The following is a 67,916-nucleotide window of genomic DNA, read 5'->3' as shown; positions in this document are numbered from 1 at the left end:
TTATTGACTGAACTGCGATATATATACTTTGTTAGGACAATTTGATGGGAAGTCCGTGTCCGTGTGACAAGCCAAAAGTGATAAATTGTTACAAAAAAACTGGGGATAAAGTGCGCGGTTGGGGAGGGGCGAAATGTGCTCCATGACATCACGTATTGTGATTATATATTGTTCGATTGATAAAAACGAATTTCATACTCTTCTTATTCACATTTTCAAAAATTCATCAATAGTACAAAAACAAAAAACAAAAACAAAAGTGCATCTTCAAAGACGTTATGGCATGTACTAACCTCTGTAAGTTCTACACTGCAGTCTCCTTGGTAATCGGTATATCATATTTCTGATATGTTTCCATGGTGATTACAAGACGCATGTATACCCTGTCGTTAAGAAATACTTGCAAAGTGAAAGTTTTACTACCGGTTTCATTGCATTTTAGCGGTAAAATATGAGATAAAGAAATAGTGTATTCTTATTCCCATAGTATACTTATGGGAAAATGAAGAGTGTGAAAGAGTGTGGGGGAGGCCGTGACATAATCGTTCCTTGAGCCCGACCTGCGGCTTGACGACCCATAGAGCAAAAACGGTCAAGAGGCTGTCATTTCGTCATTATGACGTCATATACGAATAAGTGCAGCAACCTCTTAGTTTCTCTATGCCTTTCTTTTAATCATTGTGGAAATATTAACAATACTATGCTATTGCAACCAACGCCAGTGTAAGCATGCATGCCTGTGTGTCTTGAACACATGGTTTTAGTGTACGGCTTGTCACGACAAACATGCAATGGTTTGACATACGTTTCGTATGGTATGGAAATGCAAAAATTACCGTAATGAATGATCTATTCGCGTTACCGTAACTTGATATCCAATATCCAAAAAAAGCAGAAAAAGAAGAAGAAGAAGTTAAAAAAAAGAACATAACGTTGAGAAATAAAAAAGAGAAATAACAAAGAAAAAAATGGGGTATTAAAGTCTCGTTTCTGCTAAAAGGGTTCTTATTTCCCTATCGAGAATTTTCATTCTTCGGGGATTTTTTATGTGTATTTGTCTTTTCCAGGATTAAAAAATGTGCCAATTTTATCAGCAGAATCAGAAGTCACAAATAGGCTAAAGATGCTCATTAAACACGGATGGGACTTGTACTACATTCAGTTTTGTTAAGTAGGCCGGAGAATTTATTTTGTTGAAGAGAAGTCCTCCCTTTTGGCGATTATATCTTGCGTAACTTTTAAATCTGTATAGTCCCATGATGTAAGCTTATATGATATATATTTTGTGTGTGCGTATGAGCGTATATGTGTGTGTTAATTTCTTTTTGGTTATAAAACCAGTTAAATTAGTTAATATATTAGTTATTATCATTCCTTCTCGCATTATGGATTTATTTGGATTAAGTTCAATTTCCATTTCTGCCTTCTTAATCCCTCCTGGGATAAAAAATGAAGAACACAATTACAGATTCTTATTATTTGGAATTACCTTGAATAAGGTTTTTCTTGCATTATGGAGGATAAAGGCTACAGGATTTTCTGCCATTCAGTGATTGAAGAACTTTATCTACTTTGGTCTAATAAAGTCGAATTTCTTGCAGAGGTAAAACTGATCCACAGCTTTGCATAACTTACTTCCATGATTAATTTTCATAAGTTTCACAGATTTCACAGATGTCTATATATATTTATATATATATATATATATATATATATACATACATGCGTCTACATTTTCTTACACACATTAGGGCTCTCATGTGTTGACATTTCATCCACTAGAACATTTCACATGCTCATCAAGCAATAAAGATAGATTCCTTCACACACTCGCTGGATTATTAGTGTTTCGCTCGTGTCACTCATCATTGTAGGGAGTTCGTGCGGTATGTAGGAAGACAATCAACCGAGAAAAATGATAACAACAAGAGCACCAAATGAGCAATATAGTACAGATCTCTCGTGAAATGATCACAAATTAATCATATTTTTGATAACATATTTATTGTCACCTTCACAGACCTTACTATATATAAGAAGAAGAAGAATTGTAATGGTTGCAAACGTAATTTACCAATTCAGTCAACGTTATCAAAATGTTACATTCAATTCCGTATCGGTCTGTCTGTTCGAGATACACGCCGTATAGGGTTAATACGTACAATAGGTTTGTTAATATTATGATATTATGTAATGTATGTAACGTAATGTATTATGTAATGTAATGTACTCAAAGTAGTAATATCGATAAAGAAATAATAGTAATGGATTGACACATAAGTTAATGAAAGGAATACAATTCTCAATGATTAACTTTTCGAAAAATGTATTTGTTTCCTATATTCTCTTCTTTCTTATTTATCTTCTTTTTTAATTAAGAAAAACAAAATTACTCAATATATATTTATATTTATATTTATATTTAAAAAGAACAAATAAATTTGACAAAGTTGACCAACATCGTCTTTATAGTGAAAAGTTTAGCGCCTCTCTGAAATTTTTGCTTTTGGCTATGCACGATCGTGAAATTAAATTCCGTCTGGAATTTGAAATGACCTAACGGCAACAACAGTAGATTAAAAAACCCCAAAAGAAACACTTATTATAATTTTGAAAATGTGACCAGTTCCCCTGTGAGGAATCAAAATGAAGAAGAATTGTGAAAAAAAATTAAACACACATACACACACACAAGAAGAAAACCCTATATATTCTGCGTGAAAAGCGATGTATATGCCCTGTAGTGTTTCGACAACGTTGTGAACTTTGTGAAGACAGATCATTATGGATCGTTTCAATTCTGTTTTCCTTTTTTATTTTGGCTAACTTTGTGTCCATTTCCTTTCATTTTCTTTTATGTCTTTGTCTTTTTTTTTCTTTTTTTTTTGTCTTTCGTTCTTGTTGTTGTCAAATTTGATGAAATATTAAAAGAGAGAATATTGATGCGTTTAAAATATAAAGTATAATATATAATATAACAGAGAGATATGCATGGCTGAGTAAATGGTCTTTCATCTTAAGAATTAGTTTATCCAATCTCGTTAAACTGAAAGGGAAAAAAAGAACGTTAATTAGCAAACAGAAAGGGAATCATAAAGCGATAAATTTAAAGTTCAAACTCCCAGTTCAAACTTCAAAAAGAACAAAGTTTTGGTGCTTTTTGAAAAATAAAACAATATATATGATAGTGTGTGAGAATATATGTGCTGTCAATTAATCTTGTTTCAGTGTGCCAGGGTTATGTATAAAATGACAATCAGGCAAGAAAACATAAATTTTGAAAACAAAATAGATTTAAAATGGTCATTTGCTTATCCTCGTACATGAGGGCAAAGAAATGAGATAAAACTTCAAAGCAATAAAGAATAATGAAATTGCAATTTAAAAAACAATTATTCCTATGGCGATATTACCTTAACGCTTTATTATCGAGAACATCAGCATCATTCCAATTTAGAAACGTACGAAGAATCATTTGGGCTTGGCGAGAGAGACTTTTCAAACCACACAATTGACATGGAGAACTCAATTCACGTTCCAGTAATATCATATTGTCATATTAATGTAGTGTCATATTATCCAATAGTTAGATGAGCTAAGTGCATATAGGCTCCCAGAGTCAATGGGGGGTGGGCGTAGCCAGGCCTGGACACCGGGGGAGCGTGCCCCCATGTCTGCCCCTCCTCGTATCTATGCCTCCATTATGTGTACAAAGCTTCACAAGTTGGTGCCCTCCTTAAATAATTGGTACCCCTGCAACTCAGAATCCCCGGCTACGGTCTGCAAGGGGGGGGGGGGTCTTCCTTAACAGTTTCAGTTTCAGGCAACACATATACCGACTTTTCTTTTGTCGAGTTATGGCTGCAACAACTAAAACCGAGGAGACGGGAATGGGCGTAGTGGCAACCGTATGACGCCTATATGCATGGGTGAACTAAAAGTACCCTTTTAACTAATAGCAAAGTTTACTCAACGCAGCGTAACTCTGTGTCAGCAGTATATCTCCCAGATGTGGCAGACTATATCCTACTATTGTCCAATTGGAACAAAGATAGATCCATATTTAAATTTCCATCATTGCTATTGGTCAATGAATGATTATAAAAACAGATGGGTTGTAAGTAGCCGATCCATGGGAGGGTAGTGCTTAGAAACATCACTTTCTGCTTACTAAAGTTGAAGACTATACCGTATAGTTGTCCATATCACAAGCAAATACAATTATTAAAAATGCACCTTTTTATGCCCTGAAACGGTTCAATTTTCATTTCATATAATTATGGGATTTCTTATCCATATTTGAATCTGTGTTGTGTGTACTCTGAAGTTTTCCTATTTATTTGACTCAATTGGACTATGGTCAATTTGGGTCAGTGCAGCCTCGGGTGGGGAGATAAACTTATTACAAAGTAACCAAACGCATGCAACCGAACGGTTAAGAGTAACTGAAAATATATCAATGAGGTACGCGTGGAGGGGGGGGGGGTGTGGGAAGGGTAGAGGAACAGAGAGTTGAATAGGCTGGGTGGAAGGTGAGGATAAAAATCGAAAACGATGAACAAAACAAAATAACGACTGAAAAATCGATTCGTATAGATACTGTTAAAACGTAAAATATAAAGTATTGAACAATTGCTGAATGAGAAGAACATCGAAACTCCCCCTCCCCCACCCATCCCCCTTGTGAGCCATTCTTGAAACCGGGGAAAACTTCGACTATTTTACTTTATAGAATTCATTCCGCTGTTATATGTTTGAAAAGGATTGAAGAATTAGTTTAGTTCGCATAGGCTATATGGTGTCCGGCAAAAATTGGAAAATGACATAAAATTAAGAAGACGCCAAAATCATCCACAGAAGTTAAGAAGAGGAATTATACAGAGGAATTTGACTGCCAATGTGATTGATTATATCGACAGTTTGAAGGCCAGACGAGGAAATAAAGAATAGAATGAAAGAATGGCTTTCAGATAAAGGTGGGAATTAATTGGAACAAGAGATAAGATTCGCTGGGATGTTCTTCGAACAAACAAGCTTAAGTCTGATGAAATTTAGTGGATTAATGGTTTCTCTAGAGACGAAACTTAATCTTTAAATCTTGTTTCTATTTTGAGTGTATGATATCGTCTTTGATAGAGTACTCGAAGCTGAAGGTGTTTGACTTGTCATGTTTGTTATTGCATGTTGAAATTATTCTAAAAAGTTACAACATTTCGCCCTATTTTACACGATTTCAAACAACAGAATACCAGATGTATTTCTTAACGGCATCATAAAACTTGAACACAATTTATCTATATAAATATATATATATATATATATATATATATATATATATATATATATATATATATATATATATATATATATATATATATATATATATATATATATATATAAATATAAATTGTGTTCAAGTTTTATGATGCCATATATATATATATATATATATATATATATATATATATATATATATATATATATATATATATATATATATATATATATATATATATATATATATATATATATATATATATATATATATATATAGGATCTTTGCTGAAATGCACACGAAAAGGGTGGGGTTGGATGCATGGAGAGGTTCCCAAAGGAAAACCTTGGTCTGTTCGTGCTGAAATCCAGATGGATGGGTGGATGGATCGATGGATCGACATATACATATGCATACACATTGATACAAATAGATATACATATATATGTGTATGTATTTATATATCTATATCTATCTATCTATATGTGTGCGTATGTGTATATGTGTGTGTACCGAGAGCACATGAATGGCTTTCGAAACATTATTTATCCTAGATAATTAGAGAGTGTTGACATTTATGTCCTATATAAGCTTAGACTTTGTCTTTCCATTTTGGAGGAAATAGCCTCTTCATTCTTTTCCGGATGGCCTTCAATTACCCGAAGCTTTAAATGTTTTCTGCTCTAGGGAACAAATAAATTAGAGCAGATATTTTACGCTTTCGTGGATTTTTCTTATTCTTTTAACGTTTTTCGTTCTTCTTTGTGTTTTCTTCAGTCACTTCTTTTTTTTTACCTTTCTGTTCTTTTCATGGAGACAAATTACCAATTTTATAAGAAGAACTGTTAAAACTCTTGAACCAAAATGGCAAAAAAAAAAATATATATATATATATATCTACTGAGAAACATTCTTACTGCACGGTTGTGGAAAAGTCATTTCCCCTTCTTTTAATTCAAAGGTTTTTTTTTCTTTCTTGATTCCTTCATGCGATTTTGATCTTGTCTAAAATGCTGAAGAACTCGAAGCTTTTAAGAACGGGGTGATCATGCCTGCCGATATATGTGCCTGATAATAGTTGTAACTGCTCGAGGGAAAATTTCATGACCTGACAGTTATTTACATTAAGGGAGCATTTAAATGTATTTAACCAACACGTTTACTACACATTTTTTTTTGTCTGGAAGGTAAAATAGCAATTTGTATTTAATTTGCTAAGGGAAGAAACTTTAAGAATTTTCTATATGTATAAATAATAATTCAACGAGATGGATTATGCTCTATTATTAATTTCCGTTCTCTGAAAAGGGTTGAAACAAATAATAATATTTGTTAGACAGACACATCTTTGTTTCTCGGAGTACCGAAATATAGGTAAATGAAGCTAACATGGTGGGGGGGGGGGGGGGTACAGAGGAACTTGCACCCAGTTGGTGAAAAACCTCACAAGTGCCCCTTTTCATAAAAAAGAATAACCCCTTTATGGTGGAAAAGTGTACACTCTTCTGGTGATATTTTATTTTTGGGCGGAGGAGATATTACAAAGTTTCTTTTGGTTGAAAAGTGTTTTTTTTTTAATGGTACTGCAGAAGGCATGCTCTGTTGTTGCAAAAAAATACCATTTTTTGTTTTGTTGCCAAGACTTGTACTCATACCGATGGAAATTGTACTAGTATTATGCTGTTGTACTCGTACGCATGCATGCTACCATAACATAAATCTGTACACCAGAAGATCCATACATTACATAGCACAATTATAACTGACTATATGTGAATGAATCGAGTGGGTAAGTGGCAAATAATCTTAAAAAAACGTACCAAGCTGACTTTTAAAATAATAATCAAGTATTAACTATGAATTAGAATTGCATATAAGGAAACCAAAAACAGCTACTTCAAAAAATATTTATATAAAAAAAATCAAAAATCATATGCAAGAGGTTGGTCTATACGTAACAGCAAATATTATGGTACAAATTTTCAACTAAATCAATCAAATAAGTATTTCATATTCCATTATGGAAATTTGGGAGATGGGATCATTTGTAATATTTTTATTCTTCTGTAATACAATTTATCTTCGACACTGTCCGACTCATTGGAAGATGTTTTTTACTACGGTATCCCATAGGTACCATTCACATAACTGTCTCCTTCAGTATTGTTCCTTTCCTCTTCGTAACCCAAATTCGTTACTATTATCCCCCCCTTTTTTTTATTGTGTATGACCTTTATAACTACGTTCAAATTTAAGTAACATGAGGATAAACATGTTTATCGGCTGATGTTGTTGTTTTTTAGTTTTCTTTTGTTTCTTTTTCAAAGTAACCCCAAAGTTTTAATTTTGAGGTTAATCGATCGTAATGAAGTTAGTAACAGGGGTGTACGGTGTGTGGGACGTGTTTTCTTGTTCCAGTTAACAATGTTTTGGAAAAGGTTACAATTAAATGACTGGGGACACATCTAAGGAACTGATAAACTAATACTTGATGTACTTGAGAAAGAAATAAAGAAACAAGGCCCTACGTCCTTAACTAGTATAATTTATCGCCCACACTCAAAATCACATGAACAATGTGTCTGTACCCGTAGGTCTTTGATAAGATTTAACAATTAGAAGGCCCACCGTCGCTCTTCATTGGTATCGAAAGAGTAGAATTAGTTTATCTAACTATTAAAAACATCAATCCTTGACCACTGTTGTGGTTGTACCGATCCCAACCTTTTTCTTCTCTTTATTCCATGGTTCAGTTATTTCCTCAATGGTACTCACGAAGGGGCAGCATGAGTAGTGATATATAAACGACCACTATAGCTGTATTGGAAACATTGCGTGCATGCGTGTTCGTGTGTGTGTAACATGTAGCAGGTCTTTCTACGTTAAATCAGTGAGAAAGTAAAACGTAATGCACGCAGCCGATTCTAGCTACCGTATATGCCGTGTCTGTCGGTGTAAGACAAGTCCGATTCTATAGCTACTGTATACGCCGTGTCTGTCGGTGTAAGACAAGTCTGATTCTAGCTACTGTATATGCCGTGTCTGTCGGTGTATGCAGCCGATTCTAGCTACTGTATATGTCGTGTCTGTCGGTGTAAGACAAGTCTGATTCTAGCTACTGTATATGTCGTGTCTGTTGTTGTAAGACAAGTCCGAGTCTAGCTACCGTGTATATGCCGTGTCTGTCGGTGTAAGACAAGTCTCATTCTAGCTACCGTATATGTCGTGTCTGTCGGTGTAAGACAAGTCCGAGTCTAGCTACTGTATATGCCGTGTCTGTCGGTGTAAGACAAGTCTCATTCTAGCTACCGTATATGTCGTGTCTGTCGGTGTAAGACAAGTCCGAGTTTAGCTACTGTATATGTCGTGTCTGTCGGTGAAAGACTCAGTCGATTCTAGCTATCGTATATGCCGTGTCTGTCGGTGTAAGACAAGTCTGATTCTAGCTACCGTATATGTCGTGTCTGTCGGTGTAAGACGCAACTGACGGACGGACGGGCTGACGGACGGACGGACTGACTGACTGACGGATGGATGGATGGATGGATAGACAGATGGACGGACGGACGGACAAAAATTACATGTTTGTATATGAGAGAATGAAATTGGGTTGGGGTATGTCATCTCGGGGGCAATTGAAAGTACATCACCTTTGAATGTTTATTCGGGGTCATTGCTGTCTTTGTCTACCGGGGAGTAGGTATCTGGGGAATAAAATAGTCATGATTAGCTCGAAATGGAAAAAGAAAATCTCAAAATTACTTCTATGTAAATATAAAAAATAAATGAATAAGAAAAATCCCTCTATCATCGTTAATACACATAACATTTTTTTTGAAATTGCTATCGATATATTCGTTTGGGTGCCTTTCAAATTTGATATCGACTGATATGCTCTGACTTTGGAAATGATCAACTTGTCAAACATTTTATCGAAACAAGAAAAGATTTTTTTTAGTATAAAACACAAATCCCAACGGAAAATTTCGTCGCCGTCTCCGATCAATGTGAATTAATAATTAAAAGAACCTCGAATACTCTGTATCACATAACTGTATATTGTTATTATTGTGATTTTTTTTATTATCCTGAAATCACTGATTCGACTGCAATTCTTCATTTTAATCCCCCCCCCCCCATCTCGTTTTTTTTTTATCTTCAACAAATATCTATTTGTTTGGCATCCATTAAAAGTTTTGTTTTAAAAATGAAATGTTGGTAGGTCTGTTTTAAATCAAGCTCCCCCACCCCCCCCTTCCGTCATTCCTTTCGGAGTGTCCATCTTGTCTGCATCCCTCGTATTATGCTCTAAAGGCATCACCTTTTATCTCAGAGAGACTTTCATTGACATTAATGACACATTTCGATTAAATATTCTTCGGTCCGTGCGCCCGATGAGAATGAAATAAATCATATCTGTTACTTTTGAAAGAAATGCGATTCGTCAAGAAATTTCGTTGAATGAAATAAATGAATAAAAAAAACAAGCAAGGCAGCTGGATAGAAAAAAAATGCATTTATTTCGTAAGATTAATCGAAACTTTTTATTTTCATTATACTCAGTGAAATTAATGAGTAGAAAGCATTAGTCTGTGTTCATTGACCAAGCGAATCCATATATAACTTCCAAGTGGACGGATAAGACTAAATACTCTTTTTTTGCTTTTTCGTTTATTTTATAACTATCGTTTTTTTTTGTTGCAGTGTAAAATCTCAAACGGTTATGTATGTCGAAGGGGTTGAATGGATTTAGTTTAAAATCCAGAGGTGAGAAAAGTTGAAGAAAAAAAATGTTAATGGACAGAGAAGTGCATACATTCATGTTACCCTTGACGATATCCATTGTATCCATTAAACTTGTTATGAGACGCATCGTGCGTTTATGAGTCACGTGGTCCGATACCGTGCGCGTTACTATGGTGAAGCCTCGAGGGGTTACAAACAAAAGCCCCAAGAAGAAAAGAGGAGTTATTCTGGGTATTTTACTGATCACGTTATCTCTCACCGTACGATATTCATTGCTTTCGTTAACGTGTACTAGATGTATCATATATCTTATGAGCCAAAGTGACTACTGTGTGTTACTATGGTGATACATAGCCGTTGAAAATAAAGAGAGAGACATTCATTCTGTGTGACCGACGACATTCAGTCATATATCATACGTTTGATTTGTGTCCAATTGCTTCCATTAACGCATCATAGACGCAACGTGCATGCGTTTGTGGACCAATATTGTGCGTTCCTATGGTGATGACTCAAGAGTTATTGACAGAAAAAGAAGACATTTTTATTCTGGGTATTATCCACTGTATATACCTCCTCTAGTATAAGTTCGTATTAAATCGTGTTATCAGTGACAGATTTACACCTCATATTAGGCCCAAAACTTAATGCAAAGAATTGCATGAATGCCCCGCACTAATGTACAATAGCTATCAATGCGTGTTACAAGATCGATTAGTCAGAATGAGTATGACGGTATGACGTGTATATACATATAGCACCTTTTATACTAGGCAAAAGGGTTACCATTCTACTTGTATAAATGGCTTCAAGAAATGGGACACTCGCTTTAAGACCAAAAAAAAAATGCAGTTTAGAAAATGTAAAAAAAAATTAAAGCCTTTTGGTATCTATGGTATGTATATCTATTGGTTAAAATACGAGTCCCATGCATGCAATAATATATAGTCGATATAAGAATATTTCTGGATTTTAATAAAAGTTACTCCTGGCAGCCAGTTAGGCAGGATGATAGCACGGAAGAGCAAACATAGAAAATTACCAAGAAAAGGGAAAAGAGCAACAGAACAAGAATAGGAAAAGAAAAATTAACATAAACCGCTGCATTTTAAGCATGTTTCGATTCACAGTTGATTTCGAGTTGGTTAGCATCTTGTTTGATCTCTAGAGTAAGGCAAAATATGTCACCAAAAACAGAACTAGTATTGTTCGATACAGGTGACAGACGCCTACAGTGGTATTACGACCTTCTCTGCTGGTTTCGAACCTCTGGAATTTCAATCAGCGTTCATAGCCTGGTTGGATATAGGGTGTCAGCATATATAGAGAGAGGCCCGGGTTCGAATCCCGGTGGAGGCTGGAAGTTCTTTTTTTCACTATTCTATTTTTTCCAAATGATAACATATTCAAATATATATATATAGAGAGAGAGAGTGTTGTTTCGATTGTGATTGATCAGTTGTTTGAATTAATCGATCTAAAGACGACGTCATATTGTTGGAATTTTAGATCTTTCGATCCCTGTGTGGATCAATAGAGTTCATCTCCTTAATATAAATGAAGATTATCCGAGGTATTAAAGTATGCCTCTATACTTTGCAGAGAAATGAAGACACATCGTGAATAACAAGACTAGGCAAGATTTGTGTTGATTCACACTTGTTGAAGGTATCACGTATAGTTACATTTAATATCATATTTAGGCATACGAAAGATGAAAGCCTAAATAGAATTCGTACTAGTATACTCGTATAAGATAAAACAACCCGTTGAATGACAATGACGGCTATTATACTTATAGCTGAATTATCATGCACAGTTCAAATTGAACTGCGATGCTTTACTATATACATGCGAAGGCTGATCGACCAAATCTACCGAAATACATACAAATAAAGGCCCAATAAAAACTAGACGGATTATGTATACTTGACGGCTTGTAACCATGGTTTCCATGATTCGGAGGGAAAAATTTGAGGGGTTTTCAAATATCATTTGAAAAGGAAATTAAAAAGTACTGTATAAACTACATGGATCGAGGTACAAACCGAGAGGTGAGTTAATAATGCAGGAGTAACAAGATTAGCTAGGGCCCCGACCAATAGGTAATACGGCGATAAATGTGAAATACAAACGCATTATTCAAGGGGCACAGCATGCGCGTTTGTTTTCCCTCATGAATTCAATGACAAAATATATAGAAACATGTGATGCATTTATGTATTAATGTTATATTGATCTTTCCCGGCAGTTATACATGCTGATAAATGACAGCGAGAAAGTCCGTTAAAGCAGCTTTCCGAGTTTGATAAATCTTTCGAGGACATTCGGTACTCCAAACCAGGCTTATATAACACCATGAGTATACAACACCTGCATGAGTATTAGTACAAGTATATTATTCCCGTTAGGTATGAGTACAGGTAGATATGTAGTATGTCCAAACTCGCATTTATTTTCTATAGCGGGTACCTGATGTATACTCAATGAGTGCTCGGTCTACACAATCCAAAATGTACACAAAGTCATTTACGATACTCCATACAGTGTATACTGTACGCATGTGGATCACTCTACAACCGGTGAACATATCTTGAACATTTCTGCGTATATGAATTTGAGAAAATTCTAAAACCTTTTTAAGAAAAGTCACCCAGGAAAGAACCTGGGCACGAAAACCAAACTAGGCCTATCCAGCGACTGATCCGCTCACAACCACAGTCCCCTTGCATCGAGACTGTGACTGTGTGATCATCGTCGGGTGTGCATCACCATTCCCCTCGAAAGGGAACAGATACTACACATTGAGCAAGTTCTAATTCCCAACATCTTCCTTTTTTGAACGTAGAAATAGCCAGTTCAAACATAGGTCAGTGTATGTACCGAACTATAGATTCAGTCAATTATAGAGATAAGCTCAAGAGTGCCTTGGAGTATATACAATTATAACAAGTACTGCAATGCAATTCATTTTGGTACAGATAAACCAATTCTAATTAACTGGCACGAGGCTCCGGGTTGAACTTATTTCCTGTCACTAACTGCCAAGGATGAAACTCGACTACACTTTGCCATATTTTGCACTATACAAGAAAATGGTCAATATTGTTCGGATGGAACGTTGCACTAGAATAGAATGTGAATAGGAAATCGATTACGTAATATGACAGAGGGAATGATTACATAAATGGAAAGGGGGTAAGTGATTATGTGATAGGGTGCGGTGGGGTATAGGGGATGATTAATTTATGCTATTCTAGTCATGAAGTCGGTTCGAAAAACTGTGTAGATCTTACTTTCCTAAACAAACAGAAAGAAAAAGAAGGTAAATAAAATCGCTTACCATTCTTATAGAAGGAATAGTTATAAAAAAAATATAAAAAAACATAGAGTCCCTATTCACAATGGTCTCATTGAGAGGGTCTAACAGAAGACGGACAGCAAAAAAACAACATTACTTAGTGATAACAACTTAAGGGACATACGTATGTCATGCTGCGCTTTCTCAACATTTTAAAACGAGTGAAAAGTAAGAAAGGTCACGTGGGGATTTCTTTCACGTGTTTTGATATTGTTCGGAGCTCTGACAATTTGGCGTTCGATGATTTTACACTTCAGCTTGTCTAATGGACCGTATAAAGGAGCACCATAGGTCATATATATATATATATATATATATATATATATATATATATATATATAATACGATATATGATATTTACACATGATGAGGTACTTGTAAATGGTTTTCAGATTGTCTTGGGCTCCTAAGCTTTACGTTACATTGTATACTTTCTAACCGAACATCATATAGGCTTGTATATATAGAAACCATCTACTTATGATTAAGTCGTAAAAGAACTGTGCGTGTTTGCTTAAGTCGAGGATAATAAACTGAAAGTATACCTATATCATATAATATGATCCCCTATAGATATGATATCAATCCGTAGAAGTGTTTCGCGCATGGCGTGAAATTGATAAAGAACATCAGTTTTCTATAGATAATAGGCTTATGTGATATACGGGATTTACCAAAAAAGGTTCCATTTTCTTTTTCAGCACTTTAAAAGGCATTTATCGATGTATGTTCTATGATGAATAAGGACTGACATTGTCTCTGATGAATAACATTGGAATAATTTTATCTTTTGTTCGGAATTATGAAGAATCATAAAAATATATATATAAAAAAAATAACATTTTGATTTCTCGCTTCAACCATTAATAGATATCTACACGATTATGATATATACGGACATTTTGAGTAGCGGAGTTTAATTGGGAGATGAACGGATCCCAGTTATGCAAACATTGCATATTACAATATTATACGACTTAAAATTGGCATTCTGCATTGATATCGCTACAATTTGATTGTACCATATATACTTGAAAATGAGCGGAGATAAGAAAACTTTAGTCCACGAAACTCACATTCTGAAAGATGAAATTAGTTATTTTACAATGAAAAGAAAAAATAAGAGGAGACAAAACTAATTAACATAAACGATTTACACACACACATATATATATATATATATATATATATATATATATATATATATATATATATATATATATATATATATATATATATATATATATATATATATATATATATATATATATATATATATATATATATATAATATTAAATGGAGGGCCTGACGTTTCCATTCTACAATGGATCTTGTCCAGAGGAGGGGCTGGAAAGATAAAAGCCCACAGGACACAACTACAATATACATGTAGATGGACAGACGATTTAAATGTTGCATCAAACAATGAATAGAGTCAACTAGGAACTAACAATGCTGTGCAATTAGATTAAAGGGTTGTATGGGATGACAGGGTTGCAGGGAATGTAAGGGCCGTTTACAGGAGGTAAATTGTGCGGAGACGGGGGGGGGGGGGTGTAACAAAACATTACCAATCACGACTGAGAAGTGGAAAAGGGTAACGAGACAAAAGAGGGGGGGGGGGCACATGTGCTTTTAGATGGACATGATGTGTAAAAAGAAAGGTGTAAAGGGAAAAATTATTATAAAGCATTAAATTTGATGGACTCCAAATTTCTGTATTGCATGAAACTTTGTGTAACGGTGTTAGTGATGAGGATTATCCATAGAGATCCAAATAGAAGTTTCAAGTCAAATCAAACTGATGTCAGTTTTCATTGAAAACCAAACTTACTACCATCAGTCTTTACCAACTTTCATTTTTTTATTAATCGTTTTTGTTAGCGATGGTTGTGACGTAAAATCCCTCCTGCAAACATATGAAATAATATTGTGCCTTTTGCATGCGAGGTATCTTGAAATCCCGGAGGGCGGTTATTTTGTCAATGTCAGTTTGATGTCAAAGTACAAGAAGAATGTGACATCTTGGCCGTTTCCCCCCTTTTGCTTGTTCCCTTTTAATATTTTCAAATAGCGATGAAATAAAAACGGATATTGTTACTGAAGGCAATCATTATGCTAGTATTAGGTGTACGGTAAGGTTAAAGATATACGACAGCGTTTGATTAACATGAGAAAAATAACACTATACTTATATAAACTAAACGAAGGTAACAATAAAACTGAGTTATTCAAATGGCAAGGGGGAAAAAAATTAGAATTTCAAACAGAAGAGGCTCTCTGATTAAATGTTTAGGTTTATATTCAAGTCTTCACCGTAACACGGATATGAAACATGAAATTTCCATATTATACCTATAGATGTCTTTTCTGGGTGGGGGAAAGGGTGTTTTTGTTTCTCCAGTTTCATGCATTTATATTTTTCAAAACACTGTCGTTTCTCGTTGTTCAAGTATACATGTTCTCTACAAGCATCATTGGTTAAATTAATCAATATCATATGTGAAAGATGGCTGCTGATAGGCTTTATTGTCCCTTGAAACAAAGGAAAGCTGCATGCCATTCCCTCACATAGACAAAAAAGAAACTGGGCATCATTATACGGCACATTAAATTAAAACCTGCAATGTATGGGGTTTGAAATTCTGTCTTGACTAGTGATCAAATATAGGTATAGTTGTGTTTTCAGTTCACTACCGTATTTGTTTTAGGACTAATTAACTAAGGGCCATCTTTTTAGTTATTTATGATACCCAGTCAGCTGTGAAATGTTTAAAACAAAGTAAAGGCTACAACAAATGGATGGTGGGGGGGGGGTGTCTACATGAAAACACTGAATAATATTGATATTTTAATCCAAATGAATTATCACTATGATCCCAAAATTTAAATGTACATTTGGAATTAGGAAATATTAGAAGGAAAAACAAAGAAAGGTAAAAGGGTTTATTTATGGTTTATAAAGAAGAAAATATTGAAAGAAGCCTTTTAGAGTTTTTGATGCTGTTCTATACTACTGAATCTCACATCAAAAGAACTCATTAATTCACTAGGCAAACTTTTTATTTGAAACCGTGAAATAAAAGTCCTTTTTTTTTTAAATATAAATTTCCTTGTATTTTTAGTCTGTGGTTTAAATATGATACCTGTCGTAGGCAAGTTTTTTCCAACTTTGCCGACCGAAGCCAATAAAACCTGCTAAGAGGCTTCTTGTCCAAAGGAGCTTATTTTAAGGATTATTCAGAAGTGGATATACATCACCTTTGATAAATAAAAACCTCTCTTTCATACTTTCTAATCTATTCCTGCACTGATAAAAGCTATATCGATTGAGAAAACAGCAAGAGGCTTATACAAACTCTACAACAGACTTTGGTTAATCCAGGACAGAATATTTCAAACATGTACAAACTTAAGATCATCTGTTATACGGTATAGATTTCCTTTCAATATAAGGGATTCGTGTTACAGATTTGCCTATGATCCCAGAGTCACAGACTCGATGCAAGAGGACTGCGTGTGAGAGATGATCAGCTATAAGATGTGTTGGTTTCGTGCCCAGGTTCTATCTTGGGTGTATGTACTTTAGATCTAGCTCCTGCAAGCAGGAACTCGCGAAGAAGCCTCATTGGCTTATTAAAGCCGCAAGCTGACCGAAGTCAGTCTCTTAGATTCATATTTTAACGTCCATGATTATGAATTGTCAATTGTCAACAACTCTGTAACTGGACGACATACATTAATCTTGGAGTGACTCGAACTCGGGACCTTATGATTGAATGGCACCGGCGTTAACCACTGAGCTAACACTCCTATATGATGTTTATATGGGTGAGTGTAAACACTATGGGTGAGTGTATGAGGTGAGTGTATACTCCATATATGATGGGTGATTTTTCTTTAAAAGTACATTTACAAACTATTCCACCTACTACATTGATCCACAAACTGAACCAATCATACCTTTTGCCTTATCAGAAAAGTCCCACACGATAAAGCCAGGCCATGCACGAAGACAAAACAACACAACACAACTTGATCCACACCTAACTATATAGTCTCCATACATTGTGACCGTGTCACAGTGTGAGCATGACGGGACGGTGTTACTTCAAAGTGAGATATAACGAGTCCTCTCGAAATAGAAAGAGATAGTTACAGTATATACTATACACATGATCATGGTTAAAGGTAGTCAGTATAGACCCCAAATTAAAGCATGCTTTATTTGCTAGAAGTTTTTATTAAAGTACTTTCCTGGAGGTCTTTATACTCTCCAAATTGTCCTCATACATTCTTAAGGAACACACAAGATGACTGCATGACCCAGTGAGGAAACTTTCATCAAAGGTTTTAATAAAAAACAGTTTAAGATTTGACCAAAGGTGACCATATTTGAATATCTAGCATATTTGGGGCCAATACAGCATACCTTTAAATCATCTATACTATGTATAACAGAACTAAAGAAAGAACCCCGCTTGACTACTTCTTCAGGATGGAATTATCCTAGGCAACGTCATCCTCTTATAGTACCTGGCAGACGACTTGTTCCTGTTGGTGAATTATCAAAGGGTTTCGTCTTAGGCCTATATCAAAATATTGTATGAAGTAATGACTGTCAACCGGTCCACCTCATACTGATGAATTCGTAAAAACCAGTATGATGAATGGTCGGTGCCCCCCTCCACCACCCCACCCCCTAACTGATGTTCTTACCCTCGCTGTGACACCTACTGAAAAAATCCTGCATGTCCATTATACCACTGTGCTAATTGATATAGGTATATCATTGGGTTCATATTATACGTCATATAAAAGACTGCAAGACGACATGCTCATACCGATGACGTAATCAATATTTTGAATGTATTCTCCGATATCCCCCCCCCCCCCGCCTAGCTGATGTTTTCCTCCCCTCCTGTGACCTCATGCTTTAAGAATTCCTGCATGACCATACGCCACTGTGACTTTAGCCTATTCCAACTAGCATGTATATATAGAAGGACTGATCATCTTTAGTATAGCAATCAATTCTTAGTGCACCAAGGCTTCCGTACTAATTAGCTAATCTCCATCGAGTTTTAATAATGGTCACGTATGAAATAAGTTGTTTTCTATTGTCTCCATTTTCTCTCATTGTTTATCATTTACCTTTTTGTAGAGCAGCGAATTTTATTGTGTGTGTCTGTATTCAAACAATTTTTATTGCGTGTTGCGCGTAACGGCGAATTAAACTAAACGACAAGTATGCTAAAGATATGATGGAACCTGTATAAGAGAAAGGTAAACGAAGTTGGTTATGTACATTTAATTTGACTATATTCTGTAGTCCATACGAGTTATATTCTTATTTGTTTTATATCTTTTTTGGGGAGGGGATGGGGAGGTGTGATTTATGGCACTTGTAATACCAACCTTCAAGAAAGAATAATGTATAGCTCTTTAAAAAGAGCTTAATATATCCACAATATACATTATCAACCCATTATCTATCACTCGTTATGGAAGAAAAACGGAATTCCCTCTGAAATCACCGTATTGATCATTTTCAAAGAGGCATTAATGCATTTGGTTGGACAAGGTTTGATTATATCACTTTACGAGAGACTTTATAGCAATTAGTCAAAGTAAGAACGTTTCCTGTCCGATGTTTCACGTGATTTATTTTGAATATGTGTTATCATTGATTCTGTTATAATTGTGTTTGTCCAGACATATTCCCATAGCACACATAAACAATATATAGTATAATAGCAAATTGGAAATGTTCATAAGTTGATAATTTGACTAAATGTTTAGGCTACATACTAAGCACTATACAGAGGGGGTCAGGAAATGGAAGGGAGAGGGTGCGTATAGTTATTACCTAAGGGGTAGTCCACGCAACCATTATTGTGGTCTAAACAAACCGATTTATACAAAAATATTATCTAACGATTTTACTCATCTTTTGGTAACCCTCTTTCCTCCACCCCCCCCCCCCCCCACCCATCCCTCGTATACAAATAATTTCAAAGAAGTAGGATTATATATGAACCTCTTTGGAACGGACAGAGGGGATCCAGGAATTTATAAAGGAGGTAGGTGGCCCTAAGTACACTGAAACAGAATCCCATAAAGCATAGGTTCCCTAACTGGGGTGCATGAACCCCCAGATGGTGCGTGAGTCCATCCCAAGGGGTTCGTGAGACGTTTCTGAATAAAAACTAGAGTAATTTGTGTTAAGCTAACATCTGATATGTCATATAATTTAGTAACGTATACAAACGTCGTGCCTATCGACAAACTCTATTCGCGTTCCATATACGCATATATGATGCCATAGTAGTACCGTACCATGCATGTGATACTTGATCTTTTACGAAGCACTGTTATGCGTATTATAGTTTAATAATGACTCAGATCATGTCTCGAAAAGTTGGGGGTTCGTGGACAACTCTGACATCCACAGGGGGTTCATGGGGGGATAAAGTTATGGAAATCATGCCATTAAGGGAGGAGATCCCTAAGGTAACAATCGCAAGATTAGACGTCAACTGGTGCATTTTAAGGCATATTTAGACTGTAAAGTAGGCGCCAAAACATTATTTTATTTTTATTTCATTCAATGATTTCTTGATATTGTTAAATCATTTCATGATATCATGAATGTAAATGATGATATCACTATACTGGTTTATTTAAAGATAACATTAATTGGTTGAATCATATTTGAGATTCCTTTTCATGATATCACTAAAAACGATTAATGCTATCATAAAGGATTTAATGATATAGCAAGTAAAAGGGAAAACGGCTTGCCATAAGCATAACTTCGATTCTTTCTTAGATTGAATATACAGTAGATACAAATAATTGACATTATCAGTTTTTCGTAGCAAAATTAAAGTGTGCATTCATGCATATGAGTAAAAGTATAGAAGGTTCCTACACCATTATACCGGGTTGATTCTCGGGTGCCGTACACACTTTACAGAGTAACATATGAACTTCTCTGGTCAATATAGGACAGTCAGGTTAAACGCGAAAGTTTTGAAACACAAACGACAAAACAGTTCATCGTTCCTTTACGCTTACAAAATCAGACGGTAGGACAATTTTTATTTTCTACCTTTGGTGTTAAGTTATGGAGAAAAATATACAGAAACGTCAACTTTACCATCCTCGAATAATGTTTACAGGCAATCCTAATATGTGGTGTCAAACCGTTTGCAAAACCCGATAACTGTTCATTAAATGTAACGCCGAAAGCGGTAGCCCATTTATCATCATGGTTTTAAATTTCCATTTACTTTTTGACGAACTTCTCAAAATTTCGCAGAAACAATTTTACCATGGTTTAAAGAGCTGCTGGGCCATAACAACGTTCTTCATAAAAATGTGTAGTTCTTAGAAAGAATATTTTTAATGCTGGAACTGAAGACGGTGAAGAGATATGGTTCAAACGAAGAACATATTGAATTGATGTATGTATGTATATATCCTAATTTTATATTACAGACAACAAAGTATATTTTATAGCCGTTTCAAATTTAAAGGATGTAGAACAATTTTTAAGGGCATATAAATGTTTTAAAAACATTCGTCACTACGTAAACCAAAATAAAATAATATGTATATTCGTCAGTGCGTGAAACAAGGGACGATATATATATCATATATATATATATATATATATATATATATGATATATATATATATATATATATTTATATATATATATATATATATATATATAAATATATATGATATATATATATATATATATATTTATATATATATATATATATATATAAATATATATATATATATATATATAAATATATATATATATGAATATATATATAGGTATATATATATATATATATATATATATATATATATATATATATATATTTATATATATGTATTTATATATATTTATATATATATTTATATTTATATATATATTTATATTTATATATATATATATATATATATATATATATATATATATATATATATATATATATTTATATATATATCTGCTGTATTATGTACCTTATCAGTTACATTCTGTCTGTGTAAATAAATACTAATGTATAGCTGCGGTAGTTAATTCGGAAATAACTTAATTGCTTTACGACCTACGGTTATGCATCGTCTTCCCTAAAAACTCAGAAAATGATAAATGAGAGATATCCGTCTTATTCAGGAAAGAGGTGGATTTGTGATTCGTCAATGCTTGACTGGATCAATACTTTTTAATTGCTTTTGCTTACAGGTGATTGGAAAAGAAAATATCGGTTATTCTCCACATTTAAAGCAACATTCAATGGTGCAGAATATATACCCAGTGGTTTCATGAGTCGTGTTAGCAGGCACATGTGCGCGACACTTAAACGTCGTATACATGAAAAGATTATGGGTAAGCCCCTTTTGAAACATTATTCAGGGCAAGTTCAAACATCTTTAAGAATCGGGATAAACTGATAAGCTTGGTTTACGAAATCAGGGAATACATGCCACATCGCTTAATTATTGTGTAATCAAGCACATTGTTCTAACTCTCAGATGGATAGCGATATAGATCTGTTGTTAAAATATATCAAATGTTGATGTTTATTCACATCATTAAGATGAGTATATTGCGCAATAATCCTTGACGTCATACATGGAACCTATAACGCTGAACTTTATTTGTCTTTCAACTTTAAATGATTATATAGAAATAATACAAAATTTTGACGGGATTTTTATGTTGTTAAGGTATATGATCAAACGATTTCATTAAAACTAAACAATGATTCTATAGTTATGTAGGGCAGTCCTTTAATTACGTCAGTGAAAACAAAGACAGTTTGATGTGCGTGCTGTATATATGGGTGACGTCAGAAATTGTTGCGCAATGTGTTTAACCAAATAGAATGAAGTCAGTTCAAAGTTGTATATCTTAGCAACGGAAGCAGCTATCAAGATATGAGATGTAATAACATGTTTTTCAAGTTGATCTATGTTGTAGATATATCTTTAATATCTCAGATGTTGTTCAACGTTTCAGATGCATGTACCTATTTGCATTGACAGAGTCAACAAAGGAAAACAAAATCCTGTATTCTGTATGGAAAGTAATTTTCTACGGTCGACATTATTCAAAATAACCAACAATTCAAAGTAAATCCATTTTATTGTAATTTATGACTATATTCTATCAAATAAGTCGTGCAAGGATCGCGTGATGATCAAAATGTGAAATTTTTGCTTTGTCATTCTCATCTCTTAGAGGGAAGTGGTTTGTAAGAAGCCAAAGTTAATTGGTTTCTTATTACGTCCTGTTTGACAAAATCATAAATTCCGCCATCGTAAGCAGGGACCCGAACACTCCTTCCAGACTGAGGTGTGCGTAGGAGTGGGGGGGGGGTGGAGGGGGTAAGAGTCAATTCAATATTTCAGTGGTTTTGAAACTTCTGCCTATAGTGGCACCATAATTTTTGAAACTCAATGCAGGATAAAATAACTGGAGTGGCGTGCCCCTTCCCCCCCCCCCTTCTCGGGAGCCCCTGATATCCGATTTGAAATTATTACTAATCACGCACTGAATGGCTCATGAAGCTAAGATAAGGGAGTTCTGAGCATGCGTAGTATAGATCAATATCGCCTCATATCACCTATACGTGTATGTACTGTTACTTACTGTAACCCAAGACGTGAGTATATCGTTAAATTACGAAACGTACGTGCTCAACCGATCAGCTCTGTCAGACCACATCAAATGTTTAATATCGTAACCCACTTTGTAGAATGAATTCTGTTTCTTTTTACACATTTTACAGTAATTTTCCAAGAATTTTCCAAAACTGTTTCGGTTAACGACATTAGGTCTCGCAATTTAGAAACTTTACATTTTTGTTGCTGTCTAACTTGTTGAAATTTGTCTTGCTTGTTAGCCAGAAATTTGAAAGGGGGGGGGGGGTGGGGAGAGAAGAATTTTCAGAGGGGCAATTCTCACAAAGGGAGCTAATATTATTACACTTAACGGAGTGCCATGATGTACATAGAGAATTTTGCCCCCCAAACGCCTCCCACGTTGCAGGAAATAAACAATAATAAGAGTAATGTATTACGTAGCAGACGAACTTTCAGGAGAAAGGTTGAGAAGTGCCGGCTAGATTCCTTCTACCAGAATAGAGGGCTTTAATAATATTTTTTGCGTTTAGTTAAATTTTATTTTAAGGGGTATACTCAAAGGGGGGGGGCGATTGCTCCCATTGCTCCCCCTTGGGTACGTCCCTGGTTAGGAGTGATAATTAAGGAATAAGTGCAGTCTGGGTTATTATAATATGTCATCAGAGTATGTGTTGTCAACATATAACATGGCGCATAGAAACATTGAAACTTGCAGAATTGGTTTTAGATGATTTACCTGTCTCCAGGTTATCATTGATTCTACAGACAATTTTAAAGAATGTTTTTTACGACCCTTTCTAACATTTCAATCAAACGAGCGACAGGGCATTACGCAATGTAACATGTCCTTGAAAACTTGCAACTTGTCTCTAAATCATAAAAAATCCGTCATTTTAAATATATTCATATCAGTCATTATAAATAACAAAATAATTATTATTAATGTATAAGACCATGTGATTCCTTCTTGAAAAACTTGCAACATATCATGAAAAGCACACAATCTGTCATTAAAATATGTAAGTATCATTTCATTGTTAATATATATACTATAATAATTCTTATGTAGTATACATATCACAATGTGACACTAGAAAGTTGCAACATGTCTTTACTGCACACACAAGCTTTAATTACAAAATATCCTTGCTAATCATCGATATACGTAATATGATATTTACACATATTTACATGTTCCTTCAAAAGGTACATCATGGCATGAAACTGGCTATATGTTGCTGTTTTTTTTAGAGCAAATGATATTATAAAACGTTATATACGGTTATAGCTTTTCATTTGAGAACCTTTACCAAAAAAGAGACGCCATTGCTGTTAATAAGCATGAAGTAAGGATAACTATAAATGAAATACAAACAAAATAAAATTTAAATACAAAAAAAAAAAACTTCCCTGTAGATGCATTATTATAGACTATTGTCCGGGAGGTAAAACCCTTTTCGCTTTCATTCTGCTCTCGTAATGGAATCATGTTTCATTTTCTAAAGTAAACCTTCCTTCATAAAGTTATTCTGCCTCTTTGTGTGTCAAGACACAGAAGAAGGAACTCTCAATTTACTTTCGCTTGAAATTCCATATATCTGTAATTATCTAGAGTTGCATGAGAATGAACTGACACATTAAAGAGATATGGAAGGGAGAGTAACTTAAGAAACATTTACAGGGCGCAACAAGAGAAAAATGCGACAACGCATTAATTATAAATTATATTGTGCAGAGAAAACACGATATCTGCAGCTAGAATCATCACATAGTAATACGTATAAGGGATATCCATGTGAATCCGTTTTGGATCCTTGCTATGACAGAGTTACATATTCACTTCTCTGGTGTATATATAGGACAGCCAAGCCAGTTTAAACCTTAAGGGGTGAAACACAAACTACAAAACAGTTAATCGTCCCTTTACGCTTACAAGTCAGACCGTAGGACAATTTTATTTCATTTTTCTTTTGGTGTAATATTGCAAAATATATACAGAAACCTTCTAGATTATCCTCCCAAAATAAAAGTTTTTTTTTCAGGCACTCTTAATACATGGTGTCAAACTGTTTGCAATACCCGATAACTGTTCATTAATATACAACCGAAAGCGATAGCCTAAATATCGGATCTTGCCCTATTGTGGTGGTTTTAAAATTACCATTTTCTTTTCCTTTGACGAACTTCTCAAAATTTCGAAGCAACAATTTCACTGGTTTAGAGCGCTGCTGGGCCATGACCTCGTTCTTCAAAAAATGTGTAGTTTAGAATATTTTACATTACTAGAACTGAAGACAGTGAAGAGATATATCGTTCATGCGAAAAACATACTGAATTAATGTCGATTTGAATTAATGTTTATATATATTAATTTAATATATATATATATATATATATATATATATATACAGGTGCGTATCCAGGGGGGGCGTTGGGGGCGCGCGCCCCCCGGGTAAGGAAAAGAGGAGAGAAAAAAAAGAGAAGAAAAAAGGGAAAAGGAGGGGAAAAAAGAAAAGGAGGAGAGGAAGGAAGGGAAAAGAAAAAGAAAAAAGAGAGAAAAAGGAGAAAAGGAGGGAGTAGAAGATAGCCAAGACCTCGGGAAGAGAAAGATCCCTATTATATACACAGGGTAGCCAGTGACAGATCAAGGATTACGGAGGGGGTGTGCTCCTCACCCTACCCCTTACCCCGACAACTCCATTTTTGACGTTTCCGTTTTTCCTCTCTCACTAATGTACTTGAACTCGACCGAGTCGTCGGGGAACATAACGCATTTCGGGAAGGGGGCGACCGCCCCCCCCCCCCCCGAGCAAATTTTCTTTATGACATCGCTAGTAATTTCAAAATAGACAATGCTTAGATGCAACTTACAAGGCCTGGGAAGTGTCATTTCCAGCGATCTGGTAGGCATTTTCGGCCAAAATTTTTATTGTACGCTTCGCGCCAACTCATGGTGGCGCTTCGCTTAGATAGTTTGCCTACAGGCTTCGCCCTCCCTTGGCAATTACTCGCTACACGCCTGTTCGAATTTGTAAAGCAAAGAGCAGATATAACATCATATCAATGAGCATGGAAATGCATGTTCCACGATGAACAGCCTCAAAAACTGTCAATGTGTGTAGTCAAAGGCGTAGGAGCCAGATTGGATTTGGGGGCTGTAATGACTTGCCCGAAAAAAAAAGCCCAAATTTTTCAAGCGCGAAGCGCGCATTCAACATATCGATGCCAATATCATATAGGCAAGATCGGTCATTACATTGTGTGGCATCGTGTACCGCACGGTCCGTGAAAGTTGCACAGTATACCGCCGGATGCTAATGTAAACAACCAAATGTCTTATGTAGATGGAGAAAAACCATACAGATCCATTTATGTCAAAACTCTCTTTTACAGTAGCAATGTCGGCCAAGCTTACAACTTTATTTCAATTACCAACGAGATCATTTTAAGCTATTCATTGCTATTTATTTTTCTTTCAGTAGGTGCCCGAAGAAAATGGGAAAACAATTGGGGGGGGGGGCTGCAGCCCCCGCCTCCTACGGGACCTACGCCTATGAGTGAAGTGTTCGCTTTCGATATACCTGATATCGGAAATATCTGCTATTTTTCTGTTCCTTCAACCAAATTTTGTAAAAGCCATTATAAGAGGTTGCAATATTTCTACACCAATAAATTAACTGTGTCGGAATTTTAGAAAATTTCCTCACCAACATTCTTCATCATACTTTCCTCTACTCGTTCAATTTTGACCTGTCTGTTAGGGGTTCAAGGAGGACTTTCTATATTGGTTGTCTATAGATTGAATTTTGTGCAACATTATGGGTATGTTTTGAAGTGATTTTATTCACGAGAAAAGTGAATTTTCAAATTCTCAACAAGTAATGGGCTTAAAACCTTGAAAAGTGGGGCTTTCGGACATTGTGGGCCGTGACGTAGAATAACCTACAAAAGCAATCATCCATAGGACATGCAATCAGGTCGAACATGATGTGTGACTGGTGACAATCTTCAAAAAGGTTATGGATGGAAAAAACTTTTGGGAAATACTTGGTTCTCAGGCAAAAGTGTACATCTGGTTGCTCATTTTCAAGCCCGAGAAGTGCCATTTCCGGTGATCTGGGGGGTATCAAAACCAGAAATTTTCTTGTACGCTGCGCGCCAACCGATGGTGGCGCTCCGCTTAGATAGTAATTCGCGCCCCCCCCCCCCCCGGGTTAGAAAATCCTGGATACGCGCCTGATATATATATATATATATATATATATATATATATATATATATACCGCTCTAACTTTCTCAAGCTGGTTCGAGCCTCTCCAGCCCTGCCAGTCGAAAGCACATAGTGAGTCGCTTAGCAGATGTTGCGTAATGTAGATCACGTGACGTCACGGTGAATGAAAATTCCATCTATCGTTGATAAGCAATGAACTATAAAAATGGAAAGACAACAGAACGAAAGTAGAAATTACTTTAAATTTGAATCAAACATCACTGAAATGTATTTGGTAAAACAATACAAATTTGCTTAAACATTTGCATGTTCACGAACGCGAAACTTGCCAAATCTTAGAGCCAGTGTTATCATAAACAGAATAGAAAATGTACTGATTGTCTGAGAAATTCATTATTATTTTAACCAACGAATTGAGCCACGCAGAAGCCAAAGTATCTTGCATGCAATGTTACCAGAGATCAGAAGTTTGATTTCATTATACAGAACTAAGTTGAGTACCTTCGAGAGAATAACGACCTTGTTTTATGTAAATATATGAATAGCAGGAGAAACAAAACCAAAACTTGATGATGGGAAATTACGACCAAATTTGAAAGAGCAAACTAGAAATTCTTGACAGTGCAAACCTCAAGGACCAAAGTGTTATCAAATCTTGTTTTTGTTATCCCGAAAATATCCAAAAATGTTCAACAACGATATTCTACATTTTAGGCATTTTCACGTTTTAAGGTAGACTAGATGCAAGCAATTTCCCTGAATTGCATATGTGACTGTACTTTTAGTTTGATAAATAAGGCATATGCAGTTATCATATGCGTTCACCAACAACATATATATGTAGTCCATAGAATAACTTCCCTCATGAAGCAAATAGGCTGAGCAATCGGAAGGTTCCGGGTTCGATACCCGGCCGGATCATAGTAAGGTGGGTTATTAATCCAAGAGCAATCTACATTTTTCCCATCTGAAATGACTTTCTAAATTGAAAAGATTTCAAAAATTTGAGTCAAAATGTTGATTTGGAAGCCACCCGACGTGTAAGTTTGTAATCTATAAGCCGTTGCGGGTTTCTCCCACATTGGTGGTCGCTTAAGGGTCATAAAAATAACTGATTATCATCGTCATCGTCATCGTTATCGTCATCATCATTACTAAAATATAAAACACAGTCCCTGTAGATACAACGTAAATAGAGATAAATCTATGTATGTTCATCTTCTGAAGACAATAACACAAATCACATGATAAGTTGGGCATTATCAACTCGGTTATTGCCAGATAGAGTCATAAAATGTCATAACTTTTTAACAATGTGCATGTATATATCCACAAGATCAAATGATGTTAGGATGTGGTGAAGACTTAGAACGTGCAGACAATTTGCAGAAAATGTTGCTAAACAAAGAATTTCAGGGGGAGGAATGTTTCCTTAAGAAACTATATTGTCTAATATTGGCTTCTCTGAATACAAAACCTGGCTTCATTTTACCATATTTTCAAATTTCTCAAAGAAAATATTCAAAAATAAACATATGTTAGTCTGATTACGTCATCACGTTATCATATTACAATGCAACAGAGATCGGGGACTATCTTCAAGATAGTTAATGATCAAACCCACGTTTAGAAGATATTTATCGAAAAACACCGCCATTTTCCTTTTCAGGGAAAATCAATCATAAAGTACCGGTAGCAATCGGATTTACATATTTAGGTCGCGCAATGTGTGATTAACATAGTTTCATTTCAGTAAAGCTCCAGTACATAAATTGATAAGATATTAACCAATCTTTGTTAAAGATGCATAATATCACTAAAAGTATATATGATACTATAACATATGCAACTAGACTAAGCCGTGTTTCTGGAAGGTGTGTTCAAAAGTTGACTTTTTGATATTGCCGGAGGTTATTGAATTAGGTCGGCTAAATTGAATTTGGGGAAGTGAATATTTGAAGATTGTTAGAGTGAGTATTCATTAAAGAGTGACTTTTAGTCATTCATTATATAGTCATTCATAAGTCATGCATTAGTAATTCATTAGTCTTTCATTAGCCATGCATTAGTCATTCTTTAGTCATTCATTAGTCATACTTTAGTTGGAAAGTTAGTCTTGATATGGAAAAATGAAATATTTGAGTGCTGGTAATGGTTCTATATGTTATTGAGGTTCTCAAGATATTCACCATTAAAGTATGTTAAACCTCTGTACTGCTCCTTTAAGTTTTCAGACATGATGACGTCAGCTCCTCAGTGCAGCCCTCAATATTTATGTTATTCCATTGTTTGATAAATACAAACAACTTAACCAAAACGTTTTCTTTTAATTTCATATAAACAAGAGAGCACCTCTTGGATGACTTTCAACACGATATTTTTCCTTGACAAATTTGTAAAATATTATCAACATGTTTCAGGCCATTTTTGAGGCTATAAAAATCTTACGTTTTATCATTTGACTTTTGTGTTGCATGTGAGGACGTGACCCGATGGTCTGTGTATCACCCCATGGAGCTTTTACCGAAGCTGCATGATCAGCCTTAGCCATAGCCCAGTCACTTTAGTTGATGACCTTCACAAAATTGTTTAAAGGGTCATTCCTTATAAATTAAACAGTTTTATAAAATCCCTTTCTGGACCGCACGGGCAGTGTGTTTTTATTTGTCTATTTTATGATTCTATATGAATCTAAGAGGCTGACTTCGGTCAGCTTGAGGCTTTGATAAGCCAATGAGGCTTCTTCGCGAGTTCCTGCTTGCAGGAGTATACATTCATGAATACATTAAGCTTATCCTTTATGAGAACATGAATTTAGTTAGCGTTGTGCAGAGTGCATATACATCAGAAACATCGTGACTGCTAAACTTCCTGATAATGGCTGTTTTGATACATGATAAATGTACCACTTGACATTTGCTTTAATGATCATTAGTCGATGTCGAATGTATACGGAATGAGGGTATATCTGTCATCTTCTACTCCTATCAGATTTCGACCTACATCCAACTAATTTCCCTCCCAGCATGCAATGCGATATATTGATGTTCTCGTGCCGCAGGTATAATCATCGAGGTTTGATCGAGAGAATTTACGGACGGATTGCCAACCTTGACGATTTCTGTGAAGAAAATCATTAAGAATTAATCACACATGTGTTAAAACGTAAATTGGAGAGAACCAAACATTTTCAACTTTCTACTGCCGCGTGTTTAAGCATATACATGAAGCACATTGGTGTAAAAACATGAAGGCTACTTTCGTCATTTAAAGAAGAAAAATTATATGGTCATTAATTAACATATTTGCCTTCTTACTTATAGTGCGCTATTCTAGAAAAAGACGAAATTACAAGATGGAAGTAATAGTTGGTAAAACTAAATTATTCATAATCATATATGTCATCTTTTCTTTGGTCCGGGTTTTCTCATGATTTTGTGCCCCGCAAGTTATAGCCTCTTAATTGTTGTTAGTTGATTCAGGTATAATACTCAATCATTGTCAAAGAAGGTTTTGAGTAGATTTACTTTGTATACTTCAAAAATTAATACCGTACCTTCGCAATCATAAAGCCAAAAAGATAAACATAGGACGTAGAACACTTCCAAAAATGACTTAAGAAGGAATTTTAGTCTTCATATGTCATAGTTCAAGGAGTAAAAATGGGAAAATTGAGTGATTTTTGATATCGTTATTTCGGATATTAAGATATTCAGCCTTAAAATATGTTAATTCTCTGGAATGACGTCAGCTCTTTAGTGCAGACCTAAATGTTAACATTTTATCCGTTGTTTTATAAATTCCCATAATTCATCCTGGAACATGTTTTTAGTTTATATATATATATATATATATATATATATATATATATATATATATATATATATATTTGTATATATATATAACACAACACTTTTTTGCAACATTTCAGTAGCATTTGTCCTTCACAAGTCTGTATTGTATATTAAACATGTCATTTGAGGCTATAAAAGTCTCATGTTTGCCTAATGAGGTATATGTTTCATCTGAGGAACTGCCCTTATGTTCTGGGTGTTAGGATTAACAGTTCAGTCACTTAAATTGACGAGCCATGGCTCAATTATCAAGTGCATGACAAATAAATAAAACCTCGCTATAGAAGCAATGTTTCTTTTTAACACGTCTAAAATATATCAAATGTGAAGGTGTGCTGAAAGATTCCCTTTAACCTTGTTAGATGAAGTGTTACCATTTATATGCTTAGGCCTATATATATTACACCGTATATATATTGAACATACGACAACTAACCCCATTCTTCTCATCAATTTTGTTCTTTTCTTGCAAATTTCTTTTAGTATTTTTTTTCTTCGTTTCTTCCTGTCAAGGTTGATGTAACGATTATTCTCATTTTATTCTTCACTTTATACAATTTAAGATACAGATAAACCGTTCTTCGATTTATTGCCATCGATTTGTATTAACATGGACGTGTAGGTCAACAACATCACAATGAAAACACGCGACACTGCGATGTTCTAAATCTCTAGTTATTAATTTCAAATCAGTTGGAGAGAAACGAATATAAAAAGGCTTATATCGTCAATTGCTTCTCTGATCGTTAAGATAGGTTGCTATTATTTGACAAATGGTTAAACAGATAAAAACAATCTTAATAACCCTACCATGATGATGAGCAATCGATTTTCTTTGCTATAAAACCTGTTGATTCGCAAGCATAATCAACCTAATGGAGTTGGCCTATATACGTCAATGTTAATGCGCAACTTTTGTTAGATAGCATATATATATCACATGCAAAATACACTTGGGTAATATGCACGCATTGACAGTTATAGAAAGCCAGTTTATACACTTTCACACGCCAGTAGAATTACTGTGGTCCAGTGGTACGGACTTCGGTCAGGGGTTCGATTCCTACCTTCTCCTGATGAGTCCCAAAAGGACGAAACCGGTCGTGAAGTGGAATCTTCTGGTGTCTTGATCTTTATTAATTGAATATATAATTGAATATATATATATATATATAAATATATATATATATATATATATACATACATACATACATAAACAACCCTATAGTAAGACACATGTATACTTAATAGTATACTGCTTAGCGTAGAGTATCTATATGCATTTTTTTTTTAATATTTATATAATACCCGTCTGTCGTAAGACTAAGATGCCTGTTGTGTCTATTCTATTTACTTCATTTCATTTCATATCCGTTTACTCATACCTAAAAAACGTCCTAGAATGCCGGATTCGTTTAAAGGAGAAATGTACATACAACTCTTTAACCTATACGAAATGCACAGCGCAACGAATATTGGAAATGCATTATCTGTTTGTAACTCCCTTTAAATAACGCTTGGATAGAGATAATTATATCATCAACAATATATGTCAGAAATCATCCGCAAAGATCAATGTGTCATTTTATGGAGATGCTTGTGGGCAACTGATGATTGGGCGATACCATATAGTATAGAGGGGATATAGATTGTGTGTGTATGTGTGTGTGTGTTTGCTCATGGACAATTGAATATCATAATGGGAAACAAACCGTGTTACTACTGGTATTTTTTAGTATTTGATAAATGTTATTGCTTTAGTTTAAGTACCTTGTTGTATTTGATTTTATTCACATCTCTCCGTGAAGTGAAATTTGTCATATACCATCTAAGGGTTGTTCCTCGGAGAGTCAAATAATATAGAAGCGTTATTTCATATTTTTTATTTACATCCACTCATGAAGTTACAATGCAAATGTATGTTAATTATTTATTAAGAAAATGAATTTGTTTTCACTAGTATTAAGTGGAACTTGTGTTTTGCTTGTATTTACATATATATATATATATATATATATATATATATATATATATATATATATATATATATATATATATATACCCTTTACCCTCCAATCTGTATACGTCACTGCGAAAAGTCTAGAGATGTAGATCAGGTTTGAAGAAAAACATACTGCCGCTTTAGATTTCATCAAAAGGTTCCCTGGGCGAAACTTTGAAACTACCAGAGATTATGTTGAATTAACAATTGCTTCTTGTATATTCGTCAAGAATTTCATTTTAACATCGTGTACGTTACTTTCGATATTAACATTTTTTACCCTTCATCCCTACAGGACAACAAAACGACTGATATGATTTTAAGATATGCAATCCCATAACGCCTACCTGACTATGTTCAACGATAACTTGTTTTTAATTCAGAAGATTTTTATTATTTTTTTATTCCCTGCAGTACTCTGATTAAATCGGTTAATTTTCGTGAAAGAAGAAAATGGTATTCTATTTGAAATGTGTATTTGATATAGGTTTAACGTACACATGTATTTTATGAGTTTAAGTTGATAAGATCAACATAGTTTTAATTGTGTCAACGAAAAACATTTAATCATAACAGCAACTGCAATATTCTTTTCGAGGGAGAAAATGTTGATTATATTTACATGAATTTCAAACTACAGAATTATAAATTTTATATTGTTGTCCTTTCTTTCAATTTACAACAAACAAACACAAAACAGTTTGAAATATGTGAAGCGATGTTCAAAGCTTATACAGATAATGAATAAGGTTAAAATTACAAGAATATTTTGAAATAACTCTATAAATATATAATATTGAATAAATGTTTATATTTATAAATAGGCCTTTTACATATGAAAACTGTTATGATCACCAAACTGACTTCACACGAAGGCCTTGAATGATGCAATAAAAAAAAGTTCGGTTATTTTCTTCAATGAAATCTTAGAGGATCTAAAATCCGTGACTTATCCTTTATTTTCTTGAGAAAAAATCCTAATCAATTGAGGTTTATTTTAAGCAATCGATTGCGTTTCGTGGCTTCAATTCACTTCCAAACATCTCAATACCTACACCGTATTTTTTAAACTCGTAGTAAAGGTGTGTACCTTCATACCTTCATACTCCCCAAGGCCCTCAGCTACTTATGCAAATGAATTAAATGCTTTTTATCATCGCTATGATAAGCAAGACTTTTCGGCTGTAGTCGATAACATTAAAGCAAATTTATCAAACAAAACGACTGGAATTTCCAGACTACAGAGCAGGATGTTTACATACAATTTTTAAAGCAAAATTCAGCCAAAGCAATTGGACCAGACGAGATCTCTCCCAGAGTTCTGAAAACTTCTGCTAGTCAACTTGCCGCTTATTTTACTGTTATTTTTAAAAATGAGTTTTACAACAAGTCATATCCATTTATTATGGAAGCGTGTTTGTATTATTCCTGCTCCAAACAAACAGTCGGGGATAAAATTTACGAATGACTGAAGACCTGCAGCGTTTACTCCTGTAGCTATGTGAAAGTTTGTGAACGAATCATTTTAAAAGAACTTTAGCGACTTTTATCTCCATGCTAAGATACCTTGCAATTTGCATATACCAAAGTAATCGTAGTACAGATGATGCAATTGTAACGGTTTTCGATAATTTATTTACTCACGTGGAACAATCTAAATTTCGTAACTCTGCTCGAGTAATGTTTTTTTCGACTTTTCCTCTGCATTCAACACGATCTAGCCACATGTGCTTCCTGAAAAACTTCTTAGATCGGAGGTTATGCCTCATTCTCTCATTATATTGGGTATTAAATTATATTACAAATAGATCGCAGTCAGTTCGTTTGTCTCGTAATAATTATTCGAATATCATATTTTTCCAATAAACCACAGTGCATTTTTAGTAGCACCGTTCCTATTTTTTCCGACTGCCGTTCTTATGAGCAGAGTTGCCCACTCATCAAATTTGCAGATGACATTGTTATGATCGTCTCGATTGAAAATGATAATAGCTTGAAATATCTTACTCAAATTGGTAATTTTGTTAAGTACCGTGTTGAAAATTTTCTTCAGCTGAATGTAGATAAGACGAGGGAGATGTTGATAGACTTTCGTCGTCCTAGACCCTCACCGGACCCTGTCATAATTAATAACTGGACCCTGTCATAATTAATAACCGGACCCTGTCATAATTAATAACTGGACCCTGTCATAATTAATAACTGAATAACGATCGTGTACATAGTTTCAAGTATTTAGGTGTTTATATCGATCACAAACTGGATAGGTCTGTTCATATCAATAGCGTCGTTAAAAGTATTAAACTCTACATTCTATTGCTTGAGGAAATTGAATTCTTTCTATGTAGATAGCAAGTTATTACAATTTCTTTTATGATTATGTTTTGTGTGGGGTTTGGCGTTATTGTTTAATTTTCTGGGAAGCCTGGCAATACTACATTTACTGGAAAAGGGCGTATTAATAAATGTATTAGCAGGGCGGGCGGAGTGATTCGTGAGGTACAGGGGTGTGGACTGTGCTTACCATTGCCTTCTACTTAGCAAGCTGGAGTCCCTTTGGACTGACAGTAATCACCCCCTCCATATCCAGCTTATGCAGCCGATTCACACAGAGATTACAGTAACTACTGTAAATCTAAAGTTGTGTACCACAGTAAATACTGGATCGTGCTGACAAATTTGATAAATCGGTAGCATGTGCTATTATAAGCTAACAGTAAGAACTGAGGATATTTGTAATTCCAACAAATCCCAAATAACTGGATTTGTTGGAATTACACATATCCTCAGTTCTTACTGTAAAAATCCTAATAGCACATGCTACCGAATTATAACACAATCCATATTTTACCGTGCATGGTATACAAAACAAAACTGTGTTCTCTATGTGTATCGGGTGCATCGGGTGCATGCTAATGCGACAAGTAATCCCGCGCAGTTGTATGGCTCAGTCAGCCTTCTTCAATTATATCCAAACTAGCTATACTTGATCTTTCATTCCACCGTCTATTAAAATTCTTAATATTATAATTTTAAACGTTAGCTTGTCTCTCTTGCCATTTCTGTACAGCCTGCATGCTTTTCCATGTTTTCTTTCTTTTTAGTTTTTACTTCTTACTCTGTTACTATGTAGTATTGCCTTGCGAGCACCGTAGTTTTCATTTTAAGGGTTTAATAAAAGTTATTCTTACTCTTACTTACGAGGACAACTTAAAATGTCCCCTCGGTTCAGGTACGAGTATATACACTTGGCTTTAAGTACACAGAGGAGTACTTGAATCTTTTACTTAGTATATATATACAGTAATAACACACTGTACATTGTACAGACCCACAAGTATCGACGAATGTAGGCAAAGAGTATATATATTCTCTACAAATCTTGTACGGTCCAAATCTACTGGATTTTATGAGCGACATTAACCTATAATAGTTACGTGTATTAACACACACAAAAACGAGCATAAAACCTTTATAAAACTAAAATAAAAAAAAAATCAGTCTATTATTGGTAATTTGTTGAAACCAAAAATAAACATACGTTTGGTAATAACAACTATGTGTTGCTTACGTCATGAGTGACGTGAGCGACCCCCATCTCTTGTGTAATTAGTCTGTATTCGTCCTTGGAGGCACAGACTGTAGATGAGATGTTACTAAGAGATAATACTACTAAAGTTCATCAATGTATTAATGTCTTACAATGAAGATAAATAATATATATAAAGGCTAGATCATCGGGGAAAAAAAAGAAGAAGATAAGCCATGAACAGATTTATTTCCAGTGACCCTGAACCACAAACAGCCTCCATTTTGTTATCCTCGTCATAGGATAAAACAGTCCCGGTTGCCCTGCATGAAGATGTAATGCTTTATTAGTCTTATTGTCTATATTATAGTTATGAACTCGTCATACTTTTCGTCTTGCATAAATTAATTGTAGGATAATAAAGAAATAAATATCGGTTTCAATATACAAATTAATATTCAAATCAAACGTGATGTATGGTTACTTTATTTATACGAGATTATGTTACCTTTTTGCTTCTTAATACTTTTACAACAATTTTATCATTATTTATTTATTTTTATTTTTATTATTATTATTGTTTTGTAATGATAAATTCTTTTAACCCTGTTTACACCAAAAAAAATAGTTGAAACGTAGATCGAATGAGCTCATTTTTGACGGATTTAATTGGTCGTTCCCAAATTACCCCCTCTTCCGACAAAATCAGTTAAAATTCGGTAATTCAGCATTGGACTATCACAACATATTTAGTACAAGGAAGCTGCTAGCCGCTCGAAGCGGTAGTTCGACAATCCTATATAGCTAGCATTATACCCTGACACAACCGACCACCCTGCCCTCTGTAATAAAATATATAAAATATGGACAATAAAAATATATCAATATCGATATAAAATAAAAATATGAAAATATTAAATTAATATAAAAATAGTATAATTTAAACGCAAGAATTATGAAAAGAAATGAATATAAACTGAAGGCCTACATAGTTATAAACATATATGAAATATATTTGAAAAAATGAAATATACACACGTAAATGACATCGAAATAAAAATAAAATATATAAATACATGAACTATATATAAGTTTATTATAATAAATTATAAAAAATAATAAAGTAGTTATATAATAAAATACATGATATTTGTTCATCTGCACGTAAAATAAAAAAATAAATAAATAAAAAAATGAACTATACAAGTAGCCTATATGTGGACTCCAAGACGAGTATCCCTTTACATAACTGCTAGTCTCAAGCAAAAGATCGGACCCCATTTTGTCTATTTATGAGGCCAATGAAATTACCATCATATTGGTTAGCTGCTTCAAGGTTAGTCAAAACTGATGCCAATTTGACATCCCTTCTGTCCAATCCTGTTCTCAAATTTCAAATAAGTTGGCATATTTCGGTCTGTGATGGATTATTGAAATTCATTCTGCGAATATATTTTCGAATTTTCTTCTAGCAGTTTATATGGGGCCCTGTATACACACGAGTCAACGAGGCGTGGCAGTAGAATATTCATCCTGTATACAGTTATATATATATATATATATATATATATATATATATATATATATATATATATATATATATATATATATGTATTTATATATATATATATATATATATGTATATATTTAAATATATATATATATATATATGTATATATTTAAATATATATATATATATATATATATATATATATATATATAAATATATATATATATATATATAGTTCAAGATACAAACACCAATAAAGTGACTTCTGATGTATACCATTATGTCCAATATAATTTCATGTCCTTTTCATATATGATGCAATAGATAACTTAAAAAGAAAATGTCTTTAGAAATTTTCTCCTAGATAAAATGAACGATGTTATCTTTAAAATATGTAAGGAGGATTGATGGTAAAATGTTTCACTTCTTCATGACACCTCCCCCCCCTCCCCCCCCCAAATGAAAAAGAGGAAACCATCTATCTATTTTTATATCTAAACTGACGCATAAATGTTTCAACTTGTCAGAATTTCTTCTAGATAAATGAATGATGCTATCTGTAAAATAAATAAGAGGAGTAATCGTTAATCGTAGAATACGTACCGTCCAACTTGTTCTTAATTCTTCAAGACCAACCCTCCACCCCCCCCCCTACCCTCTCCCAATAAAAAGAAGCAATTTACACATTTTAATATGTCTAAAAATTACCTATAAATGCTTCAGTTTTGTCTGTATAAATATTTTCGTATCGCCGTCTCCTTTCCCCCGTTTCAAAAATCAGCCAATTCCCTGAATTAAGCTCTCAATAGTTAGGTATTTACCTTGGTGTAATTGTGTGTGCGTGTGTGTGTGAGTAATAAGACTATACGTGGACAAAATATACGTTACAATCGAGCGAATCCTTCAGTTAAACTACCGAAGACAATTATGGCCATTTTAGTGACTACAACCATTTATTTCCCATGTGAATGCTTCGGGTGTATCATAGACTACTAGTATGCATCGCTAGTCGTAGTAATAGTCAAAGAACTACTGCTGGATCTGTCCACATTGATCTAGTGGAACTGTCTTGGAGTATTTCCAAATGTGACAAAGTTAACGGACGGTTAAAATTAAAAGGCTACATCAAAAAGACTGATCGCTGGACTATACGCAATGAAACCGAATTTTTGTGACAGTTAACTCGTCGGAAATAGATGATAAATTTGTGTATTATCGAATTCGCTAGAGAGAGACGTGTTGCGTGATACTCAAGACTATATCGTCTCAGATATAGGATAAAGTTTTTGATGTGGCGCGTGGAACCCATTTTGACATAGCTTAGTCGGAGATTTAATTTGTGAATGACAGAATACTATTTTGGATTTATAACATTTAAGCTACTTTTTCATATTCTCGTGGGACGCTGCTACCAATCACATACGACAGTCAGCGATGGCATTGTATTTTATTGAAACCTTCATCAAATAAAACTGAGAAGATTATTGTTTTCCCCAAAAATATTATAGAAATGAAAAGTTGGAAAAAGGCTTCGTTTATAACTTTTGGAGACAATTTCCTTCATTTTTGATTTCGTTTATGGATTACGGAATTAGAGATATGTCATCATTATACAGTGCGGCCTGCATGCATACGTATATATTGTAGAAGCATATGGGGTCTTGAACTAGACTTTTCTTAAGGTTGAAATGATGAAATTTGGAAATGAAACAATTGACTATTGATAAACTATTTTGATTTTCCTTCCTGAATGTGCGCTTTCGACAAGTTTGTTTCACCAGTTTTTCTTTTTATTATTCAGAAGACGTCAATAGCTGAAAAGGTTATAAAAGTTCTAACTGTCGCGCATTGAAGTGAATAACGTCTTGTATTAACAAAGCAAGTAAAAAGCATGGAGATAATCAACCATTTTTTAAAAAGTTCTTTATAGATGGTGTCAGAAATACTCTATCATATTTGTGATCGCATTGTAGTGGTGCTTTATCATCTCAGATTACGAACATCCAACAATATCGAACCTTATAGTTCGTGGGTATAACGGTACATAATGATGTTTCCAACAGCAACATGTATTTGAACGGAGTAAACAAGCGTTTGAGTGTTCAACAAGGGAGATTTCATCAATGATAAAAGTTTACGCAAGTACCGTATACATAACTAGTACGGATCAACTGAAACTTTAAACAGTAAAAAAAAAATCACATGAATTTTGTCGATTAGTCTGTCAGTTTTGTATCATCTTTCGTATGTTACTTTGTCAGCTATTTTCATGTGTACTCTCACGAGACTTTCCAAGCGTGCCAAACTTTATTAAATAGTGTATCAGCCCCCCCCCCTCCCCCCATCAACATATTTCTTCACATCGGCGGATAATTTCTTTCGCACATGGCAGCCCTTTTTGGTTACAGTCGATGAACGTACGTATCAATCATGCATGGTAGTTTATTATCATACCAGTCATAGTAGTTATTTCATAACGAGGATTCGATGGACATTTGATACTCAGAGTGTCAGCTGGATATCAGACGAGAGGAATCTCTAAAATCATTCCGAGAAAACGGATCAGCCTTACATCAAAATCGCTGCGAAATATTTACATCTATATATACCTTTGGTATAAGATGTCTGTTCAGTTGCACAATGCAGGCATCACATCTTTGGTAAATGTTTTACCAAGAATGCAACTTTCTATAGCATGAGCGGACTATACTATTGTATTGAACTCAAACGTTGGGCGTAATTATCGCTTGGGCTACGTTAAACAGCTACAGGTGCAAACCCCTGTGTTAACTCTATCTTGTGTGTTACGAATCGTATAAAACAAACATGTAAATGAGAAGGGGAAAAAAACGATGAATTTAGTTCGAGGATTCTTACGAAGGTACACGATATGCGACATGGGTGCCATCATCACGTTGTGAAAACCTCTCCATGTATAACCTTGGATTCATCCGTTTTCACATTTACGTTCAATTATCATTCAATCTATTCTTTAATAATAACCATCTTCAGAAGAGGGACATTACGAGTTTCAAGATGGCGGCTGTTACCGATCCACCATCTTTGGGGAATATCACCGTGATGGATATATCACTTTTGTTCTATCCGCCTTTGAGTTCTTTCATTAAAATCAACGTTGTGCCATACATAGCATTATTCGGCTTTATAAGTAACGTCTCTTTCCTCCTGGTAGTCTACAAAGTGAAACAATTTCACAACGGGATCAATATTTTACTCGTGAATTTAGCGTTAGCAGATATATTTTTCCTGGTCACGGAAGTGACGCAGTCGGTACTATTAATTCGCAATTCGCCGTATCAAGTCGATTTCAGCTGGTCACCCTTTCCCTGGGCCTGTCACGTCTCGATGGGGAGTGTTCATCTGTTTGAGGCAGCCTCTCTGCTATTCATTGTGACCATATCGATAGACCGATATTTCGCCGTCTGTAAGCCATTTCAACATAGACTGTCCAAACATCTCCGCAACATCTTTTTCTGTGGTATGCCTTGGGTTTTATCTATACTGCTAGCAGTCGGCTTCGCTTTTACATTCTCATCGAACAGCTACAGGTGGAATTGGGCTGAAAAGAACGTCACGTTGCCTAATTCGGTGCGGTTCTGTGAATCAGACGAAGTCAAGCCCGCGTATTTTTTCCTATTAAATTTAGCACCGTACGTTATATCTGTCTTTTTGAACGGCGCCCTCTACTTCTGGATCCTGAAAACACTGAAGAAGACATACGGCGTGAATTCTCGGCGCAGTGCAGAAGCGCGCATGTCGGCTGTGCGTATGCTCCTATTCAATTGGTTAGTGTACCTACTCTGTGTATCACCAAATTTTCTGTTACTCTGTATTAACATTTTCCATGAGAGTGCAATGTATGAAAATTTAGAATCAGTTTGTCGAGCACTTCTTGTCGTCAACTCCTCCGTTAATCCACTTATTTATAATGCTTTTAATTCTCGTTACCGTAAAGCGTTCGTACGCGTTTTCTCAGTACGCCGCAATACGCGGCCTACACGTGTTTCCTTTTCTGCACACTCAAGCGTACGAACGACGAAAGTATAAACCTTTTTGGGAGTCTCAAATTCAACACAAAAAAAATTGAAAAAAATTATATTGTTTGAATGGTTTTGTGTTTGTTTCATTTTTATTGAAGAGTAAAAAATTGTTTTCGTAAAACAGGTGATATCAAGTTGATGTTATTGTGGTTATTAATGACGCCATAGCTCTTTGAATTATTTGAATTATTATGGAACGCCGATTCTTTCACAATTTTAGGAAAAGGCATCAGTGTATCGCGAAAACTTTCAGTGTGCCACGGGGGGGGGGGGGGAACTGTCAGCATGTGACATGTTAACATCAACATGCCAATATTGAAATCAATTCCATGTTATGTTTCGGTAAATCGGAAGTAAAATCAACAGGTCACAACTCAATATCAACATGCCAAAGAATAAACAATCAACAGTTATTTTTCAATATGAGAAGCACTTGAATAAACGCTATCGGCGTTCATGGCCAGTGCCATTCGTATCAATATGTCAGGCATATGTCAGGCATTATATGTTCCGAAGTATATTATAATTTGTCATCACCAAGTCACGGTTCACACTGATATCTAACACTGGAATATTAGTATGTACAAATACAATCTCAGCATGTCACGAATACCTTCCGTGGAAGGCACAGACATTATGATACAGTTGAGTTGGCACACGATAATGGTACAAATGGCGTTCCGTGAGTCACGGATTGCAGGTAGCATACGCACATTAAAAGCCCCATTGACTTAAACACTAAATCACAACAGTAATGTGGTCTCTAAGTCTAGATAGAAGTTCTCATTGGCTAAACGCTACCCATCACTGGATGGCACCGTTAATGTTTTGTATCATGACCATGCAGATTTTTTTTGCAACGAGAGCCTGAAGTTTTCGTCACTTGTAAACAAATTCCTCTTTACTCAGTGGTAAACAATTTTCGTACGCTGCCCCTGGGAGGGCTAAACTGGTCTAAAATTGCCTCAGTGACCCAATTTTTGCACCACATGTGCTTCTTTTCATGCTTTTCAACATCCAATCCACAAAAATAAGCAGATCCTTATTGATAACATAGCCAAAAAGTTGTTCTCCTGCTCCATGGCACTATTCCTGAAGGAGAACACTTGGGGCGGGTTGATATAGACGCTAATAGGAGTGTGCCACCTGCAGAACTCACATATGCAGATCCGGCATGTTTCAATCTTGTCCATTCATTCGTAAAAACGTGTTACAGCATATCGTGTTCATCTCAGGCCTGTCTTGTTTTCAGTGTTATTCGTCAATGATTCTGGCAATTTAAACAACAGGGTATTGAAAGCAAAAGCTGTTTGATAACATTATTCCACGCTATAATGTAGAAATGCATAGAATATTTGAGGTGAGATATCAGCATGTCACGACATACCTTCCGAGGAAGCCACAAGCATTATGAAATATAGATGACAGACGATATTGGGACAGATGGCCTTCCATAAATCGTAAGATTACAGAACTCACATATGCAGTTCTGGTATATACATACATATATAATATAGGAATGCATAAAATATTGGGAAAAAGGGATAAGGAACATGGGATAAGTTAAGTAACATGAGATGACGGTTTTTGTTCTGTTTTGCTGAAGAATAAACGCACCACGTATACGGTGCTATTTTATGAGCAAATATTTGAGCGTGTTGTTAGATAAACTCTTTGAAGTCTTGTCCTAAACACATTTTGCTTTTTGTAGAACATATGGAAAACATAATGGTGAAGTAACATTCTAGTTAGTAATTACTGCATGTATGTAGAATGTGAATATTATGGGTGCATTGGGGGGGGGGGGGGGAGGTAGCAGAAGGAACAATTGTAAGATGTATAAAGAGACGGTAACTACGGGAACCGAATATTTACAAAAACAACATCGTGGGGGGGGGGGGGCGATTTGATGGACAACTATAATATAGAATGCACTATTGCATTTCGTCCTTCTTCACACTTTATATGATTTTTGTAGTCCTTAATGTTTGGTCTCTATAAATAAAGTTTTCGCTTCTCATTTGGTCACTTTAATGTTTTTTTGTTTAAATTAACATGCATCCCCACACAAACGAATAAACGCGCCCACTTACTAGTCTCAATATTTGTTGTCAAATACGCATCATATGCAGGCCTTTGAGAGCCTTTCAAGTGGTTGAATCTAAAAGCAGGAATAGAGTTCAGCTTGTTAACGTAACCTGATACTGGCATCGACAAAACTGTTTATATACGTTCACCATTCATCTTACAACTTACTCTCCTTAATGGTGACAATATAACGTCACACGTTTACAAAGTGACAACCGTCCGACACGTCTTGTTTTTAAGCTGCGATATGTCCCAACCAAGAAGCATGATTTCCTTAGATGTAATGGGAGAGTTGTCCATCGCAAAGATCTCTATAATATATAGGCTAAAGATCACTACTTGGGTTTGTCTGTGAGATAGTATAAGGCCATTTCGCAGAGTACTACAATTTCTCAAAATTTCCCTTAAATCATCGAAAAACCTTGTTCGGTGATAAAGACACCCCACCCTTTCCAAATACCAATTCAATTGTTCAAGTGGAAAATGACGTAGAAGACAAAGTTTTAAAATGGGTTACTTCCCTCAAATTTGCCTGCATGCGAGTATGATAACGTGTATTGGTGAATAAAGACAATGTATACGTCATCTCTTTACTATACAGGCCTAGCAAGACCCATGTTGGTATATTTATCATCATCATTGACCTTTATAGTAAGCGAGATGAGAAGAAGAGACAGACTCTGTGCATGAATATATTTTAACAACTCTAGGCACCAGCTGTTATCATGTTTCACTTGAGAAAGTCATTTACTATTGTTTGGTCAAATATGTTAGTACTGGAATTCTGTCCGTTAAAAGCATCCCATGATCTTATTGGTATATAACAAACTGACCATCCGAGGCTCACGAATTCACAAACGGGAGGTATATAGAATTAAGACCCATCTAACATGCTATCTTCGCCGACGGCGCTCTTCTTATGGTATGAAATATACCAGGGATGTGTACGCGAGAAGCCCCCTCCCCCCCCCCCCCCGTATCACCACTTAAAGTATACATTTATGTAAATTAATTATGTAGGTTATGTTGATTCCATTAAAGTAATGATTTTATTGCTCATATGACAACATTGCTTTGTGGTTACTATAAATTACTTCCGATTAAGAGTGCGATGGTGAAGCTGCAACTAACGCAATGAAATCAACTGCTTTAAAGTTGCGGGATTCTTTTTATAAATTACAACAAGGCGCTCAAATCATGATAAATAGATTTGAAATTTTCAACATGTAAATGTCATGTTTCATTACACGTGGGTTACTTATGGACGTAAATAGTACGCGAACTTGTTGAAAGGTGTGAAGTTACTGTGCACCCGCAAAAGTATTCCCGTGAGCATATAGGACAGTCAACTCTATATTGAGTACTTTTAAGGTTGTGGTGGAGTTTACGATGACTTTTAATGTCAGGAATTGAATAATTAAAATAGTCTGCACCGTCGATATATGATGCACAGTCCTTTATCACTAGTGTATACTTTGTGGTAATTATACTTTTGTCGGTTTTGTTTGTTGCCTATCATTGACCACATGCACTAATTCAATGGATAGGCTATGCTATCAGGTAATGGTTAAGATTGGTTTCTAACTGTGTTGTATCGCTAATTACGATTGATATGTCATGTTGTGTGAAGTCGGTGATGAATCATATTTTATAGTCTCGAATTGATCATTTTACCAGAAAGGTTAATTCGCTACATGAGCGACTGATCGAAGCCAGAAATCTATATGAGTATCATTGAAGAAGTTTATATGTCTCTGTTATACTTTTGAAAGGATATTCTGGCAACAAAAATGTGACGCTTCCTGGGCAGGGAAGAAAACGATATTCCATACCGACGAAAATGAAACTCGCCAATTTCAAGATATTGTTAACAGCTGGACTCTATTTCCCCCTTCAGATATAGAAAGCCTTCTAAGTTATTTCATCACATGGACAAAAAAATGGTTTATTGCTAAGAGTGGTGAATATTTTGTCTTCAATTTAAATTACGTTGTCCAACACCAGAATATCTAGGGGTGCAAATGTGGCCTATTTCCCATGTAACGGTCACGCTTTTGTAAAAAAGGTTAATCTGGCATTTGACACGCTGATCTTTCACTCACTTTTGGTTGCCCATAGGACTACGTTTTAATCTTCTTCTATTTATTTAAAGTGAGGGAATTTAAGGCTTATGATGCGAGACATCTTTTCAGAATAAATTTTTGGCTAATATCTGCATCTAAGTTAATCGGTCTATTAACTGGAGAGATCCGTAAAATTATTCAACTAAAAACTCGGGGTATAATAAACCATGACGAATATACAAAACAAACTAAATTAATGCGAACTATTAATGCATCTGTGATGACTTATAAGCGCGTCTTAACTCCCCGTTGCAGGGCCACCAGCTGTATATGTTCATATCGAGTATGTATTTATACAGTTAACTGGTAACGGTAATCTCTTCATTACCATAAGATCTGAGTGGCTTTGAGAAAATTTTTATCTTTCATTCATTGATTTGCAAGTTAAATAAGAAGACTTGATTCTGCCTGAAATCTTGATTTGGTGAATTTTGACGATTAATCTCTTGCAATTATCAAGGGGTATTTTTCAACCTCATTTTATTTTTGTACCCCTTTTTCCTTACGAACGCATACTAATTACGACGTCTTATAATTAAATTTATATGTGGGAGGAAGAAATGTAAAATCGGCTCAAATAATTTGAGTACTTAGTTTCTGATATGTATTATTTGATGTGAAGTTGTGCGTTTCTGTTTAGTTTTCATGTTTTTATTTACCCTTTTAAATTTAAGTCAGATTAAATCATACATGGAGTGTATTATAAATGTCGATATGCTTTTGCGTACAGTTCAATAGGTATAGAATATCTTATGTTTATTTAATAATTTGTCAGCAAAGAAAGAAAGTAGATACTTTTGTTTTTCAATTGCGTTAAATTACTGAATAAAATTGTTTTATAATTATTTAGAAAAAAATTCACATCTACAGAGTTATTATGGATATCCTTCTTTAATGTTTTACAACTTTTCAGAGATTCAGAGATTAATTTCAAATCGTTTAAATGATATCAAGAACTACAAACTAGAAATGACCTGAAATAAATTGTTTTTTTTTTTTAAACTGATCCTCTAAAAGTTCCCCTAAATTAATCATGAATTTAATTTATCTTATAAGTTGGACAATATCACAGGGAAGGGAATTTAATACCTTTTAATGCAAAAATTAATTGAAAACCAATGAGGGACATCAATGCATATATAATTCTTTATCATAGGGTCTTTTCACAGTTAATGAATTATTCATGATGCATGACACTGTTCTTAAAGAGCTTAATGAACCATGAAGACTATATAAATAGTGCTACGAACCTTTAGGACTGATGTTTCGAATTCATAAGGAACTATATATATATATATATATATATATATATATATATATATATATATATATATATATATATATATATATATATATATATATTCCTGCTACTCCTTGTCACTTTCGGTGATCATGCACTGAAGAAGAGCTAGTTTTGCTCGAAAGCTCTGCAAAAACCAAACATTGGCTGTTTTACTTCCAATCACTTACCTAATTCAATTATTGTATCTCACTCGAGATCCAGCCTTTCTCTAAATGCAGCATAGTTGTTTAACAGTTTTTCCGTTATTCCTATATATATATATATATATATATATATATATATATATATATATATATATATATATATATGACGATTGAAATCAAATTAATTACTTATACTTGCAAATATAATATATATATATATATATATATATATATAGAGTAGGTTGGCGTCTATCTTGGCGCAGAGTGCTCTATGTCCATTGGACAGAGCGGAATATATGTTGATACTAGATGAGACTAGTGGAACACTAGTAGTTGTAACTCGGAGTTTCACGCTTTATTGCGATCTTCAGACAACAGTTGTCTGAAGATCGCAATAAAGCGTGAAACTCCGAGTTACAACTACTAGTGTTCCACTAGTCTCATCTAGTATCAACATATATATATATATATATATATATATATATATATATATATATATATATATATATATATATATATATATATATATATATATATATATATATATATATATATATATGACGATTGAAATCAAATTAACTACTTATACTTGCAAATGAATCATCATTTGGTGAGAAAATGGTCTAAATTGGATAAATTAATTTTTTTTTTTTTTTTAGTAATAATGTAGACATGTTAAGATAATAAAGGCCACACTGAGAGGAACCACAACAAAAACATTTTCTTTGTAGACTTTATAATCACCGTATGGATACAAAATACAAAAAAAACAGGGTACTATTTGAGAAATTAATCTCAATGGGAGTCAAACCTCTAATCAAGGTTACTTCGAATCCCTTTAAGTATCTGTTGATAAAGCAAGTAAGATGTAATTCAAATGTATATTTCTTTTAATTGTGAAGCTGACTCAACTTTTGAAGAAAAAAAACGTATTAAAAAGTTATGTTTTTCCTCTCTCTTTTTCAATAAAGTTCGGCAGTGAAACTGTAAAGTAATGTCATTTGTGCTATCCTTTCTATATACTGGCCTCAGTTATATATATAATTATATATATAACTTCAAAGAATCATGTTATGAAGCATAAATGATTATAGTGGTATGCAGCCGCCAAATTGAATTCAGTCTATTTCTGTGAATAAACTCCTATTGAGGACTTTAGAGCAAACAAATCAGGGATTTACTCAACATTAATGATCGCGTTAAGAAGCACATTCAATGATGATAGCATAACCTTAGTGTGAATGAACTCTTGTAAGTTCTTTTCAAGTGAACACCAGGGATTTAATCAACTTCAAGAATTTAATTTAATTTAATTTAATTTTAGGTTTATAGTCTTGTTTAGGGCCAAGGCCCTCTCACACGACTTTACAACTTAACCCTGGTCATTGGTAACTTGTCACACCTACACACCAAAGTGTGCACAATTCAATCAATCTCTCCTGGGGCACCACAGTGCACCACAACCACGTGTCCCCGGGGGACTTCCCATAGGGTGCAGCCACAAACCGGCGCAAACAACTATATTTACAAGTTACCTCGCAAGTCCCCATTTATACACCTGGGTGAAGAGAGGCAATGGAGATAAAGCGCCTTGCCCAAGGACACAACGTAATGATCTGGCCAGGGCTCGAACCTGTAATCCATAGATCACAAGTCCACTGCCTTAACGACTTGACCACAACGCCCTCACGTCACGAATCATGCTATGAAGTCTAAACGATTATAATGGTATGCAGCCGCCAAATTGAATTAAGTCTATTTCTGCAGGATATTTCTGCAGGATACATATATTATGTATTTATATATATATATATGTGCTTATAGGTTGGGAGGATTTGGTCTAGAATATGAAAAACAGCTTTGGCTCTTCCTTTATATATATATATATATATATATATATATATATATATATATATATATATATATATATATATATATATATATATAAAGGAAGAGCCAAAGCTGTTTTTCATATTCTAGACCAAATCCTCCCAACCTATAAGCACATATATATATATAAATACATAATATATATATATATATATGTTAATCATACTATATAAAACGAACTTGGTTTTCAATTTTGTTTCATTACTCATCAGTTTAGTTGCAACTTGACTAGCCAAGCTTATGAACTATCCATTGTATGTATAATGGACTTTTAACCTCGAATAACATCTTTAAACGTAAAACAAATTAATTCAACCAACTCAGAATCACCCCGGAATACAGTTTTAAGGATTTCTCAACTGCTTTAAAGCTATCACTCCTCGCCTCATCTACATATATCATGTTAACATCAATGGCCAGAACAAGTTTCAAGTTTCTTGTCAGCCACACTCAATGATAAGGTTAACTTCGTCATTCGATATTTCTAGAGCTTTGCGATTAAATCCATTAGGGCGGTTTGTAAAAAGTACTTCTTGAGTCCTCGAAGAAGATAAAAATCCAACCCTGGATGCTTGGTCAAAGAGACAAAAAGAAAAGCAAAGTTCAGAAAGAGAGAGAGAGGGGGGGCGGGGTGGGGGCGGGGTGGGGAGGGGAGGGGAGAAGGAAAGAAGATCAAAACTGCAGTATGAAATGTTTCCCCCCGAAAGGTAATTAGGGCGGTATTGAAGAACGTATTATGCATAGACTCTGAATGTGTAACGTAATTAATTCGTAGATACCCGCGTAAGATTCTTTCTCAGGTGTTCTACTCATATAATGAGTAAGGTTTGGCATGTTATATACATTGTTTGAGTAGTCAAATGAAGACTATATTTCAGAATACATAAAACAAAATAAATGTGTTCCTTCTACGGCATCTGTTGTACAAGCAGTTAATTTTGTTAAAGACATGCTTCCATATTTTTTTTAAATTTATTTAAAGCCAACTTCTATTACCCCTATCAACATAATAAACTAACTTACAAAGCTTCAGGTGCATGGATTATTGTATAGTATGGGTTAAGAAATTCTGTATCAAACACAACATATTTTAACATTTAAAGATAATTTTATCTCAGTGTTGAATGTTCTTTTACTAGAACATTGACAAACAGTGCCGACCCTACGAGTTTAGTAATAGCAACCTTTCTTATCAATGACAGTCTAGCCGCCGCTGACCACATGATTATTACCAACGAAGTCTTCGGCTTTGAGTACAGCGTTTCTGTATGTTGCCGTGTTGGATGAATTTATAATAGTAATTACCGACTTTGTGATCCACGTTATAGTCATTGCCGACTTTGCAATCCGCGCCACCACCACCCCCCCCCCCCCTCAAAATGGACCTGCATGGTTTGGAATTCTAGTTACCATTTATTGTATTGTATTGTTTTGTGTTGTGTTGTATTGTTTTGTGTTGTGTTGTATTGTGTTGTGTTGTATTGTGTTGTGTTGTATTGTTTTGTGTTGTGTTGTATTGTTTTGTGTTGTGTTGTATTGTTTTGTGTTGTGTTGTATTGTGTTGTGTTGTATTGTTTTGTGTTGTGTTGTATTGTTTTGTGTTGTGTTGTATTGTGTTGTGTTGTATTGTTTTGTGTTGTGTTGTATTGTTTTGTGTTGTGTTGTATTGTGTTGTGTTGTATTGTTTTGTGTTGTGTTGTATTGTTTTGTGTTGTATTGTGTTGTGTTGTGTTGTGTTGTGTTGTATTGTGTTGTGTTGTATTGTATTGTGTTGTGTTGTGTTGTATTGTATTGTATTGTATGGTATTGTGTTGTGTTGAAGAATGAGATTTCCGGGACCTGCGCATGGGTGTGTGGCGGGAGGGGGAGGGGAGGGGAGGGGAGGGGAGGGGAGGGGAGGGGAGGGGAGGGGAGGGGAGGGGAGGGGAGGGGAGGGGAGGGGAGGGGAGGGGTGGGGGAGGTATGTCCACTTCATCTCTATCGTAGTCATGTGAAAAAGGGTTTAGTCTGGAGATTTCTGCGGGTTTTTTTTCAAAATTGAAAAGTATTTATTAGCGTAACCCTGGCTGGCGTTTAAGACCTAATTATAGACCTTAATTTATATGTATAGATGTACCTCGGAACGTACCATTTGACGTCTATACATTTGCTAGGCATGGTCCTCCTGAGCGGGCCCTCGACAAGGCAGCCGCATTTAACTACCCCATCAGCCACATCCCTAATTTTTAAAGGTTTTTGATCCGCCTGAAGCCCGTGTTAAAAGTTCATGCCCTTACCAACCCACATTTTGTAATCCAATGCACGTGACTGTTATTTAAGTCGAAGCCGGTCCGCCCACAGACTCAACCAACGCCCCCACCTTCAAACAAGGCTTTAACCAGAATTAACAAACGGCGAAAACCTTCCGTCTTAATCTTACACCACAAGTCATGAGCCTGTTTTCATAGCTGCGAGAATTGTCTCCAACCGTAGGTGGACTCTCTCACGATAAATTATACGACACCTATATTACACCATCATATATGGTGTTTCTTTTAGCAATCTTGTCACAAACAGTAGCACATAGAAGAGAAAACTGCAGTATACGGAAGCCGAAAATTGTCCGCGTTTGCCACTGCTTTCTACGATCGCAATGCACAAACAATGCACCGAGTTTTCCTAGTTTTTTTTGGGGGGGGGAGGGGTCAATCTGGGCGAGAAACAAAACTGACCATAGAGTTGCCTCCCATGTAGTTCTGTACTGACACCACTAGACTGTAAACATATGATAGGATAACTATACGGTAGTATTTGATTTGATTGACACAGACCTCCTAGCGCCCTAATTTCATCCAAAGTTCATCTTACAAAATAGAAATCACCTGAGTTAAATGTACTCATCTTATGGTATAAAGCTCATGTTTGTGAAACATTTTGATTATCAGTTGCAGCAGTAAACAATCTTTTGGAACCAAAACCTAATTAAGAACTGGTATAACCTCTTAGAATATTTCTGAGAAACCTATTTAAATGCTAATAAGGAAAAGACGCGTAGGATATATTCAAGTCAATGTTTGTCAGTTTTGAGCCTCGATGCGGTCAACAGAGATAGAAACCTACAGAAATAGACCAAATAAAAATTCCTCCTGCTTTACATGAGATTAAGTTGTAACCGAAGTGAGCAGTGGGGGGACCTGGTGTGGGAAAAAACCCGAAAAACATCTTGTAAACTAATTCTTATGCATATTCATGAAGCTAGCTAGTTTCCTCTCTCTCCTTCTTTTTATTGTGTTTGCTGTGGTTTTCAGACTTTTCTCTTTCAAGGAACTTCCGGTCAGTTTGTGGAAAGTATGCCGGGAAACCATAGTGTTGGCAAAGAAGCTATTTTAAGGGTTGAATCTATAAAGGTAACCTCGTTCTTTTAATTTCTTATTTTTTTTTTTTTTTTTTTTACTTTTCTTTCACTTAAATGTTGCTCATAAGTAGGCCGAATAAATTTAAGATGTCGATATAGGTTAACTTATATAGCCCTATACTGAGGTCAAGTCACGTGTACTTCATTTTCCCTGCCTTTGTAAAACGTTATTGGAAATAGAATCCTCGCAACGTTTTCGTTTGTAGATCATTGGAAGCTGTTATATACACACACACACACACACACACACACGCACACACACACAAAAAAAGTGTAACTCTTTATGTAAATCTATACATATGATGAATTATTTATCCGTAAACACTCTTTCATAGATATATATATATATATATGTCAAACCTTCGGTTGGTTAAATTATCATATACAGATGAACCGTAACGTATATTCATATGAAGCAGAACTCGCGACGCTCTATCTGTGACGTTTGTATACCACTGTTTCCTACCAAATCTCGTAAAACAGGGCTTGCACTTGTGCAGGTACTTCGGTAATATGGTATATTATGTAACGAGATTAAACTTGTCAAGGCATATATACCTCCATACATACCTCCATTGCAGAAAGGGAGGTTTTGACATATTATAGAGGCCTTCATTTGGCAAATTTTCAAAACCATTTTGGTACTTCGGTGTTATATATATGTATATATATATATACATATATAATTGAAATCGTAGTGAGTTGGAAAATCCAGAACAGTGAAAAAACTTCCAGCCTCCACCGGGATTCGAACCCGAGCCTCCCGCCCATATGCGGACACCCTATAGCCACTAGGCTATGTACGCTGATTGTATGTCCAGAGGTTCGAAACCGATAAGGAATGTCGTAATTCCACTGTAGGCGATTGTCACCTGTATCGAACAAAACTATAGTTCTGTTTTATAATAGGACTATGTATTTAATTTTCTCTCAAAACTTTTCACTTCATGAAAATAAAATTCTTCTTCCTTGAACTCGCTTTCATCGGAATAGTTATTAGTTATAGTGCACTAAACTATATACATATATACATATATATATATATATATACAAAATGACATTTCTGCATCATGGTATTTGTACCGAGGTTTACACAGTAGAAAGACCTCGCTGTACCTTTACAATACGAAATGCACTTGAACTATTAAAGACACTATCATATTGATTTCAAAATTCGAAACAAGATACCATGATTGGCTTCTGCGCTTGTGTCAGTGCCCGGGTATAGATTTCCACACAAGTGTTGTATTTTACCTTGGCATCATACGATGTTTAAGTTGGCTATATAAAGTCACATCTTCTCGTCATCTTCCTTTCACGGTGTAACGACTTTTATACAGTCGAATAACTTACAGGAAAATAGTCTAGCTGTCCCGACGGGATGATTTACTGGAAAGTAATAGGTGCAAAAAGCCTCAAATGGGATGTATAGGCTCATTATCAAATTCGTTTTCAAGGTGACAATCCTTTCACTCAACAACAAACGTCGTGAATTGTTACATCTTTATTAAAAGGAGAATTAGCATAAGCATATCCAACATCTCAGTTTCGCTTATATTCATAGAGAAGAGAGAGAGAGAGATGTTTGTAATGCACGACTGCCCCAGTATATGTCTATTTTTTTTCTCCATTTGGGAGGTCTTGATGTGTAAACGATGTGTTTTGAAAAAAGGTTTTTACTATATATATATATATATATATATATATATATATATATATATATATATATATATATATATATATATATATATATATATGGCTTTGACAAGTCATGAAAGTTACAAATGTTACAAATTTACCTTCCTCGATAGTTTAGATTTTAAGCTAGAAGAGGTGAAAGTTTAGTATCCCCCATCCCTAACTACCAGCCTCCACTCCCCCCCCCCCACCCCACAACCTCCCGATCCTATCTGTCAGCTCTCAATGCGAAATCTTCCTGTTTCACCTAGGAATTTCAAAATTGCCTAAAATCACCTTCAATCATCATGCGTTTTACACCAGCGTTATTATAATTTACCTTCTTTAACTCATCCGAGTACGTATGAATCAGTACAATGCAATGATACATGCAAATTTGCAACAACAACAACAACAATAAGTCACCTTAGTTGGTCTTTTTCTCGACAATGTCGCATGTATACACTACACTAATGGTGGCATTGTATCTGTACTAAGCCCCAAGATGTTATAAAAAAAATATAGCTGTCCGAGCAAGGAGTTGTTATGGAACAACTCCCTGGTCCGAGGGCGCTATTCAGCACAATGTTTTGGACCTGACCGCTGGGTTATAACGACAACTATAGAACTGCATTTGCCTGCAAGTACGCAGTATTGTAGTGCGCGTGAAGTGCTTGCAGCATTAGGAAGAACTCATCGGTTGTTCATGGAGTTATTTTGTGGGCGGACAACACACCAGGGAGCATAGTCACTGTATGTACCTACAAATTGAGGGCGCTAGAGTTGGAATGAAGTGAGCAATTGAACATTTTGCAGAAAAAAATGTTGAATTGACGAGATACGATAAGTTGTCAATTAAACATTTTGCAGAAGATTGTTCAATTGCTCAGTTGGAATGAAGTGAACATTTGAACGTTTTGCAGAAAAATGTTGAGTTGACGAGATACGATCAGTTGCCAATTAAACATTTTGCAGAAAATTGTTAACTTGCTCATGATCAGTTATAGCAACTGAGCAATCCAACATTTTGCTGATTTTGACAAGATATTATCTTGTTATCTAAACAATTTACTGAAAAATGTCAACTTATTGGGCAAAGTTTTTCTTATGCTGTTGGCACTTTTAAGCTTCCTTAGTTTTCTTTCTTCTTTAGCTTTCAAACACAAAGAATAAAGTTACGAAAGATGTTAATATCGAAGTAAACGTATAAACATCGGCCTAGCAAGTAGAGATTATCTGCAAACAGAAATAACTTATAATACAAAAACATTTATATATTCAAAGTTGAAAAAAGAAATTAAAAATTGATAATCTTTACAGCATTTGGGAAAGTTTCGCAACCAGGTTTTCTTTAAATAATAAGAAAGAAAAAAGAACGGTTTTTTTTTTTTGGTAATTCTATCTACGAGTTTCTGAACCAATTCTCTAAAGTATAAAACCGTGTTTTGGAGTTGTCTTAATTCTTTGCCGGAAAGCTTGTTAATAACACGATATATTGTTCTAACTCGCGCACAAGAAGCAACATATGTTCTTTCGGGAGCTTATGCAGTATTTATGAACCCCCCTCTAGTCCTTTCTATCGATTACAGGGATGCCTAGAGGGACACAGGTGTTTTTGGGTAACTCATGAATATGGTAATGAACCTAGAGCATCATTAAAACGAAAAGAAAAGAACTATAGTAGAGAAGAATAACACTATAACTATAAACTAGACTAGCGACAGACTGTATTGTATATTTGGAATTTGGGCCTCAACAGGGAACTATGATAATATATCTATCTATCTATATATATGTATATTTGTAGACATGTCTGTTGGCGTGTGTTGGAAAGTAAGATATATTCAAAAGAGATAAAGGGAAAAAATGATACTTTCATTTCTAACTTAATTGCTTAAAACGTTAAATCTGTTGCAAAATATTCCGAGCATTATCACAGCTCTTCTTCAGTATATATATATATATATATATATATATATATATATATATATATATATATATCTAGATAGATATAGATATATATATATTAATTGCACTCCATACGAAAGTTATTGTGTCGTTCTTTATTTTATTTATATTATTTAGTTATATGTAAATATTTAAAACCTTCAGAAAGTCCACGGTGTTTGAAAACAAGTATAGACAGACGGGCATGACTTTTAACATATTTTGTTCTATAGGCCTAGCATATAGAGGTATCTAGCCTAGGCTCTATTACGTATGAGACTTATTGTATTGTGGTATTGAGGTTGCGTCATTGACATATTTTTACGCACATAAAGTTCCTAGACCTTGTGGAGTACATTTTTCAAGTAACTGGAGCGGACAGGGACTGACGGTGGTCTGGGCCACAGAAAATGGAACGGTCATTGAGCCCCTCCACCAGCAGCATAACCAACAATAAAAACGTTAGGATAACCCCCACCCCCACCAACTCTCCACTTCTCCCTTCTTAAGTGTAGACATTAAGTCCACTTATACAACCTTATGTATCCTTACATGGATGAGGTCGACCGATCCTAAATTTCTGACTGTCAGTTTTAATTGGCGTTCAAAGGGATCGTCTATCGGGTCGTCCCATTGATGGGGGGGGGGGGACTAAAACAGTAGAGAGCCACCTCCTTATTATCAATAATAAATACGTGTATTATTGATTCATAGAAAGTTAATTGCAAAGCTTTTAGGGAGCATTACAGGCTCTAACATATTGGAATAATGATATCTTGAAAATCTTGAAAAAGGAAAGTGTATTGTCCGATTCTTCAACTTTTAGTTTTCTTCGTAACCATTCCTGAGACACACAAAAAACAACGATTTTCTGGATTTAATTATTAGCGAGATCTGCTACGAAATAAGAGGGATCAGGGAGGATACAATTTGTTGGTGAGTAAATACTTCAGTTGTAAAAACTTAATATATATTCCAACCATCCGTATAATTTAGATGAATAATGAATACTTATTTTAAGGATCCGGCTTGTATATGAATTTATTTCAATATCTTTGAACCCCCCCCCCCTCACACCCCCCGTCTTTGTTTCCAAACTGAACCCATTCAGTGTAATTCTTTATTAATTCAGTTTGATCTACGGTCGAACGAAAAGGTCACATTACGCGGGTTAATTTTTAACCAGGAAGACGTCATATGTACGTCAAAGATTACATGGGATATTTCTATACTCAGCTCGATAATAATGTCGTTACGTCTAGACGTACACACAGAATAGTCACTTGCATTAGCGAATGAATCCATCGACGCCGGACTACGGTGCCTTTCTACAATCTCAGTGACGTCACTGTCTGTAGATCGTGCGGGAGTTTCTTTGCTACCCCCGAGGTTGATAATGAAAGCGGTTGTTTTATTTTGGAAACTTATTTATTATTTTATTTAACAAATTATAGTTTATCATTCTGACAAAACAAGTAAATTCATAAACGATCCCGTTTTTCATCGGGTACCCGTGTGGGGTAAAGTCTGTCGAAGTCAGGTACGTCAATTACACTGTGACGTCAGCATCAATTGCAAAATTTTACTGACACATTCACAGTCTGTTGCAACAAATTTCTAATGCGATTACATGTATATATATATATATATATATATATATATATATATATATATATATATATGTGTGTGTGTGTGTGTGTGTGTGTATATTTGAAATTTTACTGAGTAGGAAAATCCAGAACAGTGATGTAAACTCCCAACCTCCACCCGGAATCGAACCCGGGCCATCTCTATAGGCTAAAGTGGACGTTGATTGTACGCGTTTGTATGTACGTGTAATTTTGATTACGTATATTATTATAATTCATGGCAGGAATATGATGTAAGCGTTAATCTAGTCTTTTCTATCTCGTGCATGATTTCTTAATGGTGTGGAGAATAATAAACTTTTAAGCGCCCGTGGAGAGAAAATGCTTTATATGTTAGCGTACGTATAGTGTGCCATTTTCCTACAATTTGGTTGGTTGGTTTTTTGGTTCGAACGCAAGATGGTCAGTCACCATAGCGACAGCTATAATAACTTAAAATGCGATGCTTTCTAAATTTAGAAATACACTTTACTATAATCCATTTGTCTGTCAAAACGTTTGAACAGCTGTTTCCAATTTACAACGTAATGTGTTACGTGACGTAGTTATACAACTGCAAAGAAATATAATGTTTTGTATGTGTAGAATGTTATCAATGTCACATTAATGATTTTCTCACTCAGACAAAGTGGTGGATAGCATTACTCAAAATGGACAATATCAGAGAGGACAATATTTCCATGTCAATCATGAAAACTCATTAAATTTTTAGCAATTTAGATTCAGAGAACTTGAGAGACCATGGGAGCTTCTGACCCCCCCCCCCCCCCTTGTTTTCCTTCCTTGTTTTTCCTTACAAAGTAAATAATGAATAATATGTTACACCATTTTTACCCATACATAGCCCTATAGCCTTTTCGGGGATTGTAAAACCTGCCTCACCCCATCGCCCCCCCCCCCCCCTCACTAGCCAAAGTTGTATGAAAGCATGGAGCAAGAAGGAGAGGAGTCACGGCGAAGCTAATTTGTTGTTCCATCCAAATATCCAAATTTCTCCTCGCAAATATCCATGGAAAATATTATTGTTTCATGAGGGATATTTGCGAAGGATAGGTGTTCTTTTGTTCATGGAATGCAGTTCGGATTAATTCGGATATTTCCTTTGCAATTAAGCTGGGATAACTGCGATAATTATAGTGTGAATTCGAAGCCATGCATACCTAATTCGCCTCATATGCGGACACTCGATCCTGTTGGGGCCAGTGACAATGAATTAACATAACCCCGAGACTGCTTCATGACAATACCTTTAGTAAATGTTTTGTGACGTAGTAGTTTACCGCACATATCACACATATAGTTGTTCAGAATCAACCGCAAAACGGCTGGAGCCTTTGAAGATACAATTAAAGGTTGCCAAGCTCTTCCTCGTATAGCCTACGGTTCGTACCTCCGTTAGACACTACATTGCAGTTTGTGATACTAATGATTGTTGCTCTTTTTTGTTCCAAACTGCTTTCACGGATAAATTCGACATGTTGGGTAGATATATATATCATGAAACTTCGCTCCTCTCCCTTTTCTGTCTTTAATGACCTGACAGATCTCAAAGAAGACTCTTTCTTCATCTTAAACTTTCTGACAAAACCTTTCTTCTTTTTCCTCCCACACAGCCCGTTGAAAAGGCGCGTCAATTTCCCTAATTACCTCAAAATGGAATCTTCCCGCCTACTTAAAAGTTTTTGTCATACTCTTTCATATGCCAGTGTTAATTCAAACATTTAACAGCAGAGGTCTCATGCCCTGTGTTTAGTCACGTGTCTTCTATCAGTCTTAATATATACCTTACCAACGTAAACTTGACCAATAATTGCAAATGACTGTTTTCTTTACCTTGGTGAAACAAATTGAGCGTATAGAAGCGATGATCCAGTCGTTTGTATCCTTCTAACCCATTGGTCATCATGTAAATCTAAACAAAAAATGACAGCTAAAGGCAATAAAAAGGGGTAATTTTAAATTTAAATATTCTCTCACGGAAATCAAGATCATTTTCGGAATAATCTTCAGGGCAATCTTAGGGCGCTCTCTCTATCTTATTTTATCGACGTTTTACTTTAAGGGTTAACAAAGAGAATGTTTACGCACGTATAAGCATCATACAATTGTCAAAGGTCATGGTTAACATCAGTTTTTGAATACTAATGATAGAAATGTTTGCTGACATATTGATTATTTATGTTAACTAAAGTGATATTTCGTTGGCGGACAATGAAGCATATATCCTACATGGAACGAGAGAAAAAACGATGTTTGATTGGGAAAAAAATCTCAATATATTGTTCGTTACCTCATCAGATACCGTTGATTGAGTTGTAAATTATTTTTCGTACGAGCTAAACTCTCTCTCCCACTCCCAGAAAGTAGATATTGTATGGGATCATGTCAATATGGTGAATAATTACTCCTAATCTTTACTTTTCTGTTATAATATTGTTACTAATTTTTCCTTGATATGTGAGGCATTTAAGTTGAACGGTTGGTTATTTTGTCAATGTTTCTCGGGATTGTCAACTACATCAGTATGACACATATTCATCAGAATATTATGTTCCTCAAGTATAGATAAATGCTTATGACAGGCAACAACAACAAAAACAACAACAAATTCTTTCACCGTACCATGATGACGTCACTAACCCGGCTGTTGCCAGATGCATTCATAAAATTAAAAAAAAATTAAAAGAAATATTATTAATAATTATTGCTAGTAGAATGTTGTTTTGAGCTAAAGAGACAGTCTTTTGTATATCCCTATATATTAACGTATGGACAATATTGTCAGATGACATAGGAAAGACCTGTTGAAAACCACTAGAGCAAATTTATATTATCTACAGTAATATAATAAGAAGTACGGGCCAATTCATATCGTGTTCATGCATGGCGGCATGTGAATGCTATTTTTAGTGCATTATATATATATCGCGGTAGTGTCCAGTACGCGTTATCAATGACCACATGTAATGGTTTAAATATGCTTGCAGTAGTGTTGATGGTGAAACCGTCCTTGCGTTCATGGTTCATAGTGTAGATAGCATGTGAAGTAAATAGGCGTATATATATTCATATATATATATATATATATATCTATATATACATACATATATATATATATGTATATATATATGTATATATATATACATATATATATATATATATATATATATATATATATATATGTATATATATATATATATATTATATATCCAGATAGTGGCGCCAATGTCATCAGTTATACAAACTATCACTTTCTTTTCACCGTCTGTTTCACTCATTTAAAGACAGACATCAAGGGGACCACATCATCTTTCATAAAGCTACTTTTGTTTTGCTTTGTCGTTTTCAATCACGTCTTAAGCTTCCAGTGCGGTACTGAGTCCTATAGTCCATCATAGTTCTTTCCAATATATGGTTATACCACAATATATATAAACCAGAGCACCGAATAAACTCTCTAGAGGCTAAAATAAGTCTGACAGAATTTTGCGATTACCTATTACTGTACAGTCTCATATTCGATGATCATATACAATATTTGGCCTATGAATAGTTTCTTCTAGACGAACACCAAAAACAACAGAAAAAATATCCATTTTTTTTTCTTTTTGGCCGAAGACAATAGTTATTAAAATGGGTCTACAGCGTTCATGTGCGTATGTTTCTTCTTTTGTGTGTGTATGTGTGTGTACACGTATATTTTTGTGTGTTGGGGGGAGGGGCAGGGGTCTCAACCTCCTCCCTGTACCCCACTGGCAGACAGAAATAGAAATATTATCCATGATAAGTTTACACTAAATCACCATTTGTATAAGTAAACTTTTGACATTCACGGCGTCATTATAACTGACACTGTTAAAACATTTTCAAACTGAATTTACTTTGGTAGAATATAATATTCAAGGGAAAACTATAAAGTTTATTGATTATTTGGACATACTGTAAAGTTTGCTTCTTTGGGGGGGGGGGGGTAATTAAAGAGAACAAGTTAAGTACCGACAAAATATCAAAATATGTGTAATTATGTTCGAGTCTTTCGCGTTCGTCATGGACCGGTCAAACACCAAATTATTTAATAAATTAATCTTAAAAACGTAACTGCATACAGTCCTCTATTTGAGAGTACATCAAACGCTGATAGTTGCTCAATAATTAGAGAATAGTGGGGGCGGGGGTGGGGCAGTTGGAGGGAGGAATTTGCCTGAAAATGGAGAATGTGTTTAATGTCCTATTTTTTTGCTACAACTTTTGCAGAAAACAACTCGAATGGGCTTGGAGGAGGGGTGGGGGGGGGAGTGAGATGAATGTTTTAAACATATTCATCTACTTTAAAGGTTAGTGACGTTGATAATTTTGCGTGTTATTATACTATCGACCAAGGACATTGCACGCAGGGTATTGATTTATCGCCATATAGCCGTTATATCATTTGCTCATGCATGCATGCGTGCCATAGTGGAATGTTAAATACTTCCATGATTACACCAGCAGATGTGGGGAAATAAAAAGCTTTTATAGCAAACTGAAAAATTAATATGAAACTAATGATCTAGAACCAATAATAGATGGATCGTCAAGGTATGAGTATAAGTGGAAGAACTCTGTGTTATTTCAACCTTAAATTATTTGGTAAGAGAAGAAATAAATAAATGAGCAGAAAGCATATTATTTATCGCTTGGCTTATAGTTTGAGATATTACTTTCAAAGTTGATGATGTATGTAATAGTCGCTTGGCCTATAGTTTGAGATATTACTTTCAAAGTTGATGATGTATGTGATAAGTTTTTGGGCAACATTTCAATTAAGCTAAATTAAATTTAAGCTAAAAAAAAATCAAAAGTAACCTTATTACGTTTATAGTTTAGAAATGAATATGTGAAATGACCTTCAGAATTAATATTTGGTACGTGATAAAAAATATTGAACATATGATATTTTATTCCATACAGCCATTCTTTAAATGTCTTTATATTCTATACTTTCCACTATAGATTTCCTGAAATTATTTAAACCATTTCTGTTCAAAATTGTGTCTTTTCGTCCAAAAAATAACAACAGACAAACAAAGAAAGGGCACAAATAGCTCAGTTGGTGCCAACTGTTGGTGGTATAAACAACTATACCGCCTTATTCTTCTATGGCTAGGATTATATATACGTCTACATACAAAGCAGTGATGTATAAACAACATAGCTTTTTTTTTTCTTCAAGAATTTAAACATATGTTTGCAACATTAAAATAGCGACAAAGTCAACATATATCTTTTAACTTGTATGATAGAAATCTTTGTGAGGAATTAACTCAACCAAACTACTGAGAATAATCTTGCTCTGATTGGGAGATATTCTAGTTTGAAAGTCAACGTCATGTAGCTGTCATTTTTTAATCTATGACGTCATAGTGACGTTATTGGATCTGAAACTTTTTAATTTCTCTTTGTGTTTCTGTTCCATATTTTCTAGATAGAATATAAAGCAGTTTTGACAATGAAACCAATACCATCATTAAATCATTAGGTGTTATTAAGGCCTTCATTTTTTGTTAGATTTGGCTGTGGCCGAGTGGATAAAGGCGGTGGTATTTGAAGCATTGAGGCTTAGCAATCGGGTGGTTCCGGGTTCAATACCCGGTCGCATGGGCGGCGATCCATACTTCCGAGTGGGGGGATATGACCTTGTTGACTATCTAAGCGTAGCGCCACCATTGGTTGGCGCGAAGCGTACAAGGAAATTTTGGGATTAACAAACCCTCTAGATGGCCGGAAACGGCACTTCCCGAGGTTTCCAAGCGGCATATACCCAACTTTAAAGTAGGGATATCATGTCCGAAATATCTCATAATCAGGATCCAAAATACTTTTTTTTTAAATTTCGGGTGTTATTTTGGGAAAATTGCCACTGTCAACCTTGTTTCAGGTGCTACGTTAGAATGTTCGAGAGCTCTTTTATATTATTCGATGAAGAAAATGGCCTCATGCAGGCTATTATAGGCCTATACACATGCAATACACAATTACACATAGTTACATTCCTAGGTACCGATTGCTAGGGCATCAAGGTGAAACGTGTATTAAGCATTACCAACATGAGATTCTCAGCTGTTCGAGGGAACATGTACGTGTGAAGGCCTTCTGTAGGGCCTATATGAATACTATGAGAGTGCATATATGTACTATATCAATACCGTGGTCGCAATAATACATTTTGTTGTTATAGGGCCAATGAAGCCTACGGTCAACTATTCTTGCTTTATAAAGACGGTTTATTTCAAAAGATCGCACTGCGTTTATGGTAGGCGAGAAATGAAGCTAAAAAAGAGCCGTACATTCACGATGATGCATAAATGTAGGCATGAAAATATTCTTATCGCTGGCATTTGGTGGGGGGGATATGGTGTATTACATCCCCTCCACCCATTTTCATGGGGGGATATATCCCCCCTTCCTCCCAGGATCGCCGCCCATGCCCGGTCGGGTCATAGTAAGGTGGGTTTCTCATCCAAAGAGCTATCTACAGTTTTCCCATCTGAAATGACTTTCTAAAATTAAACAGATTCCAAATTTGAATGTTGAATTGGAAGCTACCCGACGTGTATGTTTTAATCCATTTGCCGTTGCGGGTTTCTCCCACATTTGTGGTCGCTTAAGCGTCGTAAAATAATTATTACTATTATTATTGTTATATTATTGTTTGTTATTTTAGCCTTTTTCAAAACCATCCCCATTACTGAAATAAATGCTATATTAAATAAAGAATAGAAACTAAATAGAAGCATGCATCGGTAAGTTGATATCATATTGTTGATATATATTCAAGTCTTATGTCGATGTGAGAAAAGAAAAACAGGTCTCCCACTGAGTCGAATAAGAGGTTATTCTTTGCTGTTTTGGACAGTTTTTCATCTTATATGTATCACATAGGCAGATCAAGACTATGTTTGGATTAGCCGAAACAAAATAAATAACAAAATAACAAAAATCAAGAACAAGATATACATATATATATATATATATATATATATATATATATATATATATATATATATATATATATATATATATATATATATATATTAAACGTTACAATGAACACCCGATACACAGAGAAAACACAGTAACTATACTATCAGAAAACCTTAGCTGAGGATGATGCCTAATCCCAACAAATCCAGTTTTATGCATTTGTTGGGATTACACATTATCCTCTGTCCTTATACTGTAATCCTAATAGCATATGCTACCGATTTATCAGATTTAATAACACGATCCAGTTTTTTACTGTGGTACTATAAACTTTCCGATTTACAGTATATAGTCGGACTATGATCTCTGTGTGAATCGGTTGCAAATAAAAACAAGTGGCAGTCAAAGCCACGTGATCTGTACACGTTTTCATTCGAAACAAATAGATTAGTGAATAATCCAGGCCCTCTCTGCAGCGCCACAACATGGCAGTCCTCTATAGCCTTGATTTTGCATTTCTCAATATGAGTGATTTACATATATTATGTGGGGTATATAAGGAAAGTATAACACGAACGAAATCTGTTTTCTCGTAATTTTTTACCCCTTTTAGGCACGCTTTTCTATGGAAATTCAACACACGTGTCAAGTATAGAAATAGATCATACACTATAGCTTGTAGGGTGATATTGTATATATTCATTGAAATCCATGATTTATCCCTTTATTTTTTTTTTTTTATAGTTTATTTGACGAATCTCAATTATATAGCATGAGAAGATCATTCTCCCCTTGTGTGCCTGAAGGTAGATACTCCTTCGAAAGAGAAAGAAAGATATAGAAAAGTAACGATGGAGAGAAAGTAGAGAGAAAATACAACTTCTGAAAATATTCCTATAGATGTTAAGAGGCTCAGGAAAATGATGGATATATGCTCTGTGGTGGGCCAGTAGTTCTGACTGGTAGGGTGAATGACACGAAAAGATTATATCTTGCGTAACTCTGTCTAGAAATAATAGACATAAATGTGTATAGGCCTATGTAGAAGCGTATTACCGGCCAGTATATGTATATATATATATATATATATATATATATATATATATATATATATGCACATGATACCGAACAATAAGAAAGACAAACGCTTATAATGCAAGGTGTATATATCAGTCGGGTGTAGTATGGGTGCCGACGGTATAAAACCGAATACATTCGAGTACCAAGAGAAACGCGTATATCATCGAGTACGCCCGAGTACTTAGAGTACCGCTAATCGTAACGAGTACGTCCGAAGACTCACATATTTAAAACGTTAAAAATGATAATGTTCCTATTATTGATTATGTTAATTCGCTATATTATCCATGCATATACCGTATACAACTCATATCGATCAGTCCTGAGGAGTTGGGATAAAAATTTCCTTGAAAACATCAGGCTTTTAAGGATAGTAGTAATGTACCTTTGTACTCATATATGTTAAAATAATGGTATTACAAACTAGTGTATAGTTGTACATATAGGCTAACTTAACCTACAGCACCTCATAACATGGTGTCTGCATATAGCTCCGCTCTCAAAAACCCGACTAAATCGGGACTGTTTTCTTTGTGAACGCGAACATATCCCATCTCTATACTCCTTTATCAGGAATCTATACCTTAACGCTCACGTTACATAAATATTGAATGTATAAATATATGCATGCATGCATTCATCACCTCTTCTAACAGAATAAGCCATGTTCACATTTAAAAAACGAAGAATCAAAGCGAAAAAGTTTGCTTCATTCGTTCACCAATTTTGCGGTAATTCTGATATTTCGCGGGAGAAAAAGTAAATCCAAACTAAAAATTCTCCTTAGGTCAAAATAAGACTTTCCTATATAGATGTAGTCCTAATTTATTGAGCCGATCATGTATAACATTTGAAGTTATTTGATATTTTGAATTTGTTGGGCATTTATTGGTTGTTACAGAATATCTAATTAACCAGAATCACTGAAAGGTGTTAACAATTTAGAGGTACCTATACGGATAATCATAAATGAAATTAATAATTGTGACAAACAGGAGTTAAAAATAATATCCCCTATAATATTTCTCGATAAAGGTCATACTACGGAATTTATACTTTAAAATGGGGGCGGGGAGGGTGGGGGGCAAAAAATAACTAAGTGAAACTATTTTGCAACAGTTTAGTACGGAACTAAGAGAGCTGACGTCACCATCGATATAGCCTTAAAGGAGTATTCCAGACATTAATAATCTATAATGGGAAGTATAGGTTTAAAATATAACGAGCACTGTTTGTTTTTTTGGTGGAGGAAGGGGTTGGCTTTTTAACCCTTTTTTGGGCAATTTGTATGACGTAATTAACACGAATTCCTACTCATAGTATCAATTTTTTTTGTTTTTTTTTCGTAGCCTATGTCCTTTGATTTAGAGGACTAGAACCTTCCGGAAAATGATTTCTCAAGTTCATGTGTGCAATTCTA

The 67,916-nt window shown here is 34.9% G+C and overlaps 1 protein-coding gene across 1 annotated transcript; it reads left to right on the top strand.

Moving 5' to 3' along the window:
- The first annotated feature begins 39,176 nt into the window (after positions 1–39,176).
- On the top strand, positions 39,177–48,070 carry LOC139981239 (neuromedin-U receptor 2-like). The gene has a single exon (XM_071993467.1). It carries the CDS (start codon positions 41,110–41,112, stop codon positions 42,244–42,246), a length of 1,137 nt encoding a protein of 378 aa, XP_071849568.1. The 5' UTR covers positions 39,177–41,109; the 3' UTR covers positions 42,247–48,070.
- Positions 48,071–67,916: the final 19,846 nt, after the last annotated feature.

This window comes from Apostichopus japonicus, chromosome 15 (assembly GCF_037975245.1).
Source record: "Apostichopus japonicus isolate 1M-3 chromosome 15, ASM3797524v1, whole genome shotgun sequence".
Taxonomy (NCBI): Eukaryota; Metazoa; Echinodermata; class Holothuroidea; order Aspidochirotida; family Stichopodidae; genus Apostichopus; species Apostichopus japonicus.
Note: the sequence above shows the minus strand (reverse complement) of the source record. Positions and strands in the feature narration are given on the sequence as shown.

Coding starts and splice junctions, on each gene's coding strand:
- LOC139981239 (XM_071993467.1), top strand. CDS start 41,110: ATGTATAACCTTGGATTCATCCGTTTTCACATTTACGTTCAATTATCA.